General features: G+C 37.6%; 1 non-coding gene and 1 pseudogene across 1 annotated transcript; one reads left to right on the top strand and one right to left on the bottom strand.

Moving 5' to 3' along the window:
- Positions 1–38,829: 38,829 nt before the first annotated feature.
- On the bottom strand, positions 38,830–65,114 carry LOC101612527 (annotated as a pseudogene).
- A 1,483-nt stretch (positions 65,115–66,597) lies between these two features.
- Positions 66,598–66,701, top strand: LOC123460462. The gene has a single exon (XR_006637019.1). It is a non-coding gene; the product is annotated as a U6 spliceosomal RNA (small nuclear RNA).
- The last annotated feature ends 5,388 nt before the right edge of the window (positions 66,702–72,089 follow it).

Below are 72,089 nucleotides of genomic sequence, written 5' to 3'. Positions count from 1 at the left end.
CACTAAGCAAACATCCTAAATATAGAATGTATATGTGTGTGTGTGTGTGTGTGTGTGTGTGTGTGTGTGTGTGTAATGAAAATGGGATTTTTATAGTATTAAAAGTATCTGAATGGTTTGCCTGTCTACAACAAATATGAAAACAGCAGATTTATGGTGGACTAGCATAGTTCATAGCAACTTGATGAAGTGATTCCCAAGATAATTTACCAACCTTTTGCAACGCTTGATATAATGCATTAAGACAAACTTTATTTTTATCTATTTATATGTGTGTGTGTTCATGCTTGTGCTATGTAATTTACCACTGCAAATGAATAGTGTTTGGCTTTGCATGTGTGGCTGGAAAATTGAATTCTGGCCAGCAGGCTTTGTAAACAAGTGCCTATAATCACTGTGTCCTCTCCCCAGCCCCAAGAACAAATACTTAATTTTTTTCTTGCTGGACATAATTCCTTGTGTTAACAACAACAACAACAAAATAGATGGTCCTCTAGTACTATTATATTTGCTTTTGCTTCCTGGGATGGGCACACACACACACACACACACACACACACACTTCTACTCATTTTCCTATGGTTAATGCCCATTTTTTGGTTCTCTTCTTCCCAGATTTTTAACATGTTCTCTAACTACCCAATATGCAGACATTTATTTTTGTATAATTTCATTCTCATCACTAATCTGTATCAGTTAACTTGTAGTTGCTAGGACAAAAAAATACCTGAGCTTATGCTAGGAAAGGGGTTTATTTTGGCTTACAGATCCAGAGGATGGAGTCTCCCGTGGAGAGGAAAACATGGCAGGAGCAGGAAGTCACTGTCTGGTCATTACATCTGTAGGAAGGAGTATTGAAAGAGACAGAATGTGCAGCTGCCCTGTAAACCTCAAGGTCTATCCCAGTGACACACTTCCTCCAGGAAGGACCCACCTCCCAAAGGTTCCACAACCTTCAAGAACAGTGCCACCAGCCGAGGAATAAGAAACCAAACACATGGGTTTATGAGGCACACTTCATTCAACTGTCACACCATCACAGTGAGAATCCCATTCTGTGTCTGCATGCTTATTGCCTGTGCTCTCTGCTCCCTGACAGCAAGCTTGGCAGGTTGATGAAACGCATACAGAAAACAGGAAAAAAAAAAATTAAAGAGTGAGAATGAAGGAGGGAATGAACATATTAAAAAGTCCTGTTTCTGAAACAGAAATCCAAGGCATATTATGAAATCTGCTATGTTAAACACACAGGTTTGAATCATGTCTGATTTTACAAGTTGTTTTCTTTGAGTTCTCATTACTGGATATACAAAGTAAAAATTTCAACTTATAAGCAAATCAAACTATTTCATGGTAGGGTATGCATATGTGAAACAATGTGAGTATGAGGCTGTGTCTTTGTGAGCCTTTGTAATCTCCTCCAGGGGGATCATGGTAGACACTAGGTTCTCTCAACTCACAGTGCAGAAAATTAGAGGCCACTGAAAGTTTAACACCAAAAGTGATGTATACCATGTCCTCCATGGATCAGGGAATGTTGTGGAATAGGGGCAGAAGGAATGTTAGAGCCAGAGCCACAGGGAGGGAAGGAGTATACTGAGGCAATGCTTTTCTCCCCCAACCCCTACCAAAGGCTGACTGGTGTATTCATGACCCCACAATGAATACTGATAACCCCCTAAGGAGGGCCCTCAGTAGAATGGGAACAGGAGAGAGGTAACATAAGTGTAAAACCTCATGGGAATATGACCAATTTGCAATATGTTCATATATTAAATTTCTTAATAATAATATTAACATTTTTCCATGTGTTGTTGGTACTGATGGAGAGAATATTATTATTTTAACTGTAGAATTGGTATTCTAGTTCTTATTCTGTAAGGATTTAATGAATTTCTGGAGCAACACTTAACTGTTATGAGTTTGCTTTTCTTATCAGTCCCAGAGATGGAAAATGGGCTCCATCTGAAGACAGGGCTGGGCTGAGAAGGTTAAGAGCCTTGTATTGTCTCAGTTCCATACAAGACTGTAATTAGGGATTCCTGCCTGTGTACATAAGAGTAAATAGATACCCATACCAGCCATGCTATTTCCATCACACTTTAAAAATTTCTGTTAATTACATAATTCCACTCCTGTGAAGTTGCTACTGTGTATGTGTACCATATATACACACCCAGGCATTAATACATGAAGTCATTGTTCCCAAAGCCCCTAACACTTTGAGAGATTGGCTTTGCCTGGCTTTACTCCAAACTGCTGATATTTCACACTATAAATATGATCCTGTTGATAAACTAGAACGCATATATTTTTTTTCCAAAGTTTAAATGGCTATGCTTATTAAACTGCAGGGTGATAATATTTTTATTGTAAAATCCAAGTAGTTGATATTGTTGATAGAGCTTATCAATCAGTCCCGAAGGCTTAACAATATCCTTGGAGTTGTTAGCAATTGATTGAAAACCATCACACAAGCATGGCATAGTGGACCACAATGAAAAATAGGGAAAGTTCAAAGTGGGAATTAATAGTTAGCAATAGTGTAAGTAATTCTAACAATGATGGATCGCAGCGCCACCTGCTGGCCAAAAGCATAGTCTTTTTTACTGTTTGACAAATGTTGCCCCTCCCTGGAGCCTTTTCTTACATTTTACCTATTAGGTATGATTTATTCAGACAAAATTTCTTCTCCAGTGAGTTAGTAGAAAATCAAGCTAGTAGGTCATCAGTGAATTCTTATTATAAAAGATACAATATTAAGCTTGCATAGGAATCCTCTTTTTTTTCCCTATCTTACACGGCAGGAAGAAGGTCACTGTTCTGTGAGTTAGAAAATGGACTGACAAGACACAGTCAGGTTCAGTTACTTTAACTTGCTATGGGTCCGTTTTAGCAGTGAAGTTTACTATTGTTTCTTAGACAAATCTAGAATAACCCAGAGTGCAGTGGGCCTATCACAAATGTTTGCTAGCTTCCCAGTACCACATAATGTGGCTGTGGTTTGAAGTTCATTATTTTTAGAGCATGACTGCTTCTCTTGCTTATTAGTAACTGCAGGTGTGGCCCATCGTTTATCTCTCTTTGTAAGGCTTACTGCAAAGAGACTTACTTAGTACTGGGTACTAAGTTAAATTATTAAACAACTGACGATATTATTTTGAACTGGACACTCACCTCTCTTATTAGAAAAAAAAATATTCACTCACTTAAAAATAATGGGCAGCTGAATACTTGGCCTATCTTTTATTTTAATTTTCTTTATGAGTATAATGATGTTTATTTGAGACAATAAAGCACCTAAAAGAATGAATAATTTTTGTATTTCTCCCCAGATCACAAAACTCATGGACACTAAGCAATTCAGGCTAGTATAGGTACTGATTTGTGAAGGGGGGGAGGGGAAGGGGGTGGGGGAAGGGAGGGGGGATTAGCAGCCAAAGGTAGTAACTTCAAAGGAGTTATTTTCATTTTATAATTCTCCAAAATTTTGGAAGACCATAATATAGTTGGGTTCTCAAAATTTAATGAACTTGTTAGCTTCACTGAAAATCTAAAAAATTTACTAAAAGGAACGGTTTGAAAGGATTTGAATTCAGACTGATTTCAGGGATGCTTAATTTCTTTCTTCTCTTCCTTCTGGTGTGCTTGGCAGAAATGGAGAATCCATTAGTGGTTCGCAGGGATGGGTTTCATCCTGATGCTCTGGAATCAAAAGTTCATATGAGGGAAGATCACCTCCTTCCTTTTTCTGCATTCAGCCACCCCACAGGTTTTCTTTCTTTTCTTTTGTAATTCATTTAAAATACATTTCTCTCTCATTTTGGTAATTTCCAAAATAGTTTAAAAATCCTATTAGTGGCACATGATTATCTTGATGGAAAATATTAGAATATAATCATCAAATTCTGAATAATGCTCTTGTCCATAAAGGAAAGTATTATGGACAAGAACTGCAAGATATTATGTAAATTACAAATAAGTTATTATGTTGAAAATATGGGCTCATAGTGATAACTGAGTAGAAATCACTTTTAAATTGCACATTTTATTAGCAGATTTTTATTATATGCAGTATAGCTACAAAATTTTCTTTTTGATACAACAGATGTATTCATCTTATTTTCTCCTTAGTGCTTTAAAAGGAGGACAGAGATAGCTGGGAAATACACCTAGCATCATCAGATGCAATCTGTTTGTGTTATATTTGGTATATGTTGGAAGAACCTCATGAAGGAAATCCAAGCTTTTTTGGTGTTGGTGGTGTTCTGTTTTGATTTTAGTAGTCTTTTATACACAATAATACTATGCAAACTGGATAAGTACTACATATTTCCATAATAGAAAGGTTGTATCATGAGGTTTAAATTACTTGCCCAAGTTTTTAGTCCAAGGACATTAACTACCTCTTTTAAAAACTATTTTAGTTCAGTTATAGTTTCATAGCTCAATTAAGAGTAATGCATAGAGAGAGCTCACATTCCTTTTCCTACCCCACAGTCATAGCCTTCCTCATTGTCACCTCTGGCCAAGGGCTGAACCTGCATTATTATCACCAGGGCCCATACTTTACTCAAATGGAGGTTCATGACTGATACAATACATTATGTGGATATTTTCTTCCTTGAACCATGCCATAAAAATGTACGTGTATCAAAGCTTGTCTTCTCCTAATTGGATCCCAGTTGTTTCCTAATGCTTTCTCTTTGTGATTTCATAAGCAAGCACCAAGATGGCCTCGACCTAGCAAGTCTGTCCACAAAAGTTAAAGAATACCAAGAAATATGCTTCCCACCATTGTTTGCTAGTGTATCCCCATTCCTATACATTCCTGTATAAGGTAATGGTTTATTGGTTGGTTTTGGTCCTCGGAATTCTGACTATGGCTTGAAACAACAGTGGGGTCTTCGGAGGAAGTGTCACATCATCAGGTGACTCAATTTTTGGAAACTGTTCCATATCTAATTATTACTAAATTGTAAAAGAACATCATGCTGCTGTCATGTGTTAGGAACAGAACAGTAGTGATGAAGAAAACAGCTGTTAGAGAGCAGCAAAAGGCACTATAAGCCTGGAGAATGCATGTCCTTCCAGGAGGCTTTCTTCCTTGAAGCTTTCGCCTTGGCCTGGCGAACAGGTCACACAGACTCCCCTGGAGTTAGCATGGCACAAAAAGCTTTGGAGCTTCATGAGATCCTATTGGCTGAGTGTTTGTTTAATTTCCTTGGCTCCTGGGGTTTTAATCAGGGAGTCTTTTCCAAGTCCTATATCTTGGAGAGTGCCTCCTATTTTTTCTTCCAGTAGTGGAAGAGTTTCAGGTCTTATATTGAGTTCTTTAATCCATTTGGACTTGATTTTTGTGTATGGAAAAATGAGTGGGTCTAATTTCATTTTTCTACATATGGTCATCCAATTTGTCCAACACCATTTGTTGAAGATGCTATCTTTTCTTCAGTCTACATTATTGGCACATTAATCAAAGATCAGGTAACTGTAGTTACTTGACCTAAGGTCTGTGTTTTCAATTCTTTTCCCTTGGTCCATGTTTCTGTTTTTATTCCAGCACCATGCTGTTTTGTCACTATGGCTTTGTAATATATCTTTAGATCAGATATGGTGATACCACCAGAAGTTTTTATTTATTTTTTAATTTTTAATTTTTTTTGCTGAGGACATGTTTGTATATCTGAGGCCTGTTGCCATTTTTCCATATGAATTTTGAGACCATTTTTTCAATCTATGTGAAGAATGATGCTGGTAGTTTTATTGGTATTGCATCAAATCTGTATATTGCTTTTGATAGAATTTCAATTTTCACAATACAAATTCTACCTATCCAGGAGCATGGGAGGTATATCCATCTTCTCAAGTCCTCCTCTATTTCCTTCTTGAGTGTTTTTAAGTTTTCATCATATAGATCTTTCACATCCTTGGTTAATGTTATTCCAAGGTATTTATTTATTTGTTGTAGCTATTGAACATGGGACATTCTCAATGAATTCTTTTTCTGTATACTTGTATTTTGCATATAGAAAAGATACTGATTTTTGTGCTCTGATTTTGTATCCTGCCACTTTGATGAAGGAATGTATCACCTTGAGAAGTTTTGAGATGGATACTTTTGGGTCACTTGTATATAGGATCATGTAATCTGCAAATAGGGCTAACTTGACTTCTTCCTTTCCAATTTGAATCCCTTTTATTTCTTTCTCCTGTCTTATTGCTTGTGCTAGGATTTCTAGTAGTATGTTGAAGAGCAGCGATGAGAGTGGGTACTCCTCCTTTTTTCCTGAGCTTAGTGGGAACTCCTTTAGTTTTGCCCATTAAGTATTTTTTTAATGTTTTATTTGTTTGTTTACAGAGAGAGAGAAAGAGAGGCAAAGAGAGAGAGGGAGAGAGAGAGGGGGAAAATGGATGCACCAGAGCCTCCAGCCACTACAACAAAACACTAGATGCCTGCATAACCTTGTGCATCTGGCTAATGTGGGTCTTGAGGAATCGAACCTGGGTCCTTTGGCTTTGCAGGCAAATGCCTTAACTACTAAGCCATCCCTCCAGCCCTCCATTAAGTATTATTTGGGCTTTAGGAGCTTTATATCTAGCCTTAATTGTTTTGAGATATGAACCCTCCATGCCTATTCTTTCCAGTTCTGATCATGAAGTGGTGTTATATTTTGTCAAAGGCCATCTCTGATAAATTGAGATGATCATGTAGTTATTATGGTTCAGTTTATTCATGTGGTATATTATCTTGACTGATTTCTGTATGTTAAGCCATCCTTGCATCCCTGGGATGAAGCCTACTTGATCAAGGTCAATAATGCTCTGAATGCGTTGTGAATTTGGTTTGCAAGAATTTGGTTCAGGATCTTTGCATCTAAGTTCACTAGGGATATAGGCCTATAATATTCTTTCTTTGTTGTATCTCTGTCTGATTTTTCTATTAAGATGATGCTAGCTTCATAAAAAGAGTTGGAGATGATTCCCTGGTCTCCAATTATGTGGAAAAGTTTGATTAAAACTAGTTTCAGTACATCAATTAAGGTTTGATAAAATTCATCTGAGAAGCCACCCAGTCCTAGGCTTTTCTTTTTGGGGTGGTTTTTGATTACATTTTCAATCTCCATGGATGTGAAAAGTTTGTTTAGGAGACTAATCTGCTCTGAGTTTCGTTTTGGTAGATGGTATGTGTATAGGAATTCATCCATTTCTTGGAGATTATTTAATTTTGTGGAGTAGAGATTTTGGAAGTATTCCCTGATGATTCTTCCAGTTTCACTGATGTCTGTTGTGATTTCTCCTCTTTCATTTCTGACACTTCTCTCTTTTTTTTTTTTTTTATTGATCAATTTGGCCATGGGTTTGTCAATCTTTATTCGTTTTTCAAAGAATGTGATCATTGTTCATTGATTTTTAAAATTCTTTTCTTAGTTTCTAGTTCATTAATTTCTTGATTCTTTCTGTCTGGAGCTCTTTGGGTTGGATAATTCTTGTTTTTGCAGAGCCTTTAGGTGGAAAGTTAGGTTATTGATTTAGGATCTCTCTGTCTTTGTAATGAAGGCATTTAGAGCTATGAAATTTCCCCTTAGGACTGCCTTCATTGTGTCCCATAAGTTTTGTTGTATTTTCATTATCTTTGACTTCTAGGAATGGTACAATTTTATTTTTCTATTTCTTACATTACCCATTCATTGTTTAAAAGTGTATTGTTTAGTCTCCCAAAGCAGGCAGAGTTCTTGGTGTGTCTCTTGTTGTTAAGTTCTAGCTTTAATTGTGATCTAACATGATGCAGGAATTTACTTCAATTTTCCTGAATTTATGAAGGCATATTTTCTGGCCTAATACATGGTCAATTTTGGAGAATGTTTCATGGGCTGCTAAGAAGAGTGTGTATTCTGTAGAGTTGGGGTGGAAAGTGCTATAGATATCCATTAGGTTTAGTTGATCTATGATGTTGTTGAGCTCTATTATCTCCCTGTTGATTTTCTGCTTGGATTATCTGCCTATTGATGATAGTGGAGTATTGAAGTTTCCAACTATGGTGTTGGTGTTTATTTCTGTTTTGCAAATAAGTGCCTTTATCTGATAACTCTCTTCCTACCCCCTAGTATTTGTCTTCCTGACTTATTTCAGTAGCATATATATATACATGTATGTATGTATATATATATATACATACATACATATATATATATATATATATATATATATATATATATATATATATATAGTGTATTTAGATCATATTTGCCTCATTAGCTTCTCTTGACTGCCTCCTCTTCAAATTAACCCTCCAGATACCAGCAACACCTCAGGGAAGGATAGGCGTCATAAGTTCTTCCACCATCCCAATGCAGAATGTTAATGGTTCCAATCTTGTGCAGGGAAAGACAACTACTGTGAGTTCATGATTGTAAAAACCATGTCATAGCTCTTTCTCTTGTAGAAGTGGAGAGTATTGTTATTTTTTCAGCCTGGCTCTTATCTTTTACCAGGCAGCACAAAGGCAGCTTCTAATCCTCCATCTTAATTAGATATCTTCAAAAGCCAACACTAATTTGTGTGTGTGTGTGTATGTGTGTGTGTGTCCATATTTCACCATCCCCAAAATATCATATACAGTTTTTCCTCAGTATCTGTAGCTGGGTTTATTCTAGGATCCTGGCCACCATAAATAACAGGATTTAGAGTTCTGGAGTTCCATGTATTAAATGGCACATTATATTTAGTTTATGTGTATTCTTCCTTATTCCTTAAATCATTTCTAGATTATTACTTAGTACCATGTATATTCTCTCTTAATAGTTATAATATACACTCGGGAGGCAGAGGTAGGAGGATTGCCATGACTTCAAGGCCACCCTGAGATGACAGAGTTAATTCCAGGTCAGCCTGGACCAGAGTGAGACCCTACCTCAAAAAACCAAAAAAAAAAAAATAGTTATAGTATATTACCTAGAGAATAATGGGAATAGTATCTTCACATGATCAGTGCAGATGCAACTTATTTTTCCAGCTTTTTTCTTTGTGGCTGATTGTAACATAAGTCAGAAGATAATGTCACCATATTAAATTGCTGTTTTCATTTAGTAACATACATTTAAGTCTCCTCCATGTCTTTTCCTAGTTTAATAACTTATTTCTGTTTAGTGCTGGGTAATATTCTGTTACATGTATATTCTAGTTTATCCCTTCACTCTTGAAGAATATCTTGGTTGATTTTGTTTGGGTATTTGTGAATAAAGCTTTTGTAAATAACCATGTGTAGGTTTTTGTATAGATGCACATTTTTGATGCCACTGAATAAATAGTAAGAAGCAGAGTATTAAACTGTATAGTCAGAGTATGTTCATTTGCTAAAATAAACAAGCCACCAAGTTGCCTTCCAAAAGAACTATGACATTTTTCATAAGAGGTCTCGTTGCTCCAATAGTGATGCCAGGGTTCTAGACTTCAGGATTAATAGACATGTAGTAGCATGTCATTGTGTTGTAATTTGCATCTCCCTGGTGATATTATAGAGGCAATGCTTCATGTGCTTATGTATTATCTGTGTATCTTCCTCACTTTGACATCTGTTAATGCTTTTCATCTATTTTTGAAAAATGAGTTGTTTGATATTAATAATTTGTTTCCTCTCATTATTCTTACTTTTCCTCAAGGATTACTGATTTTTATTGATCTTTAATAAAAACCAACTTTTGGTTTCATTGATTTTTTTTTTCACATTGACTTCTTGTGTTTAGTTTCATTGATTTCCACTCCAATTTTATATTTCTTCTACTTAGTTTGGATTTTATTCCTAGAGTAGAAGCTTAGGATATTGATCATAGGTGTTTCTTTTTAATTTTCTAATATATGTAATCAATGCTGTAAATTTCCCTCTAAGCATTACTTTCAATATATCCTACAAGTTTTGATTATTTGTATATTTATTTTTTATTTAGTTCTCAATATTTAGAACTTCTTCTTAAGATTTATTTTTAACCTATGTATTATATAGAAATGTGTTTAACCTCCAAATATTTTATATCTGTCTGATTTGTAGTTTAGTTCTAATGTGGTATATTAGAAAACATTATGAAATTTCTATTCTTTAAGTGTTTAGTGTGTTTTCAGGCTAAATGTTCCATGAAAGCTTGAGAATTTGTCCTCTGCTATTATTGGATGAAACAGATCACAGATGTTCACTAGTGTATTTTAGTGATGGTATCATTGAGTTTATAATTATATCTGTTGGAGTTCCTTTTGCTTGATGAGACAAACACCTAACCAGAAACAGCTTATAGGAGGAAAGGATTTATTTCAGGCTTATAGAAGGGAAGCATCATCATGGTGGAAGAAGCTATCTCACTTCCATAGATTCATAATAGAGAGACACCACCAATAGCCAGCGCAAACCAGCTCTGAACCACCATAGAGCTGGATTTATGATCTGCTCCTGAAAGGCCCAAAAATTCAGAAGCCCAGAAATACTATCACGCTCCAAAGGGAGCTTAAGCGGGCCCCTGCATACCTCAAACTCCAGGCTTTACTCTCTGTTGGAAGCAAGTAAAGAATCCCTCTTCTCATTATATCAGAGCCCGCTCCTAATATAAAACTAGGTAAAAAGGGCAGGAGATAGCCCTCAAGGATGGGAAATGAATAATAAAGTGAACCACTTATTTGGTTTCTGTAAATAGCCTGCACCATAAGCCCTAATAGCCTGCACTGTAAGCCTTAGTAGCCCACACCATAAGCCGTAGCAGCCTGCCTCAGACCACCAAGGTCATAGGAGACTGATACCACACTCTGCTACTCCCACCCAAGGACCTGTGCAAATGCTGACCACCAAGGTCATAAGAGACTGATTGGTCCACGAGGGGCTTGCACAAATTAAACTAATTAGCTTAGAAACTATGGAGTGGCACAAACTGACTGGCTTGCACCCCACGGGCTCCTGATGTTAAAAAAATGATTGGTCTAATGCACAGGCTTTGTTAGAAACCCTATAAAAACTGTCCTGTTCCTGCATTCGGGGCTCTGCAGTCCTCTACCCCTGCGTGGTGTACGACTGTAGGCCCCAGCACGCTTGGAATAAAAATCCTCTTGCTGTTTGCATCAAGACCCATTTGGGTACCAGCCAGAGACCTAAAATATTTGTCCCAACAAGGGGACACTGACAATCACTTCTCTACGGAGTGCCCCACCCCTGAGGACTGTTCCTAAAATGGTTCTTCACCCTGCTAAACTAAATAACTCCTTCCCTTGTGGAGGATTGCTGGCTTTGCCTCTGATCTGGGCCTCTCCGGCTAATTACAGTACAGTTGTCCATACGTCCTTAAAAAACTGCTCAGCCACCTTCCCCATCCCCATCCAGCTTTTCCCAATGTTTCCTCTGGGCATTTGGGCCCCACCTTCCCCTAATAATTCCAGTATAAATGTGAGATACATTCATCCTTCCTTCTGTACTTTTTTCTTTTTTTAATTTATTTTATTTGAGAGTGACAGACACAGAGAGAAAGACAGATAGAGGGAGAGAGAGAGAGAATGGGCGTGCCAGCGCTTCCAGCCTCTGCAAACGAACTCCAGACGCGTGCACCCCCTTGTGCATCTTGCTAACGTGGGACCTGGGGAACCGAGCCTCGAACCGGGGTCCTTAGGCTTCACAGGCAAGCGCTTAACCGCTAAGCCATCTCTCCAGCCCTCTTCTGTACTTTTAACACAACTGAGCCCAGTGCTCAATGCTGCCTGCCTTCTGGAATGGTTTGTGTTTGAGGAGGTGAGATGGCCTAAAACTTTCTGCCCTCCAATTGGACAGGCCTTTGTGCCCCAGCCACCTTAATCTCAGATGTAGATATCATTCCTGGAAGCTAGATTCCCTGGCTGAGGTAGTCCTACAGAACAGGAGAGGACTAGACCTACTAATGGCCAGAAAGGGAGGCATATGTTTGTTTTTACAGGAAAAATGCTGCTTTTATGCCAATAAATCAGGAATCATCCAGGACAAGATAAAGAGGGTCCAGGAAGACTTGGAGAGGAGGCGACAGGACCCCCAGGACAACCTGCTGCAGACGGGCTTACATGACTTCTTACCCTACCTTCTCCCTCTACTTGGACCCCTCCCCCTCCTTTTCTTTCCCCTCCTCCTTATCCTCACTGTTGGGCCTTGTGTAATTAACAAAATTACACAATTTATTCACCAGCGGCTAGAGGCAATAAAACTTCATCAGGTCGAAATACATTACCACAGGCTGGCAACTCAGGAATTAAGTTCCTCAGATGACCCACTGCCACTTCCTCTGCCCTCCATGTGACCAATGAAGAGTAAGATCCCCAGAGGGGAACAACCTAAGACAGGGGCCACAGTAACTAATGCTCTTACAAAAACAAAAGGGGGAGGTGTTGGGCTCTAAAAGGCCCAGGCGTGAGGCCTAGTGGAACTTCCTGAGCCTAGTTAATGTTTGGGGACCTGTCTCTGGCCAGCTAAGACTCAGCAAGATGCCTAATGGTTTCTGGCCTGCTACCTCCGCATGGCAATTATAATTACCATTTCAATAGTTTAAGTTTACTATTGGCCCTTACCTCTTCCCCCATCCTAAAATCCCTGCCTTCATCCCCAATATGATATAGGCAACTGCTCAGAGTAATAAAGTGAGTTATTTCTGCGAGCTTCTGCATTGAAAAGACTCCCAACTCACTGTGGTTTTTCTCCAGTGGCCAGGAGGGTCTGGGTCGTCTGATGCTCATCATCCTTCTTAACCCCTAGGGAGGAACCAGCAGGCCTGGTCCTTCTCTCAGCACTATCTACCTGACCCGGAAGGAGCCCTGCAAATGAAATCATTTAACAGGTGTGGGCCAAGCTAACAATCCTATGATCTATGTATTTAATTCTTTAAATTCATAAGACAAGGATCATTCATAAGACATTTAAGATCCATTAACTATATTGGTGTGATTGGCAAGAAGCCTCAAAACTCTTGTTAGAAGAGAGTGGAAATGGACACTGAGCAGAACCCATAATTCAGAATAGAGTCCAGAACTGAACAGAGATGTGGACACTGAGTTGGAAGACTATAGAGTTTAAGAACAATCCTATAGAAGCTGAAGGAAGACAGTGAGTTTTTGTTAATGACACCCAGACACACTTTATTGTTGAGTGCATGCTCTGTGCCAGGAACACTCAGGAGAAGCTGGAGAGTAGGTTTAAAATAATGCCATGTCTTTCCTGAGAGTGGCAAATATATATATTGTAGTTTGATAAGTACTTACATTAAAATTGCACACATCCTCTGCCTCCTTAAATAACTTCCTGTTTGTGCAAGCTAGGGAGGTGGGATGCTAGAGAAAGATTTCAGAAGAGGTAGCAGCTGAGCTGCCTAGCCCTCCCACTATTTTTCTATGCTCACATACCTTGGTTGGATAGGAATTGGGTGGCAATATTTAAGAAGTCTGTAACTTTGATTATTTAGGAAAATGAAATTAGAAAAACAGTGTAAGAAACTATCTCCCCACTGTAGGTCATTATCATGAACACATGCTAGTACTGGCTCATTGATATTCCTGAGGGGTATTACATTCTTGCAAATTGTTACAGATAACAGTGCTCACATTTAAATGAGAACTTTTAAATACCTTTCTCTATTTATAGCAGGGAAGGAAAGACTTTCTCCAGATCTGCTCCCTGGAGGCATTCATTAGGGGAAGTTTAATGAAGCAGGCAAACAGGTGCCTTTTATGTGCCTTTTATACAGGCTACAAGCTCTCACCATCTCTTCAGCTTCCAACTGGGAATGCACGTCATCTGCTGAGCTAATAGCTCACAGCAGGGTCCTTTAGTGTGCACCACATAAATATGCAGTTTTATCTTCTGCCTGGTGATCTATCATAAGCACAATGTACTGAAAAAAGTTGGGGAAAATATAAATACTGAAATGTATGATTTCTGGGTCATAAATCTAAAGAAGTTTGGCCCAGTGAGTTTTAAGTAAGACAATAATGAGTAGGGGTCTGGTACATGAATTATAAAACCCTTGCTTATTATTGTTAATAATTTCTCTAAATCCACACTGTAAAGGGAGAAATAATCCTATTGCTTTTTGTTTTCTTCCCTTGCCGAAAATTCAGATGTCTGTGGCAATGTAAGATATTTAAATCCATTCTTAGCAGTTTAATGATAGTGTAACTGTCCTGACAAGAGCAAAGATATTCTACAGATACCTGCACCCTCCCTTTGGCTATCAGATTACTGTAACAATGGCACCCCCAAATTGGGATTGCTTTAGCAGTCTTCTGTTGCATGGGAGTACATTTGACCAGAGCTATTTAGTAATGCACACCTCTTGTTTGATTGATTGAAATCTAAACATCATGTCAACACCTGGAAGATGGACTTGAGGGTATTGGTGGGAAGTAGAGGGGAGGTACCAGACCTGTTTATCTGTTCCCTCTTCCCAATGTGGGCATATTGAATAAATCTCCTTTCCCTGCTTTTCATTGTTACCTGTCTCTTTAATTGGCTGACTGAGGACAGGTGAGGAGGCCTGCTATGTTAGGACTGCCAGAACCCTGACAACTCCAGGAATAGTTGTGTAAATATTGCATAAAAGTCTATATTGCTTTCACTTGTCAGGAATTTAGCATTTTAATCACTTGGACACATGCAGACATGTCATTTCAGCACATTATTTCCTTCTAACTTCCAAAGACCAGAATCACTCATTTTGTTCCTGAAAGCTTAGTTAATAAGAGAAATGACCAAAATGATTATTGAATTTAGACAGGGACCTAGAATTGGGGTGAGATTTCTCAGTTTTTATTTAGAATTGACCTGAAAAACTTTCCAAAATAAGTTCTATTAGGATGCAAGAAGGCAGTGCTTTGTTTCACAGAATTCAATTTCTTTATCGTAGTGGGGATTGGGCAAGACTGAAGTATGCAATTGCTCTTAAATGAGAGGCAATTGCTCCCTCTTCAGAGGAAAGGAATGAATTCCTTAGTTAATTAAATCAATTACAATCATTTTAAGCTAAAGACAGAGAAATAAAGCTGTGGTAAATTGTAAACATTGAGGAACATCCATTTCAAATGTCTTTAGGGAAACATGGTAAGGAAGGGGCAGAAAGGAGTGCAGTGGAATAAAAATCAGATAGTTTTATATGTTAAACTTGAAATTTTGGGTCAGATCAGGAGACAAAAGAAAACCACAAGCAAACAAGCAAACAAAAAAGCCAAAACAGGTTGGATGTGTGAGCCTCTTTCTCTACAGGGTGTATTGCATCTCATAGATGGTGAGGTGGCTCTGTCTGATGACCTCCTGAGGAACTTAATTCCTTGAAGCTCCCTGTCTAGCAATTCCTAATATAAGGCTTTTATTCAGATTCAAGGCAACTTGGCACCCCAGCTATGACATTCATGTTGTACAAAGCAAAGTAAAAAACAAAAGTCAAGGGACAAAGGCTGGGTGCCAATTCCACACAGGTTTTTTTGTTTGTTTGTTTGTTAGATTTGTTTGTGTTTTTGTTTTATTTTTTAATTAATTAATTAATTAATTTTCATTATTAGATATGGACATATTTTGTATGTAAACATCACGTGTTGGTACCATTCTTTCCTTCTTCCCTACCCCCATTTCTGAAAAAGCATTCCTCATTGGGATTGCAGGTCAACCCCATGGGCATTGTGGGTTATGCACTGAGTGTGTGGGAGGGGAGGCAATATCTTTGTACAAAGTGTCCAAACTTTTGACTCTAACAATCTTTCTGCTCCGTCTTCCCCAAAATTCCCTGAGCCATGCTGGGAGTATTGAAAGTCTACTTCAGTGATGGGCACTTAGGAGCATCTGGATCTTTGGTTTAGTATGTCCTTAGTATCCTTCTCCATCACCCTTGTGCTGATATCAGCTTAAGTAAGAAAGCAACACACTTGCTCATTTCCCCAATTCCTCTGTGACTTCAGCTAGTCCTGGGGTGGAGAAAACTTGTCATTTATCTCCTAAGGTCCAGTTCCCATCAAAAAAAGAGAAGCAGATTCTCCACCAGAAAGTGAAGTGAAGTCAGTGCCAGTTAAATGGAATAAACATTATTAATTTAGAGAGAATTAAAAGGGTTTAGACATTCTTATAGTCTAAGGTTAGTTGGAGCTTGACAGTGGAAAGCAGAATCATTATTGGGATATGATGTTGACTTGTTTCCTAGTTCCAGACATGGTTTCCTTTCCACTGAGCAGATCTGTTAGCCAATCCAAAAGCAGTTTGTTATGAACCATGGCTGTGTGTCACTATTATACTTGTGTGAACATCACATCAGGTTGTTTGCATCTGAGTTGCTTAGACTTTGTGTTGCTTGGACAGATGTTGGCCACTTTTCTCTGGTAGCTCATGTAGTGCCTTCCAGCACTAGATGGGCTAATTGTCTGGGGATTAGCTCTCCTCTGGATGCCAACCAGATCTCTTCATGGCCCGTGCCCATAGCATATATTGTCTTCAGCAGCAGGGTCTTACCATTAACCACTGATGGGTAATCAAGTACTCTGACAGAAGTCTGTTTTGTTTGTTTGGGGAGATCTGGTAGTTCTCTCTGATCAACAGCTTATTGTGGATGTAGACCACATCCTGGTACAGGGAATTATAGGCCAGTGCCAAGGGAAAAGAATAAAGAAAAAGACAGAGAAGAAATAGAAACAGGAGAAATTTGAATTTAGGATTTATCTCATTCTCTCCAGGGCCTTTTGATTCATGTGCCCTCCCCCCTCTCCCAAGATTCTTTTGAAGGTTCCACCTTTTGGTCTGATTTCCAGGATTCTGTGGTGGTAGTTCAACTTGGGTTCAGTTTTGTGTCCTCCCCATCCTTTCTCTTTCCCCAATACCTGACCTCCCTAATGTCCCAGAGTCAAGATGCTATTCAGTTATGTTAGCAACTTGGGATGATCCAAGTTAGGAACTGCAGATGAGTGAAGGTAGCCTAGAGCAAATACAGTGGACAAGACTCTTCAAACCCTAGCAACAGGGTCCAGGCTGCCCACTTGCCAGCCACCTGGCTTCCCCTCCTGGTGCCCACATAGCCACTGCTGTGAACACATTCCCAGATCAAGTGTGCACATCTGGGATGGAGCCATTACAGTTCTCTTAGCTGCATGCTAACAGCACTGTATTAGCTTTTTCTGTTTGTTTTGTTTTGTTTTTGTTTTTATTTTTCAGGATAGGATTATACCCTAGCCCAGGCTGACCTGAAATTCACTATGTAGTCTCAGGGTGGTCTTGAACTCATGGTGATCCTCCTACCTCTGCCTCATGAGTGCTGGGATTAAAGGCATGTGCCACCATGCCTGGCTGTATTAGCTTTTAATACTTCTGGAACAAAATGACGGGTGGTTGTGGTGGATTGGATCAGCTCCCATTCAGAAAAGGATGTGATTGGGTCAGATTCCCCCTCCCTCCCCCACCCCCCCCACCCCCCCCACCTCCCACCCCCCCCACCCCCGCCTTGGTATGGGCAAAGCACATTCATCTCTCTGGTAGTTGACTGGATCCTGAGGCCAGCTGCAGTAAGATCTCAACACCTGGCACCTCTGTGATTTGGGAGAGGCCTCAGAAGCTGTTCAGGGCAGTGTTTGCCCACAACTATCCCATGATGGCGGGGGACACTCTTTTCCTCTTTACTGTCCAGAGTATGGCTCTTTTAGATACCTTCTTCTTGCTGGGACAAAACACCTGACCAAAAATAGCTGACAGGATGAGTTTATTTTGGCCAGTAGTCTCAAAAGGATGCTTTATAATGGCCAGGAAAGGATGGTAGAGCAGAGGCTGATCATAACATCATGCAGTAGTAGGTGGAAGATAGCAGCAAGAGTGAGCTGAGCTACCACTGTCAAAGGGAACTGGGTCATAACACTCCTAATTCCGTCCCCAGCAACATACCTTCTGCAGCAAGCATCAGCCTCCAAAATTGTCATCAGCTGGGGAAAAGGTATTCAAAATACATAGGGGTATGGAGGACATCTTTTTCAAACAACTACAATGGCTTACACTAGTCTCTTCTAACTAGCTCCTGGCACCCTCAGGAAATAATGAAGCATAGAATCTTAATTTCAATAATCACTGATAAAATCTGATAACTACATTTAAAACTTGCATTTTGTCATTTTAAACATAAATGACAAATTTGTGCTAATAATTTAAATTGTCTAAGTAGTTCACAAAATGAGATTTAATAACAAAAAAAGAAAGATACCAGGGTGTGTTAGAAGTGATTGCAGAACAGAGGAAAACAATGTCATATTTTAATACCTTTAATGACATTTCCAGTCTCTGCTTTTTCAACAAGAGGTCCCCATTTTCATTTTGCTCTGAGCCCTGCAAATAAGGTAGCTTCTCTTAGAAGTAAGTTTCCCTATTGAAATGTAAAAAGAGATTTTTTTGTGTATTGGAGGCAAGTTTATAAAATTTCATGGGCAGAGTAGAATACCTATCTTTTGGCTCTCCAGGTGTAGCCTTTTTGACAGGTGTCACACAAGATTATATTTGCTCCACCTCCTCAATTACTTAGCCATCCACCATCCATGGCCAAATAAGATACTCCTGCATATTAGACTTATGTTCAGATCAAGCTTGATACTGGCATTATACACAAGGCAGCCTTATCCATAAATCAATGTGTGTATTGTCCCTGTAGTCATAATGTAATTTTCAGTACATCTGGTATAGATTTGTATCTTTTTATTATATTAAAGAAATTCTGAAAGTATTCAATATTTTCCTAAACATTTTTGAATAATTGTACCCTTTCCTCCTGCTGACAGTTCCTTTTGATATAAATGGAACAGACAATTTCTTCTTTAAAAGAGGAGATTACATAAACAAATTCATTATTTTTTCATATAGCTATGGCCCACCTACTTGGGTTTATATTTATTAAGCTGGCTTGGCATGTAATTTGGTTGCCTAATGGGATGGAGGTGTATAATAAGTGGTCCCACTATAAAATAATCATATACAAAATAGATAAAGTAGAATGATTGGTTTTAAGAATTCTCCACACTGTTAGTCCCTTGGGCAATACATCTTAACTTCTTTCAGTGCACATTGTACCACCATCATGCTGCACATTTTCATTCTTCCAAAATGGACCAGTATGTCAAACCCAGTCTGACATTCCCCATTGTTTCCTACTAAAACACCTGACAAGATATGTTTTTTTTTTCTTTAGCCATAAATATGGCTCGTTCAAAGTTGTACTATATAAAAATATTCTGTGATAAGATGGCATTTTAAGGCATTACTGTTGATGTATAGCACCCTGTTACTTTTCTTTTATTGAAGTTAAATGTACCAGAGCTCTAACAAACCAACCATTAGTAATCCTGTTATAATGAAGTCCAGACCTGAGAGGTTGAAAAGAGAAATCAGTAATGATGAAATTGTACTAATTGTAATGAACCATAAGCAATGTTATATATGCACACACATGTATTAAATTACTCATTTCATAAATTATATGCTATTTTAAATACTAGTTATCATAAAAAGTAAGTCATATTTTCTTTGTACATAATGAGTTGGATTGGGGGAATACTATTGGTAAAAATTACTGACAAAAGACACATACCAATTATTTGTTGCTGTGACCAAGTACCTGACAAGAAGTGACCTAACACCGAAGAGGGATATAGTTCCTCATGGCAAGAAAGACATGACATCAAGAGCAGAAACCTGGCTGCTCACACTGTGTCCACTGTCAGGAGGAGAAAGTGATGACAAAAAGGGGACCAGGCTACAAAACTACCTCAAGGCCTGACCAGAATCATACTTTTCCTCCAGTGTGGTTCTACTTCCTAATGGATTCCTCACCTTCCCACACTGTGCTACCAGCAGGGAACCAAGAGCTCCTACATAAGAATCTATGAGGTGCTTTTCATATTCAAACCAGGGTAGGGAGTAAAGGTGAGGAACTTGAATAATCTAGAATTAGAAAAACTGGGCTTTGGCTATTGATTCTATTTTCTTTTTTTAACTTTTGGAAGGCAGATGGACTTTTTCTCAACTTAATTTTGTTATCTGTAAATTGGGTAAAAATGCCTAACTCTCAAAAAAAAAAAAATAAAATAAAATAATGCTTGAAAAGCAGTGGCCTTAATCAAGTGTGGTATTATACTTTGTTCTCCCAACACTTGGGAGGTAGAGAAAGGTGGAACAGATTGTCAAGGTCCTCTTTGGCATAGTGCTTAAAGTGTTGTTGATGATTAGCAATTGTTATTTGTTACTGATAATATTATTTAGTATCTGTATTCTCACACGAAGGATTTTGTAAAGGCATTCCTGTTTTTAGTTCTAGTGGTATTCCCCATGGTAAAGTGGATCATGAGTTGTGAGAGCAGCAGTCAGTCATTGTTAGGGCCAGTGCCTCTGGATATGCCGTCATACCCTATGGCTCTTACAAGCTTTCTACCCCTTCTTCTGCAAAACTCCCTGAGCTTTAGTGGGTGTGTTTTAAGTCTATTTCAGTGTTGAGCTCTCAGGAGCTACTGGATTTCTGCTTTGTTATGTATGGAGTATTCTCAGTGTCTGCCTCCTTCACCCTAGTTCAGGTTGTCAGGCTATCCATAGAAGCAGCACTCTTGCTCATCTCACCAGTTCCTCTGTAGTTTCACCTGGGCCTTGGCTGAAGTGCAATGAGAGGATTATCTCCTCAGGTCTCACTACCTTCTGAAAAAAAAAAAAAAAAAAAAAAAAAAAAGCAGATTCTCCAATGGAAGTGAAGTATCCATAGGTTAAATGGGATAAATGTACATTTAGAGACATTTTGATAGCTATAGCCCCTCTTTTGTATTTTGCCTTATGGTCTTGTTGGGATGCTCCATGATGGAAGGGCCCAGATGGTAGAATAGAGGGTAGATATCACTTTCTGGCCAACATCAAATAGACAATAGTAGTATAAAAGTGAGCTGAGTTCTGGAAAGGGCGAGCTGGCTATAACATCCAAAAGTTCACCCCAACAAAATAACTCTTCTATCAAGACTCCACCATCAGGTAGGGATCCAATTTTCAGAACACCTAAGTTTATGGGGAATACCTGATCCAAACCATCACATTCCTGCCCTGGCCCACATAAAATGATGACTATCTATCCATGATGTCAACTGCATTTAATCCAACTGTAAATTTCCTTGTTGTTTTTATCTAATAAACACTATTCAAACATCCTTATAACCCCAGATCTCTTAACTGTGAGCTGTATAATCAAGAAACATAATGGCAAAGATTAAACAAAAAGATAGAAGTGCAAGCAAAGATTGAACCAATGAAAGATCTAAAACAAACAGGACAAACATCAAATACTTTAGCTCCAAGTATTATAACTCTAATCAGTGATGATATCTGTGGTTCCAATTCTACTAGGCTCCCACAGCCTGAGGAGCAAACCAGCTCAAACTGTCAGCACTTCTCAGAAGCTTTCCCATAGCTCTGGCATCTCCTGGGGTCTCCACTGCAATCCACAATTCATCCTCATGGCTTCTTTGGGTGTCCACATAGGGACTCTTGCAAACCTGCCTCAACTTGCCCAGGGGCTATTTTCAAAATACAAACTGTGTTGCAAATCCAGTGATCATCTCTTTCCTACATTTGCTATAGTTCTATAATAACAGGTTGACTACCAATTTGTTAATATGGTGGGTGGGGTAAAATAAGTCCAACTTTGAAGAGTAGGATAATCCTTTAGCATTCAGGACCCCTACTTTCAAAACTTTCAGCATTCATTCTGCTATCCCAATGAAGGACTTGTATAACAATCTTATTGGTGGTAAGTACTCAAACAGTTGAAGCTGAATCAGTTCTATCTCCAGTCTGAAACTTTCATTCCTTTTTGGGACATATCCTTCTGTTCACACCAGTACATTTCTTTTTCTTTTTTATTTAATTAGTTTTCTATTCAGCAAATACAGGCAGTTTGGTACCATTAAGAGGCTCATCCGTGACCTACCCCTCCCCATTGGCCCCTCCTTATTGAGGTATATTGGTCATTCATTGTGGAGTTACCCCACAGTTATTGGTATGATAAATGTCTCTGCATATCATGACCCAACATGTGGTTCTGACATTCTTTCCGCCCCCTCTTCCACAAAATTTCCCTGAGCTATGTTGGGTTCATTTTTGGTCTGCTTCAGTGATGAGGTGTTGGGGGCCTCTAGGGCTCTGGCTCTCTGATTTGGTAGGAGTTGCTTTTTCTCTGTGTTGGTCTGCTTCCTCCTTGTGCTGGTATCTGGTTCATCAGGAAAACATCACCCTTGCTTGTTTGGCCAATTTTCCTTAGTTTCAGCCAGGGCCTTTTTGAGGTATGATGGGGTGGCTCTCTCCTTAGGATCTGCATCTATCCGTAAAAGAGAAGCAGATTCTGCAATGGAGAGTAAGTTAGCACCAGGAGAAATGAGATAACCCTTACTTTTTTCTAGAGAGTTTAATAGGTGTAGGCCCTCTTGTAGCCCATGATTAATGGTAGCTTGATATTGGAGAGTGGGTTTATGTTTGGATATGGTTCTGACTTGTTACCAGTCCATTTCTATGTGAAATAATCCTGCACAAATTCTAGGGACACAGGAAGAATGAGGTAAGTTTCTCACACAAACTGCTCCTAGCCCAGTCCAAAAAAAGTTCCTCTCATAAGCCAAGCCTACACAGTCCATAGTTTCCTGCATTTGGGTCTTTCAAATCTCACCAGAGTGGCCCACGAGACTCTGCCTTCAGCACAGCAAAGCACCTCCTAGGCCAAGGTTTCAAATTGTTCCATATTCCTGCAAATTAGCTCTGAAAGGCTAAAAGCCACATAGTCAGGTTTCTAGCAACAATGACCACACTCCTGGCACAAATTTTCTGCTGCAATTACTTTCACTTTCTAGGACATGCACCCAACCAAAAGCAGCTAATTGGAAGGATATTTTTACTTTGGTTTAGAATCTTGGGGGAAGCTTCATAATAGCAAGGAAAAGATGGCAGAGCAGAGGCTGGGTATCACCCCCTGGCCAACATCAGCTATACAACAGAAGCAGGAGAGTGAGCCAAGTTCTGGCAAGGGGCAGATGGCTAGAATACCCAAAATTCAGCTCCCCCAAACACACCTCCTCTAACAATGTTCTACCTCCCAAATTGCCATCATATAAGTTTATGGGTGACATTTCATCTAAACTACCACACCATAGCAATAGAAATTAAAAGAAGAGAGATAATATTGATTTGGTGATAAAAATGTTTTGGAATTAAATAATAATAATGGTTTACACAACTTTTTCCATATGTTAGTACTGACTTACACATCTTAAAATGATGATTTTTATGGTATAGGGAAAATATCTCAACAAAATTTAAAAAGAAAAAATATATTATGTGCTAGAAGCTTCAGCAGCTATAAACTTTAAAATGCAGTTCTCTTCACACTCAACTCTTTGTACTTAAATGTATTGCAAAAGGACATGGTCTCACTGTAAAGGTCATTGGTAGATTTAAAAGAGGAATACATTCTTCTTTGTGGTGTGATTCCTCACCCCAGAAAGTAGTCTGTTTCCCTTCCCTCGGATGTAGAATGGCTTCTTATTGGCTTTGCTAAGAAGAATGAGATAGAAGTTGGGTGGTTAATCTTTAGTTGTCCTCTTGATAGAATTTAGAATTAACATGCTTCTCATTAGGTTTTTGATCACAGCAATGAAAAAGTAACTTACACAGAAGTGATGTGTGAGAACTCTAAGCATAAGCCAAATGAGGAATTGTGACTTTTACTTTAGAAGTTTCAGAAGATTGTTAACAGGTGGCCAGCCAGGAGAAACAGGAACCATGAGAAAGCTATCTTAGCTCTTCTGCCCATTATAGTGCCTATAATGGTGGGTGGCCAAAGGATCAATGGGCTCAGGAGAGACAAGCAAGCAACCTATGAAGACAGTGTAGTGTTAATTGTCTACCTGTGGAATTCATCAAGTGTATTGTAAATGCTTAAGATTGGTTATTTTCATTTGAGAGAGAGAGAGAGAAAGATGGATGAGAGAACAGATAGATAGATAGATAGATAGATAGATAGATAGATAGATAGATAGATAGATAGATAGAGAGAGAGAGAGAGAGAGAGAGAGAGAGAGAGAGAGAGAGAGAGAGAGAGAGAGAAAATGGGTGTGTCAGTGCCTCCAGCTGCTGCAAAGAAACTCCAGACACATATGTCCCCTTGTGGTCTGGCTTACATTGGTTCTGGGTAATTGAACCTGGGTCCTTTGATTTTTCAGGTGAGTGGCCTAAGTTCTGAGCCATCTCTCTAGCTCAAGGCTGGGTATTTTTTAAATAAATAAGTTTGGGGTTATAATATAGCAAGAAAAATCCCTTTAGTTGGGGCTTTAGTGGTGATCACATTGAGAAATCAAAGATAAACATATCTGACAGCATCTTACTAAACTATATCTTTATGGTCTCTCTGTATCTTGGTCTCTGTTTATGTCTCTCTATCTGTCTCATTTTAAGAAAACCTTTCTAGCATGAACTTATTCTGAATTAATATAAGTCTGACCTGTAAGCCACCACAGTAATCCCTAAGAGATTTAATGGTATAAGTCCAAATGCATACTTGGTTCTATGCCAGACATAAAGATCTTGATTGAAAGCCTAGAGATCATTTCTTTTTTGTTCTACAATTCAGTAGGATAACATTTCCTATCCTTGCATTTACAGTATACCAACTAACTAGCAGCTATATGACTGTCAGATTATTACTTAAATTGTTTTCACATACATCTACATGTTGATAATGTACAAAGGCAAGTTTGAGAACTGGGTTATGTAGCTTTTGATTTAGGTGTACTGACCCACAGAACAGTTTTCAGTAGCTTGTGGACAGTTATATCCTATCAATGCCCATTGATATTGCTCCTACTAATCAGCAGACATATATGTTCAACCCCTACTAATGAAATGAACCTTATCTGAATTCAGGCTTATCCACAATTGATAATATGTTTAATTGTACTAAATTTTATGCCATTTATTTTATTATCATTTTAGTGACATTTAAAATTGTCTTTAAACATATCAATATTTACTATGACATACAAGTAAATGATGAAATTATTCATCTCATATATTGAATGACTACTAAGTTCTGGTGATTTTGTATAGACTGAAGATATAGCAATGGACATAAAGAATCCCATTTCAATAGAGTATATATTATGACAGAGGTATGGAAAAACAAATATATACATTGTAATGTAGAGTAGAAAGTGATTAATACTTTGGAGAAAAATTATGCTGAGAGGATACTAAAGCTAAGATTTAAGTTATATGTTGCTATGTTAAGTGAGGAACTCAAATAGTGATGTAGATCTCATAATACTTTGGCCAACCTAATGAGTATCTCTGAAAAATTATGGCCCAACATCAAGCCAGAATGTTTGGGTCCTTATATGCATACCTTGATTAGTTAATAGATAGTGGTCATCTAAGGGGAGGAGGATTTTGCTCCTGAGGCTGATCCTAAAGGATGGTCAACTGGGAGGTCTCTGCTGAACATTCTCCTTCATCTGGGCAGTGGTTACTTTCCTGAAAAGTGGTTTAGGTGGTAGGTACAGCAGAAACCACAGAGCACTGGGAGCTGAGATATTACATAATATGACTAATGCCATAAGGTAACCAAGCTGGAATCTGTGTTGCCATAGAGCATTAGCAGGCAAGGGTGAATGTGAAGGTGAAGGCAGAATGAAGGTGACAAGGTAAACAGAGTGGCAGAGAAGAGAGGATGGATCATGGCATGTCTTAAGGTGGTAGCAATTCTGACTGATAATGTTCATTGATGAATGAATATTGGCTGTGAGGAAAAGAACAATCAAAGAAAAATTTGAGGGGTGTGGAAGACAGAGGACAATGTTTGTGAGCAGAAAAGAAGACAGGGGTATACCTTACCAGAGATAATCTTTCTGACACAGAGATTGGCAAACCCAGTTCAACCTCATCCTCAGGAGGCTGGTGGGTGATAAGCACGGCTACAAATAAGTGAGCAGCTACAGGGCTCAGAGCTGGTGATGGCATACTTTTATTGCATTTGCTCTAAACAAAATTCCTATCAAGGTCATCTGTAAGAAAAAGAAAAATGGAAAAGGAGGAATTGATATTTGATAAAACAAACAATGATATGTGATTGTTTTCTAGGAGTATAGGAACTATGGCTTATTATTTGTAAAGTTGAGTATATTAAAAAGAGTGAACTAGGAATAGAGAGATGCTTAATGGTTAAGGTACTTGCCTATAAAGGCTAATGACCCAAGTTTGATTGCCCAAAACCCATGTAAAGCCAGATGTACAAAGTGGCACATGCATCTGGATTTCATTTGCAGCAGCTGGAGGTCCTTTCTCTCTGTCTTTCTTCTCTCTCTGCTTGAAATAAACAAACAAACAAACAAACAAATAAATAAATAAATATCATATAACACAAAAATTTTTATTTTTTGCAATCAATGCTAGTTTTTTTTCAGTGGGTTGAAAGCAAAGACAAAAAAAGATGGACATTATTTAGAAGAAGAAGTGGGGGGGGGCTAAACGAGGACAATTGGAGGGATGAGATTATCATACATTCTGTAGACTGTTTCCTCCCACCATTTCTGGCTTTTCTGGTTATCTGAACTCAAACAAGTATTTGCTTGTACAGTAAGCACTTTATTAACTGAGCCATTAAATCTCCCATGAATTTTTAATTAGTGTATCATACATATGCACAAAATTACTCTGTGTATAGCTATATTTTCTTTCCCATTGTACTTGTTTTGGTAGGTTCTCAACCAAAGGGAAAACAGTGCATTAAAAAAAAATAAGTAAAAGAAAGTAGCCAAGGCTCAGAGAACACTGTGAAGAGGAGAAAGAGGGGGTAGAAAAAATGTAAGAACCACAGGATGGGAGGATATATCCTGAGACATTGTTCCCCCCACTGGGGCTGATTGTTGCATTCATGGACCCACAATGAGCACAAACAACCCCAGGAAGAAGGGCATGGGAGTGGAAGAGTGATAGAAATATGACCAATATGTAATATGTTGATATTGCAAATGTCATAATAATAAAAATAATTATATAAAAATTAAATATAAAGATTTTGATGTTAAAATATGCAAGGTTTATTTTTTTTCTTTCATATTTTTATTAGATATGGACAAGTTTTTATGCAAACAACACATCTTGGTACTATCCTTTCCCTCTTCCCTGCCCCTTTTCTGAAGAGGCCTTCCTCATTGGGGATGCAGGTCAACCCCATGGATATTGTGGGTCATGCATTATGGGGGGATGGTAACGTCTCTGTGCAAAATGTCTCAACTTGTGTCTCAGACAATCTTTCCACCTTCTACTCTGCAAAATTCCCTGAGCCATGCTGGGAGCATTTTAAGTCCACTTCAGTGATGGGCACTTAGGAGCCTCTGGATCTCTGGTTTGGTAGGTGTTGAGTGTCCTCAGTATCTATCTCCATCACCCTTGTGCTGATATCAGATTCACTAAGAAAGCAGCTCACTTGCTCATATCCCCAATTCCTCTGTGGTTTCAGGTGTGGCCAGGGTGGAGTGCACTGGGTTGTTTATCTACTCAGGTCCAGCTCCCATCTAAAGAAGAGAAGCAGATTCTCCAACAGAGAATGAAGTCAGCAATGACTAAATGGGATAACCATTTTTAATTTAGAGAAAATTAATAGGGTTTAGACCCTCTTATAGTCTAAGGTTAGTGGGAGCTTGACAATGGAAAGCAGAATCATTATCTAGATATGATTCTGACTTGTTTCCCAGTTCCAGATATGGTTTTAGTACATAAAGAAATGAATACATAAAATATCATATGATACAGTAATTTTTTAGAGTGAACTAGGAAAATAACATAGGGCAATACCCAGTAAGTAGGATGCCAGAAACTCAGCTATGAAGACCTTGTGTGAATTGGTAATTAAAGTGTCTAAATCATAGTCATTGTGGGAAATTGGATGTAAAGGTTACTAGAACAGAATAGGTCAGTGAATGACTCGATCATTGGAAGAATAGTTGCTTCATCAAGAAATATGATTCTTCTGGTAAAGTAGGAAAGTGCAGCTTCCCAAGGAGTGAAGATAGGTATCCTTGGTTGAAGGTATCAGGTTGAAGATAGAAAATAATTATTTACAGACTTTCGGGAGCAGAAAGTGAGTTTGAACATGACAAGGGACATTCAGTCTGTCAACTCTCTGCTTTCAGCATTAAAGAAATGAGGGGTGTGAGAAGAATGAAGCAACACTGGAGAGGGCATGGGTAAGCAGCGTCTTCAGGGGCAAGGAGACACCAGGTAGAGCAACAGCTACTCAGAAAATGACCAGTGAGTTCCCAGGAAGACTTGAGTCTCCATAGGTTTCCCAGTTAGAGGTGGTTGTGTGGCTGTCAGTTTTGCAGATAACACTGGGCATCTTGGATCTGTTATAGAATTTGGCATATACAAAGATAAAGGTAGCAATCAAGACTAGCTACTATGTATTCTAAGGAGAGAAAACATCAGTTTTGTGATAAAGGTAAACAAAACTAAAACAAACATCATGAAGCTTTCTTAGTTGTGACATTTGTTGCTAAGCAAATTGGTAAGCCAGTGGTAACAAAAACTAGTTATGCTTCTGTCATTTAGTGTTTGTTATTGTTTTTCCTCAGTTTAGTTTTTTTTTTTTTTTTGAGGGGGAACACATTTGAAAGAAACACATATGAATTTTAATCCAGTTCCTTACATTATGGACCACAGACTGACAGAGAATGTCCATGTCTAAGAAAAGGGCATTTACTAAAATCAGAAACCTAGGATTCTCATTCTCTCTCCCTCTCTCTGTCTCTCATCTTTTGTCCATCCCTCTGTCTCTCTGTGTATGTTTGCACATACTAAAACTTTGTACCTGCATGGTATTTTGTTATACCTTGCTGAAGTGAGATTTTTGGATTCACAATCCCTAATTTACATCATGTCCCTCTATTGTACCCACATGGTGCTCTCTGCTTTCTTTTCATGATCTTTTTGGGAATAAGAATGGGTGGTAGAGGGTGATTATGAATGAAGTATGTTACATGCATAAATGAAATATGTCATGATGAAATTCATTATTTTGTAAAATTCATAGCACTAACAAAAATGTTTAAACTGTGCTTATATGTGTGAGATAGAAAAGAGAGGAACAATTTGTTCAAAGAGATGTTTGTCTCTTTAGAATACCAACTTTGTTACCATAGGTTGATGTTGCTCTCTGTCCCCAGGTCCAGCATATCACCTAAAATATGGCAGAGAATAATATTTGATTAACTAGATGTAATATAAAACTAGGTTACCTTGTGGTGCGTTTCAGAAATCCATTTCATGATGTGCTCCTATAGCTTGTATAAGTAAAGTAAGTGTAAGCCTACATTGTTCCCCCAAAAGTACTTTAGTTTCATTTTGATGACTGTTGTAGCTACCTTTACATTGCTGGTACAAAACACCCAGTGAAAAGCAGTTGATGGGAAGAAAGGGTTTATTTTGACTTACATTTTCCAGGGGAAGTTTCATGATAGAAGGAAAAATCATGGCATGAGTAGAGGCTGACAAAAACCACCTCTGCCACAGCAGCTTAAGGAAAGCAGCTAGAAAGTGAGCTTAGCTCTGGCAAGGGGGCAAGTCTATAATGCCACTAAGCCTGTCCCCAGAAATGCAACTTCCCTAGTAAGCTTTCACCTCTCCATTTGCCACCAACTGGGGACCAAACATTCAAAGCACTTGAGTATATGGATGGCATCTAATTTAAACCATCATAATTACAATTTTATTAAGTGGAACGTATATTTCAATTTTAAATCATAAATAATGATTATTTATTTTGTAGTACACATTATTGTAGAAACTTGTAGTGATTAATTTACTTCTTGTCAAAACACTGTGAGGTAGTTATCATTATTATGAAATTTTACACATGTGAAAACTGAGACATACACTTTTATGAGCCATGGAGTTGGATAGTTGAACGTCTGACTAAGTGGCCTGAACCTAGAGTCCAGGCTCCTAGGTGCTGTTGTAGTACGTTTGAATGAATACTCTTAAGGATAGATTTAATTTATCTTTGTATAGAACTCAACCAGTTACAATATTAAAAATAGAGGAGAAATATAACAATTTTATAAGATTATTAGGGGATTATGATTACCATGTAATTTATCTGAATATTTACGACTTAGTGCATTAAACACAGTATAATGCCCTGGTCTAAAGCTGAGAAAGTAATTTGTTATGAAAGGATAAATGGCATTATTAGTTTTACTGTGAGGGTATTGTTAGTTTTATTGTGAGGGTTAAAAATAGATAATTTTTTTGTCATATCAGTCAAGTACTTTTGCATGCTTTCTACAGTTTTCACTCCTTATTTTATTCCTTTTCATAGATGGTGATGCTTGAAATTATATGACTGCCCAGTTTTTAAAATTAGACCCTGTAGGAATAAAGAATAACATGTGATTGCCTAATTGAAATTTTTTTTATCATATTTAAAGGTCAGGCTATTCTAATTAGAAAGCAAAGAGGGGCAGTAAAATGTAATTTAAATTAAAAGAAATTTTGTATGCCATTTAAATGTCTGTTTTTCTGCTAGGCCATAAACTTTATATCCTTTTCACATCAGGATAGCTAGTATAAAACTTAAAGCTAAAATCTTATAGAACATAAATGATTACAATTCTGATACTATGAAATGTATCTTTGAGCAAATATCATTTTATAATACATTTTTATGAATTTTCCATTAAAGGTATAATAGTTCTAAAAATGATTTCCTTGCTGATGCTCAGCACTTTAGGTCCTTTCACAATCTCCTTGACAGACTCTGACTGTATCTGCACAAATGTCCAGTATAATAAAATTGCTCATGAATCCCCTGACTTCTCACTCAAGTTCATATGGTGAAAACTCACATGTCTTCAAAACCAGCAGGCAATACAAATGTATTATGAACCCTGGAAGGAGAAAAGGAAACTGTTAAATTGGACAATGAATCCTATGCTCAGACCTAAATGGTCTTAAATTCAGAATAATTTAAAACTAGCTTAATTCAGGTTGAGACTCTCCCCTCTCCTCTTTTCCCTGAGGAAATTTCATTTATGCCACTAGCTTCATTAATGGCTAATGACTCTAATATTTCTAGATCTTTCTTTGTGCTACACAAGTCCTCCCATCTGACATTTACAATAGGCTATCATAATTTTAAGATATCTCAGGTCAACCATGACATCCAAATTTAGTTTTCTTTTATTATTTCACATCTCCACAAATATGGCCTCTTCCAGGTTCAACTGTGCAAACATGATTCGAGAGTTTCTTGGATACCTTACTCTCTGACCTCAGAACTTCCCTTACTGACCTCACCTCTTATCTTTATCTAGTGCTCTCTCAAGGCTTGTCAGTTACCACTTCTAAACTAGTCTCTTTAGCCTTCTCTTCACTTCCAACATCATAACTTTTTTTTTTTCCCTTACGGTTGCCTCTGCTTAAACATTTACAATTTCCATTTTTCCTTTTCTTGTCTACTAAATCTATGCTTCCATTCAATCTCAATACAAAAAGTAGAGTAGTCTTATTTAAACACAAAATTGAACTGGTTACACATCTACTTGGTATCCTTATTGGTTTCCCATTGCATTTAAAATACACACTCCTTAACATGGCTACAGTGTAGGGTTCAGCATGTTCCATTCTTGGGCTTCAGCTAGCTTCACTCTCCCCTTATTTGTTTGCCCTGTAGCCTACCTGGCCTCATAACAATGACTTCACTTGTGTTCCTCTTTATAGGTGCTTCTTTGCCCAGAGTACACATTCTTTCTTTCAAGTCTGTGGTAAAGTTCATTCCTCTGAGAAAACCTTTCCTAAACTTCTCAGACCAGAAAAGGATTTCTTTGGTATAGGCTTGTGAAAAAATTGGTTTCTTTCCTTGTCACAGTTTTTGAGCATGCATGTAACACAGTAAATGATTTGGTAAAAGCCTGTTTTCTTCATTCAACAGGAAGTTCTTTCACAGTAGAACTTTTTTGCTTTTGCTAAGAGATACTATGCAACATAAATATTTTTTGAATTAACAAATGGCTAAAAAATAAAAATATAACCTAGTTCTCATAGCAAGCAGGACTTTCCTACTTGGGAAGACTGCTGAGGTACCTAGCAGGCATCTGAGCTCCTCAGGCATTGTTGGTTCTAGGATGTTATTATTTTCTATGGCTCTGCTGGAGCCTTGGGTCACCCCATCTACCCTCACTGTACAGTGCTGACTGGGGCTCCCTGCAAAAGAGTGGGCAGTGACCTATGAAGCATTGTTCTGTCATTTGTACCAGCTCCTTTCTTTCACCTGATAACTTAGAGAAGTCATAATGAACATCCCTTGCGGTCCTCCTTGGTGTGCTTTCTAACAGTGGCTCATAATGTAAGCACCAAACAGGGCTTTTTTTAAGGGCCTGTATATGTTGACATTACATTTACATCTAATGCTATTCTTTTTTGCAATAATTCTGAAATAGATGCAGTTGTGATTAACTGCCTTCGTTCAAATAACTACTATCCTTAGTTGGGAAATTTTTTTATACTATTTTTGGAGATGGATACCTTCCATTAAAATATGTAGGTTGTGATCATGGTATCTCCCCTGCCCCATATACCTCAACAAGGAGGGGCCAGGGAGGGGGTAGGACATGGAGGAGGCTAACAATGGTACCAACTTGGCTTATTCTCTGAGTACAAAACTAATTAATAAAAATATATAAATAAAAAGAAAGAAATATAAACTAAAGAAAACTGACAGAATGCATAAAAATGTAGATTGTGTATTTCTTCAAGGTGTTCCACCTACAATGAGAAATCATATGCTGTAGGTCAGGGGTAGTCTTTTGCTACCTCTTGCCAAGAGAGAAAAGCAATATCATAGATAGAGTAGAAATCTCATAAATATAAATATCTGAAAAATCAGGAACTCTGGCCAATAATATATGTCCTAGTCTGTCTGGAAAGTTGTACATTTGGCAAATAAAAAGTTCATTATATTTTGGTAGTGATAAACAGATTAGCTACTATAAAGACCCAACCTCAATCCCAAATACAATGTCATTTCACCTATAATTATATGCATATTTATATCAAATAAAGATATATATATAAAGATAGATAGATATAGATATAAATGTAATTATTATATATTCAATTATCACTCTAGTTCTACTGAATACCCTTCATATATTGAAGTTTTATCGATTGTATTAAAAATATGTTTTTTAGTCAGGTTGAATCAAGATCCAAATGAGACAACATCGTTGCATTTGACTTTTATCTTTCCTGACAGTCTCCTCTCCTATCTTTCTCAGTGCAACAGCATAGTTGGGGGAAACTAGAGTGCCATTGACTTTGTCACTTTACCCTCTATAGTTCTTATACAATGACAGTAATTTAAAGAAGGTTATTAGCATCATATTTAAGTGTTGGTCCTCACATCTGTAGACTGTGCCCTGTTTTTCCCGATGTGTCACATTAGGAGACACAGAATGTCTACTCATCCCACTTTTGTTAATATTTAATCAGTGTGGGTAAGTAGCACCAGTTGGATGCCACATTTAAAAGAATCCAGTTGAATATTACCTGGTTGTTAATTTATCTAATATTATAGATTTTGCAGTTTAATAAAGAGTTCTGTTGATCATTACAACCTGTATAGGATCATCTCAGTAATGAGGGTGTCCTCATTGGTTTCTAGTCTTCAATAACTATACAAACTTATTTATTATATTCATTTATGTATCTGCTTTCAGGATTTTTGGCCACATGGGCATATTTACCCATAGATAATATTTTGTGGAATAAGAATATCTTATCTCAAGAGTGCAGGATAACATGATCCTAAAAGTGAGTACACATGGGAATATACTGTCCTTTAGCCAGTGAAGAGAATCTGACTACCCCCCCCCCCCCATCTCTTTCTTTCCTGGATAATTAAGACTACCTCTCTCCCAGGAACCAGATCACTTGTCCAAGAACCTAGAAACTGGTAGACCTGAGTTTTCCTTCCCATAAGAATCCCAACCAGAGTTACAATGTGAGTTTTCATCCATGGAAAATCCTCCTGTCTCACAGGTGTCCCTCCCTTCTATCAAGTTCTAATAAATTCTTTCTAAATTTCAAGCTCCTATGGTCTGAGAAATTCATTCACCAAAGTCACAGGATTAGGACCAGAAAAGACCTCTCACTCAGAGTTACACAGATTTTGTATAACTGTGACTGTACTGAGCCTTAGCTTCTGAGTTACTGTTTACTGGAGCCAAGACAAGGCTCAGGTGCTCTCAGAGAAACCCATAAATTCCAGTATCATTGTGAGCTTGTGTCATGAGGCTCAGCTTGGTCATCCACATTCACATTTAGTAAGCACCTTAGCTAACACCCAAAGTTGTAAGTTGAGGTGGCTATCAGTTCAGGACATGTACACGTGTCTTCTTGAAATATACTCCCATTGGCTCTTTCATGGTTAGATGGGTTGTCTTACCAAGCCATCTTCAATAAACCAGACATTTCTAACCATCCACTCCACAACTTTTTCTCTTTCCCCCTTTTTTAACCTTCAACATGTCTCTTTTTCTTAGGGAGACTGGCTTTACATCTTCCCACCTTCTATTTTAACCTTTGTTTAATCACATGGAAAGGAATTATGCTCAGGACTGTGTCTACACCACAGAAGGCAGGCCTGCTCCTGGTGGAGGCTTTTCCTTTTGCTTGTTATTTCTCTTTCCATGTGCCTTAATAGCTTTTTATTTGGAAATTCTCAGCATGGTGCTGTTTATGTTAGAGCTTGGCCTTCAGATCAATCTTTTCCCTTCTTTGAATGTTCATGACCTTCTCTCCTTCCCTTCATTTTTTCTCATGGTAATCCAAGTGATATCCATAGTGTTTGTCATAATTCCATATATTCATCTGTGGCATAGCGAAAGCCTCAAGAATGCAGCCATTGTAGTGGGAAAATTGGATAGTCACCTCATACACCAAAGCTGCCCTTGGACATCCTGCCATAGGAAAAGGCCATTCTCTTTACTTAGTGAGTTTTAAAACTGTTATTATATATTCCACTACTTAGAATTCTCAAAACAATGAGGATTTCTAATTTTACCAACAATTACTGGCAGTAACTCTCTGTAAATAAGAGCTTTAAACAAATTTTAAAGTCTTGTCTGGGCATAGTAGTTCATGCCATCATTCTAATGCTTGGGAGCCTGAGTCATGAGGATCACTATGAATTTGAAGACAGCCTGGGCTACACATAGAGTTCTAGGCCAGCTTGACCTATAGAGTGACACCCTGTCTCCACAGATAAAAATAAAATAAACATAAAATTTAATTCTTTCTCTTTTTCTAGTAACATAAGCTTTGAAGTGAACAATTTACACTTCACCAAATGCTAATGCTATCTAGTTAGTTTTCAAAATATTTCTTACAGGTCTTGCTAGATCGGATATTTCAATGTATTGCAATGTTTGTGTTCTTTGATACTCAAATTTCAGAATTCTGGGTTTTATGTGGAGATCTTAGACTCTATTTTTACTCATCTCTTATTTTGCTCTGAGTGTGTGTGTGTGTGTGTGTTCATGTGTGTGAGTGTCAGTGTGGGTCAGAGGACAAGTTTTGGATCAGTCCCTTTTTCTACCTTTTACCTCATTAGAGGCAGTGTCTCTCTCATTCTCATTGTTGTTCACCACTGTGTTGGTTGATGAACTTCAGGAAAATTCTCTTACATTTTCATCCCTTCTCCCTTCTCACAGCTCTTAGAATGCTGGGATTACAGGAGCCTGCCATGACTTCTGGCCTTTATGCAACTCTGGGGATATGGATGCAGATAAGCACACTGCATGACAACAAGTACTTTATGTGCTGAACCATCTCTCTAGTCCACTATATCTCTTAGGGCAGCTTAAAATTATTATACCAATATATCTTCTTAAACATATATTATGAATAGAACTCTCAATTATATCTTCTAAATGATAGTATTACTGTTTATAAATATTTAGATTAAAAATTTAGAAAAGTTACATTAAATCTTGATATATTATAAATTTTATTATTGTTTTTAAGTATATTCTCAGTCTTTTGAATTTTCTATATATAAAACCATTGTATGTAAAGATAATATTTGTTGAGGTCAGGTTCACATTGCTGGCAGAAAACACCAGACCAAAAGCAGCTTGTGGGAGGAAAGGGTTTATTTTAGCTTACAGACTTGAGGGGAAGCTCCATGATGGCAGAAGACAATGGCACATGCTGAGGGTGGACATCACTTCTTGGCCAACATCAGGTGGACAACAGCAACAGGAAAGAATGCCAAACACTGGCAAGAGGAAGCTGGCTATAACATCCATAAGTCTGTCCCAACAATACACTGCTTCCAGGAGGCTTTAATTCCCAAATTGCCATCAGGTGGGGACCTAGCATTCAGAACACCTAAGTTTATGGGGGACACCTGAATCAAACCATCACACTCTTCTTTCCAAGATTGACACACATATATACTAATGTATTTAAATCTTCTGAAATAAGTAATACCAAAATATAATGAAAAATTTAATTGAAGATAACTTATATTTCAAACTGCTTTCAATACTAATATTGCTAAGAGTATCCTGATTAACTTTTGACTTTTGCAATGGAGCAATATAAACTTTATTATGTAAAAGAAAATTTTGTTTGTCAATTTATGTTTTCTTCTTAGCACTATTCATGTTTGTTGTTTATAGTTTTCCAAATTTTGAGTCAAACATATAGAAGAACCAAGGTTATGGGACTTATTTAAGAGATTATTATTTTTCCATCACCAATTTTCAACTGTTTAAAATATATTTGCCCTTTGATTTGCCAAACCTCCATTCTCTCTCTCTCTCTGTCTGTCTGTCTTTCTGTGTGTGTTTTGACATCTAAGCATATTATTAATGTGTGAGGAACAGGCATGGATGTATTACTTTTTCCTGAATGCTTTGTGATCAAATTCAACTGGAGGCATGCATGCATGTCTATTTACTATGAAATGGTCTAGTGTATCTAGTAGTATCAGTATATACATACATACATACATACATACATACATAGTATATATATATTTTTTTTCTGTAGTAGTTACCTTCTCATTGCTAAGACAAAACACCTAATCAGAAGCAGTTTATGGAAGGAAAGGGCTTATTTTAAGTCTACAGTCTCCAGGGGAAGTTTTGTCATGATTGAGAAAGCAAGAGCAGACAGCTGTTCATTACATGCTCACAGCTATGAACACTCAGTGGGCTGGACAATAGCAAGTGACAGCTGTGCTGCAGCAAAGCTCTATAACTAGAGATCCAGTATGAGGCATAATCACAAACACATGGGATTATGGAGAATATTTTACATTCAAACCACCACAGTGTCCTTTTAATAACTTTCTGCCACTTTCATAATGTAGCAATAATGAAATTAGACAGTATCTCCTGCATTCTTTCCCCTTCTTTGCCCATTATTTAGATATTGTCAATCTCTTGTACTCATTCATATCCTGTAAGACAAGGAACTTGTATAACCCACACATCATGTTTACCCAGAGAATAATATATTTTCATTCTATTTGGCTGTGTTATCTCTACCTTCACAGTATCACATATATTTATTATAGTTATAGTTTTACTGAAAAAAATGCTAAATTCCCCTCAACTCATGGTGTAGTCCTTCTCTAATAAAGTATCAAAAATGAATCTTGAGTTAAAAGTTCTATATACCCTTACAAATTTTTCATGGTGATTAAAAATATGTTTGGCTTAGTTTGAAATCCTGAGCTCACAATTTCTTTGAGTATTTATGTCCCCGTTGGTTTATGCTGAAGTGTTGCTGTTGATGTCTGTTGCCAATCTGATTATCTTTTCTTCATAATAGATTTGTGGTTTTTCTTTGGTGTTCAAGATTCTTTCTACAGCTTTAAATGCAGTAGCTTTTTCAGGTTCCGTTAGTGTGACAGTTCTCTAAAAGGTTTCCAACTGGGTAAAGTATGCTTGAAATTGTGCAGATTGAAGTTTTTTACTTCTTAGATTTGTCTCAATTCTTATTCTGTTTCTGAGGATCATGTTGTTTCCTTTTTACTTCTGTATATATCATCTTTTCTTGTTGCTATACATACATATTTGGGTACCCATCCAAATAATTTCTTCTGGATATTTTTTCCCTTTTATATGTCTTTTACTATCTTAGTTTCCATGGTATCTCAAGTCCAAGCAGCTGAATTTTACTTACTGAAAAAATAATGGCTTTTCCTAATTCTGTTTTCCCCCCACTACTTCTGGAAGTTCTTTTAAAAATCCTTCTTTATATTATAACCACATTTTTTGGATATTTCTTTTTCAGAGTTATACTTCTAACTAGCCATAGAGTTTTCATTTGCTGTTTCTTTATGCATATGCACTATATTGCCAGACATCCTTTTTTTTGAAATAAGTCCTGATAATTCTCCCAATTAATTTAATTTAGTTTAATTTATTTATTTGAGAGAGACAGGCATAAAGAGAGAAAAGATAGAGGGAGAGAGAGAGAGAGAGAGAGAGAGAGAGAGAGAGAGAGAGAGAGAAAATGGGCACACCAGGGCCTCTACCCACTACAAACAAACTCCAGACACATGTGCCACCTTGTGCATCCGGATTACCTGGGTCCTGGGTAATTGAACCAAGGTCCTTTGGCCTTGCAGGCAGGCGCCTTAACTGATAAGCCATCTCTCCAGCCCCAGAAGCTTAATTTATACTTATATTAAGTTCATTTTCTTCAATAACTTTTCACAAGGTTTGATTACATTTTTTTTGACATTATTTAAGACCTTTATTAACAGGTGCTTGCAGTTTGTGGACTTTTTTTTGAAAAAATCAAGTTGTAAACTTTTTATTACAAATTAAAAATGAAGTTCTTAAAAATCTCAACTTGACCAGATATGAAACAATTTAAAAACCTTTAAAGGTATATTGAGAAAAACCAGGCTTTTTAAAAAACACGTTTGTCATTACCAAAAAGAGACATCTTTAGGTAAAAATAATAAAAACCCCATGCTGCATAGTCAATGCAGATAGTTCTAGTTTATCTGCTCAATGGGCAAAAAGCAAGCACTTAAGGTCTTCAGCTCCAATCTTTTGTTCATTTCTTATTGCTGGAATTTCATATTCATTTCTTCTTGTTGGATGACTAGAAGGGATGATGGTAAAGATGGTAAGCCGGCATTTACTCAGCCCCGCCCTGCTCAGCCTCGGGAGCGGACGAATTTTCAGCTGGTGGATCGGCTGCTTTTGTCTCTTTGCCATTTTGTAGGGTTCTCTGGGCGTCTGCGTCGGTAACTGAAGTTGCGGCGGTACCGACGTTGATGTGGCTGCTGACCTTGGGTGTCATCTCCTTGCTTTTCCTTGTCCTCTTCATTGCCATCCTCTCTGGGCTGTCTTTGGCAGGAGGACCCCTGCGGAATCGTGGTCTATAACCCCGATACATGTTCTGTCTCACTGGTCTACCTTGCTCTCCTGCACCCTGCTTGTCAGCACCCTCCATCACTTCTCCCTGTACAGGAGGGTGGGAATACTGTGGTCGATGCCCATAGGGCCTCCGCATGTAGTAAGGTGGGAACCTTCGCCTGCGGTAGGGTCGGCGTTGTTGGTCCTGTCCTTCAGGAGCGCTCTCCATCCTTCATTCTTTTCCCCACTCTCACTATTCTGGTAATTCTGCTGGTGATTGCGTGGAGGACCCCAACGACGTGGATAGCTGTCTATAATGATTATGTCTGCTGCATATTTACTGCCTTGAACTGGAACTCCACCAAGGCCTGTAAGATTTGCTGCCTCCGCACCCTTTTCTCCTTCCACAACATCAAACTCCACAGTCTCTCCATCTCCTACACTGCCAAGGTGCTTCATGGGGTTATTCTTCTTTATGGCAGTCTGGTGTGCAAATACATCTTCCTTGGTGTCATTCCTGTGGATGAAACCATATCCATTCCTTACATTGGACCATTTTACTGTTCCCAAAACCTGCGTTGCGATGACCTTCTTGTCCCCGCGGCAGGCGCCGCCGATGTGAGGCCGGGGGCGGCTGCTGGGTCTCAGCCTCCCTGCTCGTGGCGCAGTGACGGGGACTGCGGCCGGCTGCGGCAGCTGCGGCTCCTCCTGGGTGTGATGGTAACTAGGCCGGCGGCACGGTGGGGCTGCTCAGGGCTCTCTGGGGTCCGCTCTCCGCTCCCGCTACCGATCGAACTCTTGATTACATTTTTTATGTTGTTCAATTTATATGTATTTTTTTTCCTCCTTTTTTTTTTTCTTTTGTACTTTTGGGAGTAGGTTTACATAGCTTCAATGCTTGAGAGCTCTTCTGTTATAAAATATGAAAGCTCAAATTCTGCCCTTCCCCAAATTCTACTTCTTTATTATAGCCCCTTAACTACCCAGAACATGAAACATGTCTCTCGTTACTCTATGCGATTTTGCATTACTCAGTGGACCATCTATACAGTCTTCTCACTCACTGAAGAGTGGGCCTCTGCTTTTCCAATAAAAGAATTACTCAATTTATCTAGGACTGAATGTTTTCATATTTTCCCTAGCAAATCACTGTGTTAGTCTATCTTTCCTACTATGACAATGGCACATGAAATGAGTAATTTAAAAGGAGGAAAGGCCTATTTTGACTCATGGTTTCAGAGGTTTTTAATCAATAGCCACTTAGGTCCATTGTTTCTGGGCCTCTGTGACAACACCACAGCAAAAGGCAAGCACCATGGCATGTGGTGGACCAAAACAGTGTGCATGGTGGGTAAGATGTACAGAGACAGAAAGGGGCCAGGGCAAGATGCAACCTTCAAAGGCACCCCTTCCTCGGTGACTTCCTTCCTCCAACCAAGCTCCTGTGGTTTTGGGTATTACCCTTCAAGTTTGAGCCAAATATCCTTATCCAACCTTTACAGCTTGTTTTACCTCTATGTGCCTGAAGACTGCATGCATTTTATGGGCTACTTAGGGTTTGAATGTTCCTCTTTCATTCAGTGTCCCTTCTACATCCTGTGTTCTCTGCTTTTTACAGAGCATCCTACTGGTGGGGCTTGACAGTAGCAGCTTTTTAAATGTCAATAGGAATATTTTATCAATCAATTCTTTAAATATACTCATAACTTTTTCTATTATTGTTACAATTTTAAAAAAAGAAATTAAGTATGTTGTTTTCATTATAAAAGAGAACAGCTTTTTCAGTATAAATCTGTAACACAAACTAATATTATCTTAAGACTAAGGTACTTGTCAACTAAATAGGTGAAAACTGTAGTAGATCTAAATATTTAAGTGACCCAGTGGATCCAAAGTACACATGAACTCAATATTTTAACATTGGCTTTATTTTTGGAGTTGAAAACATTATTATTTGTGATTAAAACTAATATTCCAATGGTGCCTATACCTAGCCTGAAGATTAGTAGCACACATACATTTGACTAGGCATCTTTGGGTAAAAAAATCTTAACAAATTTCCAGTTTTACACTGTGGCAAACGTACTCTCTGTTTTAGACTCCTGTGACAGGTCAGTTACTTGATTAGGTTGGGGTATATTGTAAAGGTAATTACATACTGTTCACTTTACATTGGACTGATTCTGTCTTAATAGAATGGGATAAGAAATTTTTTTTTTCTGGTTTTTTTTGGAGCATATATCTAGTGGTTAGACCCTATTGCTGAGGATACCATATGCTTTGGCTGCAGGACACTGAGAAATCAAGTTGAAGCTGAGCTAGATACCTCTTCTCTACTGATTAGCTGTGAGAGTACTGGAAAGTGCAATGTAGCGTGCTGGGGAAGAAAAGTTATGAATGAACTAAACCAGCAGAAGGCCCTGCAAGCTATTCTACTGGCAAAAATGTGGTATGGCTGTTATGGTGGAAACTAACTGCTCTCTTACTGGATTTGAGAACTTGGAATTCATGCCTGGTCGTGAAAACCTGTCCAGTACCTATGACTGGGGAGGTCATAAACCCAGGGGGAAAGAGGAAAGGTACTACTTTTGTTTGGCCAAATAAATATAGTTCCCTCTAAATATTTATGACTATGTCCATATATTAATGCAACCCTTACTTATGGTTAGAAGAGCTTTTCTTTTCACATGGCAATAACTACTGGGGAGACTCAAATCTTATCAGAATACTGAGAAGTGACAGTGGAGTGTTTAACATTGAGAGATAGCTCTCACATCCTCTGCGGCTCAGGAACCATTGCAGAAGAGGTGGAAGAAAGAATATAAGAATCAAAGGGTGAGAAGGACTGCTTTGGAATGTTTTCTTCCAGATACAAAGTGATCATTGCATTTATGATATCACAGTGGCTGATGCTACCTACTCAAGACCTAGAAAATATGAGGGAAAAGTGATGACATCAAAATAGATGACTATTTAGAATGAAGAAGGGAATCAGTGAAGGGGAAAATGGGAGGATGGATTAGAGAAGATGGTGGGAGGGCATTATGATCAGGGTACATTGTATGTATGCATGGAAGTTGTCAACATCTTTTAAAAGAAGCATATGTCCAGGCTATTAACTATATGGGCAGGAACCATGGCGGGGAACTAGGGGCAGCCCTGATAGTGCCTCTCATCAGCCTCAAGAAAATGCATTCTTTGGACTGGAGAGATGGGTTAGTGGTTAAGCACTTGCCTGTGAAGCCTAAGGACCCAGGTTTGAGGCTCCATTCTCCAGGGCCCATGCTAGCCAGATGCACAAGGGGGCCCATGCATCTGGAGTTCGTTTACAGTGGCTGGAAGCCCTGGATAAAAATAAACAAAAAATTTTAAAAAATGCATTCTTCTACAAACCCGAATGTGCTCAGATGTAGAATCTTATCTAACTGAGCTGAAAGATTAGGACATAGTCGTCCAGGAAGATGGCTCTGTGGATAAAACACTTGCTGCTCCAGCATGGACTTGTGAGTATGGATCCCCAGAACTCACAAAAGCCTGACACTGCAGCACTTGCAACTCTAATTCCAGTGTGTCTATGGCAGGAGGGATATGGAGACAGGAGCATCTCCTGGAAGCTTGCAATTCAGTTATCCTGGTGAACATAGCAGGGAACAATGAGAAACCCTGCTTCAAAGAAGTCTGGGACTGTTATCTGCAGTTTGTCCTCTGACCATACACACTGTGACACATACACATCCACACTGACACACATGAGCTCACACATGAATATGCACACACACCAAAAAAAGAAAAGAAGGAAAAATATCAGGATAGGGAAATGATGGGTCAAGTACTCATCTAAGCTTTGTTCTGACTCAGACCCACTAGAAGCTGTAGGATGATAAGTGTTTTATGTGGCTAATGTTTTGGTTATTTGTTGTACATTTATAAATACATATTTTCTTTACAAAGAGAAAAGAGAAGGAAGGAAGAAGATAAAGGAAAGGTGGAAGATAAAACTCACTGGTGCAGGAGCTTTGACTATGTGACCGAAGAGGTGTGGGACTCTCTCAAGCCAGGAGATTTTCTCCAAACAGTACAAAGTGACCTTGAACCTCAGAATTAACATTCAGTGGAAGATTCTTCTTAGCAGTGAGCAAATCTTATGTGTAATGTCTCTTTGCTTTTAGACTAGGAAGACTTAGCGCCTTCAACTTTGGAGTGTGTGTGAGTGTGTGTAGTGATGTAAATCTGTCCATTTATATCTCTACATATTTACCCAAGTTGCATGTTTTTGAAAATAAAAACATATCTAATATGTATTTCTGCTGGGAGGTGTGCAAGTATTGGGCAAAGGGTTTATTTATGTTGAATGTTAGTTGCAGTTGCTAAGTAAGTAGGATTTAAACATTTTAGTTATTCTATGCTCTTGCCAGAACTTGTCATTTTCTGTTGCTATCATTTCAGCCATTCTGAGAGCCTGGGTACTGATGTGTGGGACTTAATTATATTTCTATGATGAATGATGAAACTGAGAATATTTTTGTTTGTCATTGAATATTTATATATATATTTTGCATATACTCTCAAGCTATCTATTTATACTTTTAAATTAAATATTTTTATTTATTTGCAATCAGAAACAGACAAACATGAAGAGAGACATTGGGTATGCCAGGGCCTCTAGCTACTGCAAACAAACTCCATATGCATGCACCACTTTGTGCATCTGGCTTTATATGGGCACTGGGGAATTGGACTTGGATCATTAGGTTCTGCAGGCAAGTTTCTTAATGGCTCAGACATCTCTCCAGCCCTCTTTTTAAGCTTTTTGTGCATTTAAAAATTACTTTTGATTTCTTCACATACTTTGATACAGGTCCTTTGCTAAACACATGAGGCATTAAGGTTTTCTGTAAGTCTCTGCATTAAATTTTTGCTTGTGTGTTGTGTTTATGTGTATGTGTGAATGCATGATAATAGGTGTATGATTGTGTATGTAGGGATGAGTTCATGTATGTACACATGCGCATGGAAGCTGGAGGCAAACCTTGGGTGTTGTTCTCTGGAACATTCTCCAACTCTTTTTGAGACAGGCTCTCATTGGCTTGAAGTTCACCAATTAGGCTACACTAGCTAGCCAAAGATCTCCTGGGAGCTCTCTGCCTCTGCCTCCCCAGAACTAATATTACAGGCATATTCCACCATGCCTGCAATTTTACATGGGTACTGGGAATCAGGCAAGCTATCTCCTCAGTCCTGTCTTTTAATTTTTAGTAGTCTCTTTTGATAACAAGTAAGTAATTTTAGCATAATTGTGTTCATAATTTTTATGTCAGTCATAGTTTCTATACCTTGTTTAGGTATCTTTGTGTACTTCAAGGTTATAAGCATATTCCTTGCTTTCCTGTAAATGTAACATTACTTCAAATCTGAAAACCATATGCAGTTGGTGTGTGGTTGTGTGTGCGTGCGTGTGTGTGTGTGTGTGTGATGGGATAGTAGGTTAAGATACTTCTCTGTTCCTTATATGAATTATCTCAAAACTATCTTTAAAGAGGACATCTCCCCATCCATTGTATAGAATGATTCTTTAATTCATATTTTAGAGGAATTTTCAATAGAAAGAATTGGTTAAGAGATAAACCATTACCCTTGCAATGGCTATTTAAATTTTTGATTTATCCTAAATTTTAGGTTTAGTGAAAGAAATCTTTATTAACAGCATGCTTTGACATTTCTAGGCAAGAGATTGGGAAAAGAACTCAATAGGTAAAGTCATTTCTGTGCAAGCATGAGGACCTGAGTCTGGATCCCCAGAACCCATACCTCTCCTCTCCTCAATTCTCCTCTCCTCTCCTCTTTCTCTTCTCCTCTCCACTTTTCTCTTTCTCTTTCTATCTCTCACACACACATACCATTGACATGAACATAAAAATAATAAAAACAATCTTTTAGGCAAAGCATGTCAGAGTATTTTTGGATTGTTCAACTTCTAGAAGCCAACCATGCTCTCTTTCTCAAACACTGACAGTCTGTTTTCTCCTTTCAATTTTTCCAATCAATCAAAGGGAATGCACTTAATTTGCCTTTCTAGTCCCTAGTATAACTGTTTTTAAAAAAATATTTTATTTTTATTTATTTATTTAAGAGAGAGAGAGAGTGAGGGGGGAGAGAATGGGTGTGTGAGTGCCTCTAGCCACTGCAAATGAACTCCAGACGCATGTGCCACCATATACATCTGGCTTATGTGGATCCTGGGGAATCAAACCTGAATCCTTAGACTTCACAGGCAAGTGCTTTAAATATCCCTCCAGCCATGTTTCTTTTATCTGACACATAAACTGTCAATAAATATATGCTTTTTAATACTTTATGTACATATGTTTATACACACACAGTTACACATAGGAAAGATGGAACACATTCAAGAAGCTTATAATCATATGTATATCCGTGGATATATTAATATTTAATTTTATAAACATGCCTGTTATGTGATGTTTTTGAGACTTCAGAATCTTTTGATGCCTTAAACTCATGTTTCTCAAAAATTGTGTTTAAGATAGTTCTCTTTACATGCTTACCATTAAAATTATATGTGATTTTTGATGTTGATGCTTGCTGAATAAGCCTCAAGGTTAAGTCTGTAACTGTGTCAATAAGACATTTTTTGCTTCTGTTTTGAACTATGATATTAATTTTATCTTAGAGGAAATAACATGCACAAAATTAATCTTAAACTTGTCTTCTTTCAGCATGCGGTTATAACATCAACAGTAAAACAACACCTTTGGCACAGAGCCATTATCAGCCTAGGATAGCAGATGTCATTAGTACTAAGGGAAGTCAGTTAATCCAGTGCTTAAGATGATGTATCACTTGTAAAGTCACACTTCTTCTTTGTGCTGAAGAAGACTGATTGGCAGCAACCGTGGCTGGAGACCTGTCAAGGGGTGAAAATGAAGAGCTGAAGATTCTAAAGGCATAGAACCAGGAGACTGAGCTGTTAAAAAACCCAGAGAGGAGTGAAAAATGAAAGCAAAGCAGATACCTATTGATATTTATCTGAGAGGACGAGAACCATTTCACCTGTAGGATTGCGGAGATACAGGGACTGCCCAGGTTGGACAAGCAATGTGAAGCTCAGGTGGTGTCTGCAGCAGTGGGCACTTCACGTTTTATGTAGTTAATATCACAGATGTTAAGACTGATCACTTACATGAAGCACATTTATTTCAATCCTGGGATTTTGAATTGTCACTTGCAATTAGAAAGTAAAAAGTAACACAGAGACCATAAAGAAGACATACATAATGCAGTTTTCATTGATAATAAGGCATTTTGGATGATGGACACTAGAGTTTCAGTTGTTCTAGTTATCTGGCTTATCAAGTTGAGTCAATCCTGAAGTAACCACTTTAACCTTGTACAAAAGTTCTAGTGTCTCCAAACCAATAGGTTTGAGTAGACAATGGAAAACTGTACCTTTCATGAAGTTTTTAGTTTATACAAAGGGACAATTTACAATCCTTGTTAAGTGATGGCAATTTGTTCAACTGTCTTTAGTGTAGTGATAGAATTCTATCATAGATAATGTGTATTCCCATGATTATTGGAAAATCTAATCATTGTCAAAGGGGGTTTGCCTAAGAATCTTGTAGTTTAGAAATTACTAAGATATGAAAGATGTTTTTCTAATATAATGTCCCAAATTTTATGTGCTGATACAGGCTTCCAGGTTACATGGCTTTTCCTATGTACTCAAAATGTTTATGACATCTATTGTGAAGCCACTGACAGAAGTGAGGTCAATCAGGTGGAGAGAGCCACGTGTCTTCCAGAGGGTAGCAGTTACATTATCATTGCTGTGACAAAACTGATCAGAAACAGCTTGTGGAATAAAAGGATTTAATTCAGGCTTATAGTTTCAAGGGGTAAATGTCATCAGAGTAGAAAAAGCATGATAGCTGTTTTACAACATCACACATTGGCAGGAGAGAGAGAAAGAGAGAGAGAGAAGCAAAAGTAAGCTAGCTTTGGCAGTTGGGCTTTATTAATCAACCCCAAGATCCACCCCAGCTACACACCTCTTTCAGTAAGACTCTGCCTCCCAAAAAATGCTCCACCAGCTGAGAACCAAGTAGCAAGGTTAATCACAAACACTTGAGGATATGAGTGAGGGGCATTTACATTCGAATCACCACAGAAAGGAACATATTGGAACATGCAGTTTGAATTACATTATTTATTTATTTGGTTCCAATGACAGTTACTCCAATGCTTATGCAAATTAATTTTATAAATAGCATGAAAAATATCTGTGCTAAGCAACTAGCAAAAATTTCGTGTGGTTTTATATCAACTGTTTTTAGTATTTTAGGCTATAAGTTTGGCTGTTTTCTCATTGCACTTTATTTAACTCATAAGGTAGTATTAATCAATTATCCAAAAATAACAATCCACAAAAGAGGAATTACATGAATATTTTAGGAATGCAGATGTAAGTATTTTTAGCTTTGTATTTATTATGAGTGAAAAGCTGAACTAAAATTAAGAATAATAGTCATAATTGATCATATGCTAGATAAAAATGATTTTTTCAAATATTGTCACATCTGATTGTAAACTATATGTGGTGGGTGCATTTTATTGATAATTTTATTCTTTTTAAAAATATTTTTATGGCCTTATTGGCAAGGGGAGAGAGACAGAGTGAGAGAGAAAGAGAGAGAATGGGTGGGCCAGGGCCTTCAACCACTGCAAACGAATTCCAGGCACATGCACCCCTTTATGCATCTGGCTTACATAGGTACAGGGGAATCCAACCTGGATTCTTTGGGTTTGCAGGCAAGTGCCTTAACTGCTAAGCCATCTCTCCAGCCTGCTAATTTTTATATATGCATGTTATAGTCACTTTCTTGTTGTTGGGACAAAACACCTGACCAAAACCAGCTGATGGGAGGAAAGTTTTGTTTTGTCTTAAAGTCTTGAGGGGAAGTTGGCAGTGTAAAGAAGGGTATGAGCAGAGGGTGGACAAACATTACTTCTGACACACTCAGGGGAAAACAGCAATAAGAAAATAAACTAATCTCTGGCAAGGGCAAGCTGGCTATAACAACACTATAAGCCCATCACTAGCAATATGATTCCTACACAAGGCTCCACTTCTAAAATTGTCATCAATTCAGGAACAAGCATTCAGGACAAAAGAGTTCAGAAGTGACATCTGATTGAAACCACCACAATGCACTTGTGGTGGTTTGATACAGGTGTCCCCCATAAACTTAAGTGTTCTGAATGCTAGGTTTCCAGCTGATGGATATTTGGGAATTAATGCCTCCTGGAGGGAGTGTATTGTTGGGGGCGGGCTTATGGGTATTAAAGACAGTTTCCCCATGCCAGTGTTTGGCACACCCTCCTGTTGCTGTGTCCCACCTTATGTTGGCCAGGGGGTGATGTCCACCCTCTGCTCATGCCATCATTTTCCCCTGCCATCGTGGAGCTTCCCCTTGAGCCTGTAAGCCAAAATAAATGTCTTTTTCCCAGAAGCTGCTTTTGGTTGGGTGATTTCTACCAGCAATGTGAACCGGACTGCAACAGCACATAATATGTTTTGACCATAATCCCCTCTCATCACTCTCTCTTGTCCCAACTCTCCCTCCCCTTCCACTGAATCTCTTCATCCCACACAACCAAATCCTCTTCTTCTTTTTTTTTTTTTAAAATTGTCTTTATTTGCTGACAGAAAAATGTTTTTCTCATGTTGCATTTGTTCTATGTTGATATATTTTTACTAAGGCTCAAATCAGATTGCTTTGAAAGGTTTCAAAATTAATCAAATATATATTAATTCCTGGTTTTTTTTTGAGGCAAGCCCAACAGACGGACCTTTTATTCTATGCAAGAGAGTGAGACTGAGGGAGAAGGGGGGGGGGAGAGAGATAGATAGAGACAGAGAGAGAGAGAGGAGAGAGCTGGCATGCCAAAGCCTCTCAGCCACTGAAATAAACTCCAAATGTGTGCACCACCTGTGTGCTTGTGCAACTTTGCATGCATGGGTCACTTTGTGTGTCTGGTTTATGTGGAACTTGGAGAGACAAACATGGGTCCATAGGCTTTGCAGGCAAGTGCCTTAATTGCTAAGCCATCTCTCAGGCCTTTACATTTCATGTTTTAATTAGATATGGACATATTTAGTAATATAAACAACACATGTTGGGTTGGTACCATCCTTTCCATCCTCCCTATACCCTTTTCTAAAGAGGCTTTCCTCATTTGGGAGGGAGGTGAAACCCATGCGGATTGTGGGTCATGCATTATGGGGGGGAGAGAGGCAACACCTCTGTGCAAAATGTCCCAGCCTCTTCTGCAAAATTCCCTGAGCCATTCTGGGAGCCTTTTAAGTCTTCTTCAGTGATGGGCACTTAGGGGCCTCTGGATCTCTGGTTTGGTAGGTGTTGAGTGTCCTCAGTGTTTATCTACATCACTCTTGTGCTGATATCAGATTCACTAGAAAGCAGCTCACTTGCTAATTTCCCTAATTCTCTGTGGTTTTATCTGTGGCTGGGGTGAAGTGTGCACCGGGTTGTTTATCTCCTCTGGTCCAGCTCCCATCTGAAAAAGAGAAACAGATTCTCCAACTCTCCAATGGGCAATGAACTCATCACTAATTAATTGGGATAAGCATTATTAATTTAGAAAGAATTTAAAGGGTGTAGACCCTCTTATAGCCCAAGGATAGTGGGAACTTGAGAATGGAAAGCAGAGTCATTATCTGAATATGAATCTGACTTGTTTCCCAGTCCCTGATGTGGTTTCCTTTCCACTGAGCAGATTTGTTAGCAAATCCAAGAGCAGTTGGTTACCCACCCTGGCTATGTGCCACTATTGCATTTCTGTGAGTAGCAAGTCAGGTTGTTTGCATCTGAGTTGCTTGAATTGCTTGAACAGATGTTGGCCACATTCTCCCAGTAGCTCACATAGAGTCTTCCTGCATTAGATGGGCTAATTGTCTGGGAACTGGCTCTCTTCTTCATTCCAATCAGGTCTCTGAATGGTCCATACCAACAGTGTATGGTGTCTTCAACAGTGGGTACCATTAACCTCTGGTGGGTACTCAATTGCTCTGACAGAAGCCTGTCTTGTTTTCAGAGATCCAGTAGGTCTATCTGCTCAACAGCTCATTGTGGTTGTAGACCACATCCTGGTACAGGGAGTTACAGGCCAGTGCCAAAGGAAAAGAAAAAAAGAAAAAGACAGAGAAGAAAGATAAACAGGAGAAATTTGAGATTTCAAGTTTCATCTCACTCTCTCCAGGGCCCTTCAATTTATGTGCTCCCCCTAAGTTCCTCTTGAGGATTCCATCTTTTAGTTTGACTTCCAGGATATAGGATTCTATGGTACCAGTTCAATTTGGGTTCAATTTTGTGCCCCCCCTACCCTTCTCTTTCCTCTAAGCCCTACTATCCCTGTTGTCCAAGCCTTGAGATGCTATTCAGGTATGTCAGCAATTCGGACTGATCCAGGTTAGGAACCAGAGATAAGTGAGACCATGTGATGATTGTCTTTCTGTCATTATATAAGTTCACTTAAAACTATTTGTTACAAGTTTGACCATTTTTCTACAAATTTAATGTGTCAGTTTTTGTTACTGCTGGGTAGAATTCCATCATGTAGAGATACCACATATTGGTTATCCATTCATCCAATGATGGACACCTGGGTTGATCCCAGATTTTAACTATTATTAATTGAGCAGATATAAACATGGTTGAGTAAATATCTCTGAATTGAGATGTGGAGCTTTTAGGGTAAATTCAAAGTAAGGGAATAACAGGTCTCTTAGTAATTCTATATTCATCCTTTTCAGGAATCTTCATAATGATTTCCACAATGTTTGTACCAGTTTACATTCCACCAACAACGAATAAGTGTACCTATTTCTCCATATCCTCACCAACATTTGTTTCCATTTGACTTTTTAAATGTTTGCTATCCTTACTGGGGTAAGGTGAAATCTCATAGTTGTTTTAACTTGGATATCTCCAGTGGTTAGGGATGTTGAACATTTTCTTAAGGGTGTTTTAGCCATGTGTAATTCTTCCTCTGAGAACTCACTATTCAGTTCCTTGCCCCACTTTTATAGTGGGTTGTTTGATTTTTTTTAGTTTCTTGTGTTATTTGTATGTTCTAGATATTAGGCTTCTGTCAGTGGTATATCTGGCAAAGATTTTCTCCCATTCAGTGGGTAATCTATTGGCTCTGCTTATGCCTTTTTTGTCTGTGCTTTGTTCAGCAAGTCTTTTCCAAGTCCTATATCTTGGGGAGTGCCTCCTGTTTTTTCTTCCAGTAGTGGAAGATTTCAGGTCTTAAATGCATTTGGACTTGATTTTTTGTGTATGGCAAAATGAGTGGGTCTAATTTCATTTTTCTACATATGGTCATCCAATTTGTCCAATACCATTTGTTGAAGATGCTATCTTTTTTTCCAGTCTACATTATTGGCTCCTTTGTCAAAGATCAAGCAGCTATAGTTACTTGACCTAAGGTTTGGGTATTCAATTCTGTCCCACTGGCCTACGTTTCTGCTTTTATTCCTGTACCATGCTGCTTTTGTCACTCTGGGTTTGTAGTTAGCTTTAGATTGGTTATGGTGATACCATAAGAGGTGTTTCTTTTCTTTTTTTGTTTTTGTTTTCCTTTTGGATATCTGAGTACTTCTGCCATTCCCTATGAATTTTGAGATCATTTTTTTCAATTTCTGGCAAGAACAATGCTGGTATTTTTATTGGTATTGCATTGATTCTGTATATTACTTTTGGTAGAATTTCCATTTTCATGCTCTTAATTCTACCTATCCTGTAGCATGGCAGTACCTTTGATTTTCTCAAGTCTTCCTCTATTTCTTTCTTGAGTGTTTTACATTTTCATTATATATGTCTTTCACATCCTTGGTTAGTGTTATTACAAGGTATATATTTTTTTTGCTGTTGTTGCTCTTGAGAATGGGACAGCCTCACTGATTTCTTTCTCTGTATATTTGCCCTTTGCATATTAAAAAAAGCCACTGACTTTTGTGCATTGATTTGTATCCTGCCACTTTGCTTAAGGAATTTATCACCTTTAGAAGTACTGAGATGGTGACTTTTGGGTCACTTATATATAGGATCATGTCATCTACAAATAGGAATAACTTGACTTCTTCCTTTCCAATTTGAGTCCCTTTTATTTCTTTCTCCTATCTTGTTGCTTGGGCTAGTACTTCTAGTACTGTGTTGAAGAGCAGTGGTTAGAGTGGACACACCTGTCTTATGTCCAATCTCAGAGGGAACTCCTTGACTTTTTCCTCATTAAGTATTATTTTTGCTTTAGTAGCTTTATAGATAGCCTTAATTGTTTTGAGATATGAATCCTCCATGCCTATTCTTTCCAGATTTTTGATCCTGAAGTGGTGTTGTATTTTGTCAAAGGTCTTTATTGCACCAATTGAAATGATCATGTAGTTTTTATGGTTCAGTTTATTTTTATGGTGTATTACTTTGACTGATTTCTCTATGTTAAACCATCCCTATATCCCTGGGAATAAGCCTACTTACCAAGACGGATAATGCTTTTGATGTGTTGCTGAATTCAGTTTGCAAGTATTTGGTTCAGGATTTTGCATCTAAGTTCATTAGGGATATAGTCCTTTAGTTTTCTTTCTTTATTGCATCTCTGCCTGGTTTTGGTGTTAGGGTGATGCTAGCTTCATAAAAGAAGTCCAGGAGGATTCCCTGGTCTCTGATTATGTAGAACATCTTGAGAAAAATTGGTTTCAGTTCCTCAATGAAGGTTTGATAGAATTCAGCTGAGAAGCCATCTGGTCCTGGACTTTTCTTTTTGGGGAGGCCTTTTCAATCTCCAGGAATGTGTTAGGTTTGTTTAGGAGATTATTCCGCTCTCAGTTTAGTTTTGTTTGGTGGTATATGTCTAAGAATTCATCCATATCTTACAGATTATTTAGTTTTGTGGAGTAGAGGTTATGGATGTATGCCCTGATGATTTTTCTAATTTCATTTATGTCTGTAGTTCTCTCTCCTTTTTCATTTCTGATTTTGTTAATTTGAGAATTCTTTTTTTTTTTTTTTTTTTTGCTTGATCAACTTGGCCAGGGGTTTGCCAATCTTGTTTATTTTTTCAAAGAACCAGCTTTAAATTTCATTGATTTTTAAAAATTGTTTTCTTAGTGTCTAATTCATTAATTTCTACTGTAATCTTGATTATTTCTTTCTGTCTGGAGCTCTTTAGGTTGGATTCTTCTTATTTTTTTCAGAGCCTTTAGGTGGGCAGTCAGGTTATTGATTTCGGATCTCTGTCTTTCTATGGATGGCACTTAGTGCTATGAATTTTCTTCCTAAGACTACCTTCATTGTGTCCCATAAGTTTTGGTAGATTGTGTTTTCATTATCATTTCATTCTAGGAATTCTACAATTTCTTCCACAGCCCATTCATTGTTTAAAAGTGTGTTTTTTAGTCTCCAGGAGCTGGTGGAGTTCTTGATGTGTCTCTTGTTAATTTCTAGCTTTAAAGCATTGTGATCTGACATGAGGAAGGAAGTAACTTCAATAGTCCTGACTTTATAAAGACATGCTTTATCACCTAATATATCATCAATTTAGAAGAAGGTTCCATATGAAAAGAATGTGTATTCTGTAGAGTAGGGGTGGAAAGTTCTGTAGATATCCGTTAGGTCTAGTTGATCTATGATGTTGTTGAGCTCTATTGTTTCCCTGTTGATTTCTGCTTGGATGATCTATTGATGATAGTGGAATAGTGAAATCTCTGTCTATGATGGTATTGGTGTTTATTTCTGTTTTATCATTGAGTAGGTCTGGCCTACTCACTCCAGACTGCTGCACCAGCCTGCAAGACTGGCACAGGGAATCCAGGCTGTGGAGGTGGGATGAGCCAGGATACAGAGGTCTGGTCTACCTAGTCCAGACCACCTCACCTTCCTGCATCCTGTCCATGCAGGCAACACAGACTGGGGAGCTCATCTTTTATTTTGTTGTCCTCTGTTTCAGAAAATAAAATTGTCTTCCTTCATTATCCATGACAGCATGTTGATGGGCCCAACATTGTGCAGTTAATGAGAAGTAATGTGAAGTCATGAATGCAACAGACATATCCCTGTATCCAGAAAACAATGTTCCTAACCACTCTTGTCATCTTCTTCTTATATTATTTATGATACCTCTTCCTCAATGTTCCCTGATCTTTTTGTGTGACTTGCTGCATTTTTCATTTCCAACTTTATTTCAGTTTGTTTTTACTTTGTGGTTTTTATCTCTTTTTTAAATAATATTTTCATATCCTGGTTTGATTTTCATTTTATCTATATATATTTATATAGATATATATCTATATCTATCTATCTATATATATCTATATCTATATATATCTATATATATTTATATATATCTGTATGTATTTGTGTTCTCTTGGTGTTCATTTAGGCATTTATTTACATTCATTTGGGATTTATTTAGAATTATATACATTTATCTCAGTATATGAATTCTCAGTATATGATTGTAATCATTATTTTCTTTTGAGGTATTACTTTTTTTGGAGTATCCTCTAAGACTTCATGGGGTTCTTTCTCTATGCAACTGATAATTCTTTGGATGACATATTGGCTAGGTTTTACATGTTATATATTTTATATTAAGACTTACTTATGTGGAGATAGTATATTGGTTAGGTTTTCCTGGTATACCTGTGTTAAGTGAGTATTTGGAAAGGTGCTTGGTATTTTGTGTGTGTTCATTTGTCTTTGCCCTCTGTGCTGCTATTTGGTGTTTAATTTTTGAGACACTTGATGTAATGGCTAATTATTGGAGGTCTAGGATGGGGAACAAGCAGGGTACTAGAAAGAAGCTGCATGCCTGAACTCACTAATGATTGTTGCCAGGGGCCTATAATGGTGTTTTGAATACCTTTTTCCCCTTAATCATAATTCAACCACAAGCTTCAAAGCATATATTACAATATAAACATAATTGAATGTGATCTAAGAAATACATGCTTAATCTTTATAGGATTGTAGGCAATCTGATTTAAAACTGGTAAGTTGGAATGTCCTTCTGTCTTTTTTATTATACTGAAGAAAACATCCAAAGAAGAACACTCAAGAAAAACTGTCATGAGTTTATTTTTTATTATTAATTTTATTTATTTGAGAGTGACAGACAGAGAGAAAGAGGTAGATAGAGAGAGAATGGGTGCACCAGGGCTTCCAGCCCCTGCAAAAGAACTCCAGACACGTGTGTCTCCTTGTGCATCTGGCTAATGTGGGTCCTGGGGAACTGGACTGGGGTTCTTAGGCTTCACAAGCAAGTGCTTAACTGCTAAGCCATCTCTCCAGCCCATGAGTTTTAATTTAGTTCAGATACTCAAATATAATGTTCGTTATTTTCTTTTCTCAGGGAAACAGTCATATGCATGTGAAATACAGCTTGAGAAGTAAAGTGGACAACTTATTTGGATAATAATAGCTTTCTCCAATATAACAAATATTTCAGACACCTAAGCCCTCTATAAGTTACATGATTCTTTAAAATAATGTTTGGTTGTATGGTGAGTTCTAGAAAAGTCAATTGGTGCCTAGAGATACAGCTTAGCAGTTAAGGCATTTGCCTGCAAATCCAAAGGACCCAGGTTTGATTCCCCAAGGTGCACGTAAGCAAGATACACAAGGGGCACATTCATCTGGAGTTAGTTTGTGCGGCTAGAGGCCCTGGAGTGCCAGTTCTCTCCCACCTCTTTCTCTCTCTTTCTCTCTCTCTCTCTCTCATTGCAAATAAATAAATAATATTTAAAAACTCCTTAATATAAAAACAGAAAAATCAATTGGTAAAATGTTTTCCAACAGTACAATAACACATTTAAAATAAATTATACTGTAGGGCTGGAGAGATGGTTTAGTGGTTAAGTGCTTGCCTGTGAAGCCTAAGAACCCCAGTTCGAGGCTCAATTCCCCAGGACCCAAGTTAGCTAGATGCACAAGCGGGCACACGCATCTGGAGTTCGTTTGCAGGGGTTGGAGGCACTGGCATGCCCATTCTCTCTCTCTCTCTCTCTCTGCCTCGTTCTCTCTCTGTTGCTCTCAAATACATAAAAGTAAACAACAAAAAATTTTTAAAAAATTATACTGTAGATAAATTATGTCATGTTGTACTCAGCACTTTGTAAACTCTGAGAATTATCAGTACTTTCACCTGGAAACTCACATTTAGCTGAGAGCTAGAGTGTCTACCTCTAGGTCAAATGTGAACCAACATAATCAAATATGTGAAGCAAGCTGTTCTAGGGAAAAAGAAGCTATATCAGCAGAAAATCGTGAAAGGATGAGAAGGTCCAGAAGCAGTCATAAATTTAATGTAGTAAATACAGAAAAAAGAAGGAAATAAAAATTTACAAATACTGGTCTTGGTGACACCTGCCTGTAATCTCTCAGTCCTTGGGAGAAACAGATGGGAGGATAAAATGTTTAAGGCCATCCTTGTCTGTATAGCAAATTTGAGGCCACTATGAATTATATGAGTCCCTCTACTAAATAAATAAATAAAATAGCAAAAAGGGGCTAAAATCACGGTTCAGTGGTTAAATTCACTTGTTTACAAAGCCTGTCCTCCTGGGTTTATTCCCCTGTATCCACATAAAACCAAACACACAACATGTTGTGTGTGTCTGATGATCCTTTGCAGTGGCAGGAGGACCTGACACACCTTTACACATTCACTTTATCTTTCTCTATCTCTTACTGTCACAAATACGTAAAATATTTTTTAAAAACAATGCAGAAAGGAGTTTTTCTCTATCATATAATGGAAATAAAATTTTCCCATTAAAAGAACATTTTCTGTTTTAAAAATATTGTATTTATTTATTTATTTATTTGACAGAGAAGGGTGGGGGGAAGAGAGAATGCCAGAGCCTCCAGCCACTGCAAATGAACTCCAGATGCATGTGCCCCCTTGTGCATCTGGCTAAGGTTGGTCCTGGGGAATCAAATGTGGGTCCTTTAGCTTTAAAGGTAAATGCCTTATCTACTAAGCCACCCTACAGCCCCTAAAAGAACATATTCAATTAAATTTACTATAAAACAGTTACTTAGAATAATCACTAATTTACTAACACAGAAATTAATATCAAATGACAGGAAGGTACTAAAAGCTCCATTGTAGTGATAATAGCAGTCAAACTATGAGGATATACAAATCTTCAGTGCTCAAATCTAGATTGTTTCTACTTCATGCCCTTGCATCTTCTGTGACAGTGCTCAACACACGCTGTTAAACATTGCTCACATGGATTAGTCTTCATGCTTCATGTTTTCCTCATGCCTTATTTGTACCTCAGTGCAGTGTTTGGACAATATGTGTGATGTTAAATTGACCAATCAATGTTCGTTGGCTTGCTAAATACATAGAAAAAAAGTGTTTTTTCTCCAGACAGGCACATAAAATTTCACGTAATTTTCTTCTTGACTCAGAGACTATTGTAGTCAATGGATATTGATCAATTTACCTACAGTTATCATGCACACTGCTATTTCTAGTATGCCCATCAGTATTTGGCTTTTTTCATTTCTTTCATTTGCCTTTTTACTTTCATGGACATTTTATTGGCACACTTAAAGATGTTCATTTTTGTACTTTGCCTATGTCCAATAATTATCTTTATAGCTTCATAGGAAAAATACTTTCAAAGGGAAAATAGCTGTCTAATATTTCTATTCAAAACTTATTATTAGTAGTATCCCAAACTACCTTACTATTATCCTCTGTGTGTATGCACATGCATACTTGACTATTTTATACTGTAATATGCATAGGAAATCATCCTGTGTAATTAATTTGAAGGAACATCCTGTTTATTCTCTTGATAAGAGTAAAGCATGATGCATTATGGGAAATGCACACTCATCAATTCACTCAATAATTTATTCATTCAACAAAGATATTGATGCCTTTCTGTCTGCAAGAGGCTTTAAGTCCTCAGATCTTTTATTTTCTGCCCTGTCCTCATTTTGATCTAATGGAACTCTCAATAACTTGGATTAAATATGTGTCTCTTTTTTTTTAAAATTATTTATTTATTTATTTATTTGAGAGTGACAGACACAGAGAGAAAGACAGATAGAGGGAGAGAGAGAGAATGGGCGCGCCAGGGCTTCCAGCCTCTGCAAACGAACTCCAGACGCGTGCGCCCTCTTGTGCATCTGGCTAACGTGGGACCTGGGGAAGCGAGCCTCGAACCGGGGTCCTTAGGCTTCACAGGCAAGCGCTTAACTGCTAAGCCATCTCTCCAGCCCAATATGTGTCTCTTTTATGTTGACTATACATGAATGCTTGAAGTTCTATTGTCCTTCAAACCTTTCTTCATAAATGGGTAGTATTCTGAATTCATTGTTTGTAGAAGTGAGGGCCGAAAAGAACCTTGTGTTTTCCTTTTGCTGTCACTGGTAAGACTGAACATCAAGCCAACAGGATGTAAGAAGGGAGAATATCATATATTTTTTACTTTTTAACTATGCATTCAGTGAAAACTCCTAAAATATCTGGGGAAGTTCTTAAAGTATCGTGGATGTTTGCCAAAATTTTCTGAATTCATAATCTGTTTACCATGAAATGCAGAATCAGCCAGTCTTTCACTTCCAGTGTGAAGCTACTCATAGTACCTAAGCCATTAGTTGTGTAAAATTTTCCCTTTACTTCATTAATGTTTCACATTGATGACCATCCTAGGAGTAAATACTGACTTAACTCATGATTTCTTAGGGATTTTAGTTATCCACAAAACATTCTGATATATGTGCTATTGGACTTTTAACCATTTCAATACTTGAGCCAAAAGCTTTTAAATTAGTCTATCAGAATTAATTAAGACTTGGTAATGAGTAAAATTCTAATTTTACATCAAGGACTTCATGAACCAAGACGGCTTAAGGTTTTTGTCCAATAGAAACATGTTTCTTGCATTTAAAAATTTCAAGGACTGCGAAGATGTCTCAGTAGCTAAAAGTGCTTGTGTGCAAGCTGCTAGCCCAAGTTTGATCCTCAACACCCATATAAATCTGGGTTAGAGTGGATCCTCTGTAATCCCTATGCTCCTATGGCAATGAAAGGCAGAGGCAGGAGAATCTGGAAGCTCAAAAATAGCAGTGGCAAGAAAGACTGTCTCAAGAAGGTAGCAGGAGAGGAAAAACCCTGTGAAGTTTTCCTCTGACCTCCACGTACACAGTGACACATGTGTCCCACCACATTATATACATGCACATACATATACACACAAAAATAATAAGAAAATCCAATTTTATTGTAAGAACTCTACAGTCTTATTGAAACTTCCTTAACAATAACTTTTGGATATTTCACTTACTTAAAAAATCTTCAAGTAAATCGTGGTTTCTTTAAAAATTATGTATGCCCATAGAACTGATATATTTATTTATATTTATTTACTTATTTGCAATCAAAAAGAGAGATAGAAGAGAGGAAGAGAGAATATGTGTGCCAGGGCCTCCAGACTCTGCAAACAAGCTCCCTAAGTGTGTGTCACTTTGTGCATCTGACTCACGAGGGCACTAGACAATCAGACCAAGATCCTTAGGCTTTGTAGGCCAGTGCCATAACCATAAGCCATATACATGTATTGGTTTTTTGAGGTAGGGTCTCACTCTGGCTCAGGCTGGCCTAGAATTTACTATGTACTCTCAGGGTGGCCTCAAACTCATGGTGATCCTCCTACCTTTGCCTCCCATGTGCTGGGATTAAAGGCGTGCACCACCACACCTGGCTGAGATTGATATTTTTCATAATAGTGTACATTATTCATTCACCATCATTTGAGTGAGTAGCATTCCCTATAGATCTCTTTGAAATTAAAAAAAAAAAAAGCCTGGAAAGTTAAGCATTCTCTTTCTATATACTGTGAGATTTGACTCTATAAGAGGTTGTCAGTATTTTAGATGCAGTATTGTAACTTTATAGGCTCTAAATATGTCCATTCAGAGTACTATGATTGAATACATATAAATTTGTTTTTTAAAGATCATTAATTTTATCCATCACATAATTATTTGTCATGGTCTACATGCTACATATGGTACTAGGTACTGGAGATAAAATAATAAACAAAAACAGGTAGGTTTATATTCTATTACTAACCAGTCTTAGGTGCATCTATGCATCATTCAGATATCTATAAACATAACTCTAAGCAGTTTTGACATATATTAGAAAGGAGGTATGCATGGGTGTAACAGTGAAGACATTTTATTTAATGTGCAGGTTAAGGAGGTCTTGTTGGAAGTACCACTTATACTGGGACACCAGGAATGAAAAGGTTTTAACCCACAAGGGAAAGGAGTTGTAGGCTAAGGGAGAGGTGCTGCAAAATATGATAAGAGACCATGACACTACAATTACAACTGTATGTTAGTGAAGCACATGCAATTGTGAATATGTGACTCTTTTGTTCTATAAAATGCTTATAATATTAAATATTTCAATTTAATATTAATGTAACACACATGAATGTATTAACACCCAACAATTTGATCAAATTTAAGAAAATCACTGTATTATTTTTCTCTAGGCCTCTATTCTATTATTTCTAAGATATAGAAAGAAGCAAGTTAGGAAACAGCCATCTGAAAGAAAAATTGTCAGTTTTAATTTTTTAAGTAAATGAAATCTACAGATTCAATTAAAGTACTATTAAAATTCTATTGGCATTCTTCATAGAACTAGAAAAAAAATCTTAAGTTTCACATTGAAACATAAAAGACTGGATGAATTAAAGCATTTCCAAGCAGGTAGAACATAGCCACAGGCATTGTATTATATAACCTCAAACTATATACATAGTAATAATCATAAAGAAAGCATGTTTCTGGCACAAAACAGACATACATGCAATGAAACATAATAGAAGTCCCAGGAATAAAACCACATGGCCATGGAACCTAAATTTTGAGAAAAATGTCAAAACCATGCAGGAGAAAAAAAAGTCTTTTCCATAAATGGTGCTGGCAAAATTAAACATTCACCTGCCAAAGAATGAAATTAGATCCACATTTCTCAACCTGCACAAAATCAATTTAAACAGGATGAAAGATAAGAACTTAAAGCTCAAAAAATCTTTTATGTTGTATCTATATGCAAGACATTTCTCAGTAGGACCCAAAAAGTACAAAAATTAACTGAAGAATTGACAAGTAGGATTCCATGAAAGAAAAGAACTTCTGTGGAGCAGAATGAGCAGGCAACCTGTGGAATGGGAGAATATCTTTATACTTCAGATAAGAGGTTAATATCTACCATACATAAAGAGCTGAAAAGAATAAACACAAAAAATTTAAAAAAAACTACTTATGACTAAATAATCAAATTGATAAACAGTTTTCCAAAGAAAGGAAAAATGACAAATAAATATTCTAAAAAGTATCCCACATTTCTAGCTATTAGAGAAATACAAATTAAACTACTTTGACACTCTATCTCACCCAGTCAGAATGGATACCATTAGCAAAACAAATAACAACTAATGCTAGTGAGGATGTAAAGAGGGAGCAGCCCTTATTCTTGAACGATGTGAGGATAAACTTGTGAAGATACAATGGAAAAGAGTGTGGGGTATTCTCACAAACTAGAAACAGAACTACCATAGACCTAGACATAGCACTCCTGGTACTGCATTCCCATGCTTATCACTGCTCTTTCCACAACAGCAAAGAAACATAATCAATCTAGATATCCATCAAAAGATAAATGAATAATGAGAATGTGATACAAATACACAGGAGAATTTCACTCAGCTGTAAAGAATAGCAAAATTATGAAAATTTCAGGAAATGTATAGAACTAGAAAACATTGTAATACAGGCTTAGAAAGATGAATTCTGTGTGTTTTCTCGCATCTATAGACCTTAGCTTTTGTTGAATATGTATACCTAGTGGGAGTAAGGGCCAGGCAGTTAGAAAGCAGCCTATAAGACTGGAAAAACAATCTTTAAGGGAAAGGGGTAGGGAAGACAATAGAACACATCGGATGGTAAAGTGGAAGTGGGACTACTGTGGCTGAAGGCATACAATGGGAAGGGGATGGTCAGGGTAAGCAGGAGCCAGACCCAGGGTAGGATGAACAATGAATGAAAACCAAGTGTGCATGATAATGTCACAAAGAAATCTGTTACTTTGTAAACTAACTAAAGAAACAAAAAATATTTTTAAAACATTTAAATGACATAAACCTAGACAAAATATAAATTCATGACATAATATTAGAGCATGGAGGGATGATTAGAAAATATAAGTGTGCTTTTTCTATCCTTACAGTTTAATATATAAAGATTTTTTTGGAGATTTTATAAGTTAATAGTGATTACTTAAGTGATTTGAAGGGTTATTAGCTTCTACTATAAAATTTTGGGTACCATAATGAAAGATACCAAAACATCTTTAAAGGTCTATTTTTCTTAGATAAGAAGATAGGGTAATGGCTTGGCGTGATGGTGCATGCCTTTAATCCCAGCACTTGGGAGGCAGAGGTAGGAGGATTGCCATGAGTTCGAGGCCACCCTGAGATGACAGAGTTAATTCCAGGTCAGCCTGGACCAGAGTGAGACCCTACCTTGAAAGCCTAAAAAAAAAAAAAAAGAAGATACGGTAATAATTCTGAAATTAAACTATGAGCTCAATTCAATATCAAAAAATAACATATGTCTATGTTTTTAACTTGAAAGAATTTTATCTAAATTTCATATGGAAAATATATGCACAAGAAATTCTAGAAAAATAGTATAAAAGAAAGAAAAGTGAAATCTTTAATTAATGTCATTTACACAAATAGAATATATGTGTGTACAAATGGGAAAAATGATCAGAGAAGAAACAATAGAATTCTAGAAAATGTGGAAATTCTGTAGATGATAATGTTTTATTGTAAAGCAACGATTGAAAGATACATTTCAGGGGTTGGCAAGAGTGCTCAGTGGCTAAAGGTGCTTGCTTGCAAAACTTGTTGCCCAGGTTTGATTCCCTAGTTCCCATATAAAGCAATATGTGTAGAGTGGCACATGTATCTGGAGTTCATTTACAAAGCAAGAGGCCCTGACATGCCAATTCTCATTCTCTCTCTCTCTGTCCCCTCTCTGCTTGCAAATAAATATTTAAAAACAAAACAAAGCAAAACAAAAAACATGTATTTCTCCCTAGGGTGTACATGCAGAGTGAATAGACCAGAGCTTCTTATTCCTTCCTTACCTCCAATACCTATGATCTTGGCACCCTTCCTTCTGGTTTAGGGCTGCCTGAACCCTGCATTAATGCTTTCTTCTTTTTATATAGGCCAGGACCCCAACCTATGGAATGGTATCACCCACAGTTAAGATAGGTTTTCCTATCTTAATTAGCTTAATCAAGATAATCTCCCACAGATATGTCCAGTGACTAATCTAATTTACATAATCCTTCACAGGTATTTCTAGGTTCTGTGACAATCCACACAAACAATCACATTGAACATCAAGTTTTATGCTCCAAGTAATTACATCAGGAAAACAGAAAGATACCACACAGAATAGCAGAAATACATGGAAATCATGCATATGATAAAGCCATTATGTTCAGAATATACATGGTATTCCAACACAATGAGTAAGGAAGTAGAGAAATTTTAACACTTACACACCGCTGGTGGTATTGGAAAAAGAAATAGATATGTTGGAAAACAATTTGACAGTTGCTAAATGTTAAATATAGACAGCATATGTGTTGCAATTACCTTCTCATTTCTGGGACAAACATCCCACCAGAAGCAGGTTATGGGAGGGTGGTTATTTCAGGATTACAGAATCCAGAGGAAGTTTCATCATGGCAGACAAGGCTGGCCTACTGCTATATGCATACACAGCAGAGAGGGAAAAACCAATACCAACTAGCACCAAAAGTCAAAGCTCAGACTCACTCTTAAAACAACATAGGGATAGACTACAAAATCCTCTCCTCATGATATACCTCCTCCAGCAGGCTGCCAGAGACTTAACTATTAAGCTTAACCTTAATCAAAAATACCTCAGGCTATGGTAATATGCATTTATATTCAAACTAGCACAGTCCTCCTCCATCCCCATAGACACATGATTGTCTCACAATGCAAACTACATTCAGTCCTACTTCAAAATCTTTAACAACTTTAACATTCTTTAAAAATCCAAAATTTCATCAGAGATTCAAGATTGTCTCTTAACTGTTTAGCCCTGTAAAGTCAAAATATGATTTACATTCTTCCAACACACAATTGCACATAGTAAACATTTACACAGCAAAAATACATAACAAGGAGACACTGAACGAATGTAAAACCAATGTCCAGTTAGTAAGGATCAAATATCTGCTGCAATCCAAGTCCAACATCCCTAACCAGTCATAAAAGTCTCTGGATTTCCAATTCTGCCCTTCTAGCTGGGCTGCTCACAACCAAGGGAAAATTTCATGCTAAGCCAGTAGCATTCCATGGCAGAAGTTACATAGCCTTGGAGTACACTGTAAACCATGCTTCATCATTTTATCTCCATATAATAGCCTTACTTGTCCTCTAACATGTAGATTTCAGCCCCATTACTCATTGTTGCATCTTAGCATCAGCTTCTGGAATTGGTTCATCTTCCTAAAATGGCCTTACTGGGTTTCTACACAGGAATTGCAACAGCCCTGCTTTATACTGCCCAGGATCCATTTCCAAAAATCAAAACCATCTACACTTACCTCATGACTTTCAGTTTTCATGCTTCCCAAACCAGCACCAGGTATGCAACATAGTCAAATTTGTAAATCTGTTGGGGAAATAAACCTTGAACTTGAAGAGTAGATTACTTTTCATAATTTTTCCTTCAAGCTTCTTCCTTGTACAAAAATTCCATTACTACTGAGTGAAGTGGGCCGTGGGTAGGTTTCATCCTTTGGCATCTTTTCTATTGTCCCAATGAAAAGCAGTTGATCTACTCTTAATGGTGGTAATCAACATAACATTGGAAGCTTAAGTAACATAAAGACAGTCTGTGTGCCAATAACTTCATTCTTGCCTGAATTTTTTTCTGTGATAAACTGTGCATATGTCATATCTTTCTGTTCTGTACCTTATACCATGCATACCAGTCCTTTACTTTTAAATTCAATCTTAATCATACTCTCTAGGCTTTGACAAAAACACAGCCAGCCTTCCTACCAGTAAGTAGCCCAGTTTCAACAAAGTTCTCTCCTTTCTCTTTAAAAGTTCAGGAGCCAAACATTCATAGGCCACAATTCTCTATTTAGTATACTCAAACTCTTACCAGAATAGCCCATCTAGACTTTCTTACAACACTACAAGGCTATTCCAGTACAAAGTACCAACTCCTTCTATATTCTCCCTGTAAACACATTCTAAAAGATCAAATTTCACATGGTTAGATTCATCACAGTAATGATCTCACTTTTTGGCACCAATTTTTCTGTTACAGTCTCTTTCTCCTTGCTGGGACAGACACCTGGCTAGAAGCAGCTTATGGGAAAAAAAGGGTTTATTTCAGGGCAAGTTTCATTATGGCAGAAGAAGATGGGTCACTTCTATAGATACAGATCTGTATCAGATATATATATATATATATATACAGAGAGAGAGAAGGAGAGAAAGAGAACCAATAGCCAACAAGTACCAACAGCCAGAGCTCAAAGTGGATCTGAACACAGCTTACAGCTGGAGTACAAGAACCACCCCTCTCTAGTGACACAAACTCCAGCAATCTGCTGGAGACTTAAGTAAGATTAATCTTAATCAAAAGTACCTCAGGGGCTGGACAGATAGCTTAGTGGAAAAGGTGTTTGCTTGCAAAGCCAAAGGACCCAGGTTCAAATCCCTAGCACCCATGATAGCCAGATGCATCTGTAGTTCATTTGCAATGGCTGAATGCCCTGGTGCACCCATTCATTCTCCCACTCTCCCTCTCTCCCTAGCTCTCTGTCAAATAAGTAAACAAATAAAAATAAAGTATAAGAATATACCTCAGGCTACCCACAATAAGGGTCAGTAATTTTACTCTTAGTTATAGTTCAGTCATTAAAAATAGATTGTTGCTCACTTCAACAGCACATATACTGAAACTGAAACAACAAAGAGATTAGCATTACCCTTGTACAAGGATGACACACAAATTTGTTAAGCCTTCCATATTTTTAAAATTTTTTTGTTTTATCTTTTATTATTTGAGAGCGACTGACAGAGAGAGAAAGACAACGATAGATAGATAGAGAGAGAGAGAGAGAATGGGAGCACCAAGGCCTCCTGACACTGCAAATGAACTCCAGACATATGTGCCCCTTTGTGCATCTGGCTTACATGGATCCTGGGGAATCAAGCCTCGAACCAGGGTCCTTAGGCTTCACAGGCAAGCGCTTAACCACTAAGCCATCTCTCCAGCCCAACTTTCCATATGTTTTAAAAACATGTATTAATGCAAAAATTGTATGTGAATGCTTATAACAGGAACATCATTTATAAGTATTAAAAAGTGAGAAAAACTCAAAACTCAAATCTCCACCAATGGATGAATGTATGTAGCATATGTTGACATAGAATGGAATAGTGTCTCTATAGGAAACAATACACTAGTGATACATAGTACAACTTAGATGGGCTTTATAAATATCATGGTAGAGGAAAAAAGTCATTCAGAAAAAAAACATGCACAATCTGATCTGTTTACGTAAAATGATTGGAATACAGAAAAAAAGTAGGGATTGAAAGTAGAAGGGTGTTTGCTTTGGTGAGGACTGACTGGTTTGGCATGGAGAATAACTTAATTTCTACCGATTATTTTTTATGGCTAATGAAAGTATTCTAAAATTAGTTTGATGTGGTGGTTACATGTCTATGTAAAAGACTATGCAATGGTACATTCTATGGCATGCTAATTATGCTTTAATAAATCTTTATAAAAGAACCACTCAGTACTAGTGTGAGTGCAAGACAGCATAGATGTATATAAACTGTACTGTAACACTGTTTCCATCTCTTGATTGCTTTCTATTGTGCTTTGCATGAAACTCAACTAATTTTCCTATTATTTCAATACAACCAAGTGTCTGCCTATTTACAAAACCTTCCCTCATATGCCTCTCTGCCTAGACCCCTACTCCAACTACTCTGATCTGCTTCCCTTTCCTAAGGCCACCAAACTCTTTGCTGCCTCTGGGCCTTTGTATCATTCCACTTGGCTTGAGTTTTCATCCAGAAATTTACATGGCTCTACTCTTCTCTTCATTTATATAGGTTTCATCTTAAAATATCACCTTATCTTTATCCTCTCTAGTGTATTGTTAGCATCCTCAGCAGTGCCTATCTCATGACAGGTACTCACTGACACTGGTTGAATCAATCAATGAAGGATTTTTGATCAATCTTCAGAGAAAAAGATAAAACATACAATAATAATTTGTTTTTTTCTGAGTTATGTCATTACCCAAGTATTTCTAATACTATTTAAGCTAATGTCTTGTTAGCTAGACTGTGAGAACTTAGAGGGATGAGAGAGGGCCTGATTTAGTGCTTTACCCTCTTGGAGTGACACATGATGGTATTTAAAATATACTGTTTTTAAATAAAAAGCAGGAAAATTCAGCATGTTGACCAAGTCAGTCTCTACTACCCAATGGCTCAAATCTGTGACTACTTGTTTTATTATTCCCATTCTCTTTTACCTGCCACTCCTATTCATATCCTTGTTCTTTCCCATTCTCATATAGATAATGGTATCCTCATTAGTGCCTTCAGTAAGCATGAAGAGCTCAACTTCTGTGATCTTAGTGCTCAAAATACCAAGGCATCAACATTGAGACTTGAGTCAATTAAAGCAGTAAAAATTTTGATAAGTAGTAATTGACTACTATGTACAATGTCATAGTCATTGTGTTAAAGCTTTAAAATTTTTAGAAATATTTTATTATTTTCTTTTTGTGTATGTGTGTAAGAATGATGCCAGGGCCTGTTGCCACTACAATCAAACACCAGACATTTGTGTCGCTTTTTGTGTCTGGTTTACGTAGATGACTGGGACATTGAACCCCAGATATCATGCTTTGTAAGCACCTTTAGCCACTGAACCATCTTTCCAGCCCCTAAAATATAAAATCCTATTCTACTAACTTCAGATTATACCCATTGAGCCCATTAAACCAAGAGACTAAATTTTTAAAAAGACTCAAAGTAGAATTTCAATCAAATGCCAGACCTCAATCTAGGCATGGTGGCACATTCCAGTAATCTGAGCTTTAGAGGCAGGAGGATTGGTTCAAGGTCATTTTCCACCATCAAAGTTGAGGCTAGAATTTGTGAAAGTCTGTTTCAAAAACTGACGACGACAAAAAAAATGTGATCCCTGGTAACTCTTGTTCCTTCAGATCTCAGGTCTCTTTGTCATGTTAATCACGTTTTTTTGAGAAGAGGAAATAAAGATCAGGTTATGTATCCTTCTACGAAATTCCAGGATGTAATTAGTGGGGTATGTATGTGTGTGTGTGGGGGGGCACTTACTCATAAGTAGACATCTTACAGCATTGGATTCGATATACAATATTGTGATTCTGACCTTTTAAGCCCTTTAACTATAGCTGCCAATAAAGCATAACACACAGAGATCTCTTTATTGTCTTTCCATGAATAAGCTGTAAATAAGTTTTTGAGTGGCTACTCAAACATCTCAGAGATGTCACTAAATCATTAAGTCTATGCCAAGAACTTTAGCATTTTAAATGACCACTCCACTAGACACTTCTACCAGTCTTAATGGGATGCAAACTTTCACTGGTGCCTGATCATGACCCCATCCCTAAAGGCAAAGACAATTACAGAAAACTCTGCACTAGTCCCTTGAAAATGTAGTCATTCTTCAGCAAACAGTAAAAGAACAGAAGTGTGGGGCTGAGGTGATGGCATGTTTTCCACTGGCTGAGTTCATGTATGTATAGCCTACATGTGTCATGTTCCCTATTTCTTTTTCCCTGTCTCTGGTACTCTACTAAGTAAACATTTTGTTATATTGCATTATCAAAAATGACATGATCTTATTTACGTATGAAATATAATTTTATTTTTTTTCCTAAAATACAGCTCTAGCATTTTCCTTAAATTAGCTGAAAAATAATTCCATTTGCATTTTGGAAGTATCTAATTGTACTAGTCAGAATCTCTTATGCAAGTGTCAAAAATCCATGCAAGGATCAAAAATCCAAGCATGATAGACAAGTCAAAGGTATTTACTTCACTTAAGTCAATATTGCAGGTGTAATATGAAACAGTAATTTGACATGGTTGTCTATATGTTTGTGGAATAGTGCTTTTGTGTGTGTGCATTTTTCTATGGGATTCTAATTGCACTTTTAATCTTCCCATTCTCATATTCCCAATAAGAAATTCTCTTCTACATTGTTCTCAACTGGAACCTATTTGTGAGATTTATTTATTTTTAAATATGCTTATTTATTTTCAAGTAGAGAGAGAGTCAGAATAAAGACAGAGAGACAGAGAGAGAGAATGGGCACATCAGGGCCTCAAGCCACTGCAAATGAATTCCAGATGTATGCATCACTCTGTGCATCTGGCTTTATGTGTGTACTTGGGGATCAAACCATCATTAGGCTTTGTAGATAAGTACCTTATCTGCTGAGCCATCTCTTCAGCCCTATTTGTGATATTTAAATGGATGCAATTTATGCTAAGAACTAACTATCTCAGAATCTTGGGTGGTGCCTATTAGAGACTATCTTTAAGGAAGGTGTGAAGCCAGTCCGTGATATCTTTTTCTATGCTAGGATCCAGATGAAGGTCTCTGATTAAGAAAGAATGACGGAGTCCTAAAATATCTCCTTCTCTTTCTGTTTGGAAGGTTGTTCCATGATTCAATAATTAAAAACAGAAAATGAAATATATAGACTAGCCAGAGTGAACACCTGAACATATATGGAAGACAGTGACAAGGATTTATCAACCATCATAGTAAGTGTAATAATGGTGGCTCCTGGAAAGAAATCCAAGGAAGCAGAAAAATAAAAGGCTGGAAAGAGATGTCATTGAACAAGTAGATTTAACATTGACCATACCATATTGAATCATGCATACTCATCCTAACTTCACTTACTTCATAGGCTTTCCCGTTCTGTCAATTTATAGCAAATACTGATTAGAATGTTATTCCTAATAAAGGGCATTATAAGTGCTTTGACTATTGATTTTTTCTCTATGATTTGATATTGTATATTCCAAAGTAGAATTTATATGAGTAATGGTGGCAAAATATTGTCTTTAGTAATTTGAAACTAGATAGCATAATGAGGATAAGTTCTACTAAGTAAATTATAAAGAGAGAATTTTCAAATGAAGCCAAGAATTTTAATTGGTAAAGAACAAAATTTGTTTTCCTTGGAGGAGAGGAGCAAAATGCCATTTTTCTTTTGATAAATTTTGCTATTTTTTTTAGTACTCCTACACATTTCCTTTCATTTTCTGTCAGAAGCAATTTCTCAAGCTGAACAGGGGTAAACTCTATTCATTTCCACATTGTCACTCCCGCTCAATTCAGCTATAAGTGAAATGAAAGCATATTGTACAGTAGAATTCCACATGTACTTTAGTGACAGAAAATGATTTCAATGCATAAGAAATGTTCTGTATATTTTGGGATTAACTGACATTTAGTTTCACATGGATAAGCAGCAGAAGATGCTCCTTACTCTAAGGAAAATGTAAGCAACAAAATAGGAAAAAGAAAAAAATACTCCACCCAATAGGAACCAGAATATAAATTGAAAGGTAATATTCATTCAAAACAAAGGAAGGCAAGGAAGAGAGCTAAATGCTGCATGCATTACCCCTGTGTAGTCAAAGGGGACTTAGCTATGGTGACTCACTTGATTCACTCAGCCATGTGTGATAGGTCAATTAAAATGCTTAAATTGGCAAATCCTCAAAAGAACAAATATTGAATCTGGTGTGGATTCTTATCCAACTGATCTATTATACTGAATAAATGAAACAAAAATAATGAAAGGCAAAAAAACACACCATAGGGATTTAAAGGTCAGTAAGACTCCATTAGTTATGTGCCTGGCATGACAAACAGCACAGTATTCACATGGTTCATGTTTTATGTTTTTTAAAGCTAAGAGAATGTTTTGATTTTTTAAATAAATAAATAGTATTATGGATCTTAGTGTAGCAGGCACTAAGGTTGTAGTGAATAGAAGTTCTTCAAGTCCTTGTTTTCATGTTGAATCAGGAAACATAATACATAAGTTATGTCTGTAGTGTTTGGTGGGTAAAAAAGGTTTAGGACAAAATGGGAACTATATCAGTGGATGGATTGTGGGCACACAGGGGGATAGTTTTAGGTAGGATGTCAATAGCTATTCTATTAAACAGGTGACATTTGAGAGAGACATGACAAAGATGAGGGAATTAGCTACATGGTCAAGTAGCTTTTAGGAAGAAGGAACAAGTGGGAAGTCCTTGAGGTAAGGACATTTTTGGTGTGAAGAAAAATAGGTAAATAATTGTGGCTGACATGGAGTGG

The sequence above is a fragment of the Jaculus jaculus genome, chromosome 4 (genome assembly GCF_020740685.1).
Source record: "Jaculus jaculus isolate mJacJac1 chromosome 4, mJacJac1.mat.Y.cur, whole genome shotgun sequence".
Taxonomy (NCBI): domain Eukaryota; kingdom Metazoa; phylum Chordata; class Mammalia; order Rodentia; family Dipodidae; genus Jaculus; species Jaculus jaculus.
The sequence above is the reverse complement of the archived record's forward strand: the minus strand, read 5'-3'. Positions and strand labels throughout refer to the sequence as shown.